Here is a 69,601-nt window from a genome sequence, read left to right on the forward strand (position 1 = left end):
CCAGCAGAACAAGACATCATTAAACACTGTCTGTGTTCACAATCAACTTCCTGATCGTAATCTGGGGAGAGAGAGCATCCAGCGATGTGCTGGATCCCCATACAGCGGGGAGAAGAAATTCTCCTCTCCTGGCACAGGTTAAGGCAAAAGCGCTACAACACATGGTTGGCGTGGACGCCTTGCAGGCCTGAGTGGCTTCAGCCGGCGTGGTGCAACGTGCGCAAACTGTGCTCAGAGAGAGGGTAACTCTGCAGTGAAAGGCCTCTGAGCCCTGCTGCTGCGTGTTATTTCTTGCATCTGCCAAAGGTGAGAGCAAAACGCTGCCATGACCCATGCATTACAGGCAGCTGATATGAGCTTTTTAATTTTTTTTTGCCACAACTTCCTGGACCTCAGTGGAAAGCAATAGAGGTCCCGTTGCAATAAGGCTTGAGAGGGCAAATGCCAGGAATCAATGGCGATGGGCAGTCGAGCAGCCCCGTCCTTGGTGAGCAGGTGAATCCCCGTTTGCCAGGGCTGGGCTCTGCTCGCGCTGGTTTTGCTAGGAGCAGGGCTGGAGGGAGCAGGGCTAGAGTTGTGTCTTCAGGTCTATCGCTTGCATAGCTGGCTCCTGGGCAGTTATGGTTTGCAATTAGATACCATGTGGAAAAGAAAAAAAGAGTTTAGTGTAAGTAGGGGTGGGTGCTTTAGAGCTATAAGTACAGGTGTTTCGCTTCCTAAGGGGGGAAAGAAATTTATTTGAGTTTATTCTTTGAAGGGAACTCCCTGTCTTCAGCTTGTGCTCTTTTCGAATGTAATCTTTCCTGGGCTTGATGAACTTTTTTTAATAACTCTTCTGACGTTTTTTTTGCTCACCTATAATTAATTTCAAAATGCCTGGGAATCACTGGAGGATTTCTGAGACACACTTTGGAAATAATAATAAATAAAAAAGTCCTTTGGAGATTTTATGATTTCTCTCCGGTTTTGTTTCTTCCAAGGCGGCCTCCGGCCAGCCTTGTTTCCATTCACAGCGGAGTTGTATGGTGCATCTGAAGCTTGGCAAAGCCCAGCACCTCCCCCTTTTCTCCTCTCCTTCCCTTCTTGAAAGGAGACAGCCCTGGGTTTAAAAGTTTATTTTTAGCTTTGATTGTGCGTATGTGCTATATGAATGCTAAGCAGCCTTTACAATGCGTCCTTGTGATGCGCCTGGGAAGGCAGACACGGGCTGTGAGGTCTCCCTGGCTCCCCGTCATTCATACAGCTTCAGTACGGTTTGATATGGGCATGTTTTATTTACGAGCGAGCTCTAGGGTGAATATAGCCGCGTTACGGGTAGTAGCTGAGGGACCGAATGAGCCGAGCCAGTGACACTTGTAAAATCTGCCACATTTGGAGCTCTTTTCTACCACGGAGGGGAGAGAGGTGTTTTCCCTAAACGTGATGTGGGCCGGCAAAGGAGCGGCTCCCAAGAGGCAGCGAGGACCTGGCACGGATGCATCCTGCCTGGACGATGGGTGTAGTTTTCCCACCTGAGGCAACCTCCTCTCCCTTGCCTCCAGCCCATCCTTTTGCGGGAGCACAAGCAGCAGCACCCCAAAGCCAAGGCGGGGGGTCTCTTGCCTGTTGCCTGGCTGGAGTTCAGGCAGCTGGGGCTGGGCTGCTGCTGCTGCATCACTGGTAGCCGCACCAACGGAGCGAGAGCCAGAAAAGTGGACAGTGAGAAAGCACTAGCACGAATTCAGCCTCTTCTCCTCCATTTATATTTAGTCTTCCAAGTTCACCCCATTCAGCATTAACACATCAAATCCCCCAGCTCTTTTAGGACGTCCATCTGACAGTGTGGGCAGTGTTTCCCTCCAGCTCGGAAGAGGGTTGGAGATTTTTAGCTCTGCGAAAAATATGATCTGGCTTTGTTCCCTTTTTTAAATCAATCCTTTCCTTCTGGACGAGGTGGCATGTCCTTCTGACACCCGTGCAGCTGGGGATGCTGGTATGTATTTTCACAGCCTAACAGAAGGCTGCAAGCTGCCGCAAGGCTAGAGGAAGAGGGCATCTGGGCTCCCCAGAGTATTTTTAGCCTCACTACCCTCTTTCCGCGCTCCCACTGATAACCAGAGATAAGGGAGGAAGCCGCAGGCAAGAGCTGTGGTCAGCTGTGGGTTTTGCACCAGTTTGGGAGCAATAAGTTGTGCTCTTGCAAAGGGGACCAACTGACAAAACCCAGCAGGGCGGGCAGGAGGCCGAGTCTTGCCAGAAGAGCCATGCTGCCATCCAGCCCACGCTCCGGCTGCAAGGACAGTTCCCCACCATACCTCCAGCCCTGCCTCTCGTCCCGCTGTGATGGGGCTGGGGGGACACCCTGCTTCTCACCAGGGCTCCCTGGGCAAAGAGCTGCTGAGGCAGGCGTACGTCAATGATATGGCACCCAAAGGGAATTTAATCCCAGAAAAAGTGAAGTGTTACGAAGACCCCCTTTTGATGGCCACAGTTAAGATGACCATGCATGCTCCCCCTGCGCTCACTTCGGTAGTGCCCTTGCATGTGCCAAATGACTTTCTGTGGGGGAGGAGGGAGTAACTTCTTTTGCTCTTTATTATTTTTTGCTGTTAGAAATTCACACGTGTTCTGCCCCAAAGAGAAATCTTTCCAGCCGTACCTATATGGGATAAAGTGTAAGAGGGAGGAAAGAGAAACAGCAGAAAATGCCTCCACCCCCAAATCCAGCGCAGCGCTGGAGCAGGTAATTGAGGGAGCAGGCACAAAGGCAGAGTGCCGAGTGCTGGAGGTGGGAGAAAGCATCTGAAGCATCGGAGGACATGGGCAAACTACCCAGGAACAGGCTTTTGCAACCAAACCAGAGGAAACATCTGTTTAAACCCAGGTGTTTAAAGTTACAGACCTGCTTTGAGAGCTTGCTGAAGTAGTGAAGGTGCCTGTTTTTATGGCTGGAGACAAGCAGGTAGAGCATCTTTTGTGGAGAGGCTAGGAGCACCTCCAAGGGGTGTAGATGATGATTTTGTGACCTCTCAGGTGGTCCTGTAATGAGGTGTGAGGCTCCTGCATGGACAGAGGAGACTTTTGGGGAACTGGGACGGGAACTGCCCATCTATCCCCTTCAGAAAGCCCACTTGAATCCCCCAGGCCTTCGGGAAGGGTTTCTGCTGGCCTGTGGGGACCTCTAGTGTGAGATCTGGCTTTGCACAGGTCTCCAGTAGCGTGCCTTTAGGGCTGGGGAAGGAAAGTGGGGTCTAGGGGAAAATGGAAGATGGGCAGCCCGGTTGTTCTCATGTCCCTTTGCTGTGAGCCAGGCTCCAGGTGTGCTCCTGGTGTGCACCACGGCTGCACCCTCGCTTTTAACTCACCATTGCTCTTGGTCGGGCTTCTGTAGCTGGTTTTACACACAGAGCTGTGCTTCATACCTTCTTGCAACCCTTCCAGACTGAACCTGTAACTCCACCTGTGGACCAACCCTGCTGCCTTTATACCCGTGCCCCTTTGGTGGTCAATCCCCTTGAAAATGCCGGTGACAACACAACCGTCTGTCCCGTAGCGCCAGAAGAAGTGATGGGTGCTACCAGCTCTGCGTTTGGACGCAGTCCTAACTCCACCCCAGTGTTTTATAAGGTACTTTGCCCACCCGGCCTGTGGTGGGCACCATGCGGACATGGTCACCTTGCAGCTGTACTCCAGTCCCCAGGGATGCACTGCTGTGGATGGTGTCTCATTCCTGCTCCTGGATGTTTGTGGCTGGGCATCAGTTGCCTCCCCAGCCTGTTGCCCTCTCTCTGTAATCCTCTCACCACCACTCTCCTTCCCTGCTGTCCATCTGTCAGTCTTTCTCAGGTGGTTTCCAGCTGGTGGCTGGAGTAGGAAGGTCTCTGTGTGCACACAGGTACACCAGTGTCTCCATTGGGCATCAGGGAGTCCCATCAGGGCAGGAACCCACAAGCCATGGGGGACACCTGTTTTCAGAAATGGCTGTGGCTGCTCTCATTGGTGTCTCTGGAAGTTGCAACCAAGATGTTTTGCAAGAAAGCTTACAAGAAAGCTAGCAATGTAGTCAGAAGATCATGACATGCTTTCCCCTGCCTTTGTGCAACTCACTTTCTCTTGCTTCTCTTTGCTCTCCAAAATACATCTTCCTTCCTTTTTTCACTCCCCTCCTCCTCCTTCTTTGTCAGTTTCCTGTAGCTACAGTTACTGATGCGGGATGGTTTTACCTTTTCCCCCGCTTTCTTTGCCACCTGAGGAGAGTGTGACTGTTTTCCATTATTCTGTTTCAGCTCTTTTCTGCCAGTCTAGCTCCGAAACTTAAGGCCCCCAGTCATTCAGTCTCCTTTTGGCCAGATTGTTCTTGAGGCTTCTTTGCAATTTACTTTCGGGGAATATGCATCCAGCAGGCAGATGGTTTTGAAGACCAGAAGTCACCCGAGTCTTCTGTAGCCGTGAGTCCATGGGTCTTCAGAGGGGAAGGGACAGAGTCAAAATGTCCATGGACAGTCAGGGTCTCCTGAGCAGGGAGTTATATTTATGTATAGCCATCTTCCTGAATAAAGTACTACCAAAAGGATTTTTTTCCCTCATCTGCAAATAGAAGTTTTAATAGAGTCTCAGCCAAAGGTTATTGCCATGTGGTGGTTTTTAAGTGGGGAGGGAAGACTCTTATGCAGACCTGTTTGGGGGTTTTTGATGTCTTCTTTAAACAGCAGGTTATTTTTTTCTAAATAACATTTTCCTAAACTTTTTCCCAAGGCACTATTTATGCAGATTTAAAAAAAAAAAAAAGCTAGTGACAATGTTCATTAAGCAAAACTGCGTCCCAGTGAAAGCAAAAACCAGGGTATTTTGATACTGTATCTTGAACAGTTTCAAAAGTTTTTTTAAGGACCTTTGCTCTGAACTCCATGGAAGGCTGTTTTTCTGTATGCCTTTCCTCCTTTCCCAGCTGGCTGTGTGTCGGAGCTGATGGCAGCCCACCAAGAGCCCAGGCAGAAGGCGGCTGCTCTAAATGGGATTTAATAATCGGGCAGGAGGAGGTGCATCGGCACGTGGTGGGGACTACACTTCCCGAGAGGCCCTGCTGTGGCCATGCCTCCCTTTGGTGGAAACCCAGGCTTTATCAAGAGCTGGAGGGACCAACCGCCAGCTCTCTCTGGGGACAAGCAGCCATGGGACTGAGGTGCGGGATAAGGACCACCAAGTGCCAGCTGCTGGTGACCAGCCTCTGTGTCATGGTGAGCAGGCAGGTTTGGGGGGATCTCTGCAGAATTGAGGTAACCCTTGCCTTTCCCGTCCCCACGCGGAGAGGGTCGGGTTTTCCCACGTTCTGTTTTTCACGGGCGGAGGGCAAGCAAAGCCAACTGCCCGAGTTATCGTTGCGCCCTGGGTGGTTATCGCTGTCTGCAAACATCGCCCTCGCTCCGCTGATAGACTTCTGGTTTCTCTGGGCTGTCACGCCGCTGCAGTTCTTTCACAACCCGGCAGCTGCCTTGAAGGAGAAAGGAAAAGTTGCTGCCAGCAGAATGGGTGGTTTTCAGCAAAAAGATATTTGCTGCTCTCTCCTTGGAGCAAAAGAGGGAGGATGGACCTGCTGCAGTCACGCTTGTTGCTGAGAGGGTGGTCGGCCGCAGGTGGGATCAGTGAGGATATGAAACCGCAAGGCTTCAATGGAAGTATATGTGAGAGACCTGTGGATCTGCACCACAAAGCGAAAGCAATTCTAGGGATCCTTTTTATCAGCTTTTGAAGCAAATTCAAGGGGAGCTTCTTGACATCTGCTGTTAGAGCTGATGGGAAATGGTGGAAACTGGGGAATGCTTCTCCTGGATTTTTTCGAGTTACATGTGCTTGTTGCCTTTTCACTTCATCAAAACTTGCAAGCTTATTTAGTTCAAAGAGGGTTGGTGGCTTGGAAAGAGTGTAATTAAAGGTAATATCTTATTTTGGGCCACATGTTGAAATTTGGACAAACTATAAATTTCAGATTTCAAGACCATTGGCTGTAGTGGCTATATGTTGTTCTCTCTTCCAAATAACAAACTATATTATTTCGTGGAAATCAAAGGAGGATTGGTACCAAACATGTTCAGAGGAGATGTTAAGGCACAGCCACTGGGGATGGCTAGATTCACGTTATTGCTGTTGGGAGGATTTTAGACTGGTGTTTCTCAGAAATCTGAGCTAACCAGTGTTGCACTTAGCATTTTGCTGGGTGTGGGTTGAGATATGCAGTAATGCACAGCACGAAGGATCAGTAGATGCCACAAGTTAGGTTATTTATAAGGAGAAAATGCTACAGTTTGGATGTATTTAGTCTCTGAAACTAAGTCTCCAGCAAAAGCTAACAGAAAATGGCATACAGTAGGGATTTTGTTGACACCAGACCGTCACATTTGACACAGGGATAGCTCCCTTGTGTTTCCGTATTGTAAACGCACAAAATGATGAAACATTATCTTAGGAGCTAGGAGTGGCCTCACATCTTGTATTTTCCAGGTTCATCACACTAGAGTTGGAACTGTTTTTTAACTGTCCCGCTGTTGGAGCCTCCATCCCAGCTTTGCCACCAGTCATGCTGCTAGGAGCCCTGCCCTGGAGCCAGGTGCCATCAGAAATGTTCCCTTTCCATCACCTGGACTTGCTCTGGGCAACACGGAGAGTAACGTGCTGGTCGTCACCCCATCCCTTAGGCATACCAGGGCTCTCAGGGATGGTACAGAAACACAGAGGGCCTAGCAGCATGTTGCAGAGACAGAAACCAGCACGGGTTACTTAGAGTAATACAAGACTCAGCTCTTTGCACTCTACAACAGGAAATATAGCCAATAGCAGGCAATGGGACTAGAATTCCAAAGAGCAAAGCAGAGAACATCATCCCTGCCCAAAACCACTACTGAAGCCGGCAGCCCTCGTAACTGCACGTGCATACTCTGCAGAGCGGGGTGGGACTGCATGGGTGTGCCGCAAGAGCATCGATCCTCTGGGTTTTCTTCTCATGGTGGGATTTTCATCCACGGACACTGGCCAAGAGACTGCGGGCTGTGCGGTGTCACAGCACTCATGCAAGAGAGAAAAAGAGCTTTAGTATGTTTAAGTGTCTGGGGTTTGTCCTTCTATGTGCATTTTGGGGTACATGCAGCAGTCTTCGAATGATCAGTCTGTCTGCATCTGCGTGGGGCTCAGGAGTATCCAGATATGCCTCAAAGCTTCATGTGCGCTCAGCAGGAGCTGCTGTGTTGTAAATCCCTTTCTAAAAACTTTCTTTTCCAGCTGCTGGGGTTGTCCATTGCCACGCTGAGCACAGTCACCCACTACGGGCTCCATTTCACCCTGATCAGCAACATCTCCCTGGAGAGCAGCTCCTACAGGGTCATCCACCACACAGGTACGTCACGGTCGCATCCCAGTGAGACCTTTGGTGAACCCAGGAGCTGCAAAATCCCCTACAGAAATTGAAGGAAATGCAGAGGTATCACAGGAGGAGGCAGGGACTGGCTTTTGGAGGAGGCATTAGGACTAACACAGTCCCACAGGCACTTTTTTTCTGTATCAGATCCGCACGCCTGGCACCAAAGGGTGCTGTGGGAGCCCAGGGTGTTCAGGTGCTGCTGTGTTTGTTCCTGTCCCTCTAGTCACCACATCCCCATCCTTTCCCTGTGGTGCGGTGAAAGCTCGGGGGGAACTCGGCCACAGACGGACCTAAAAGCGCAGCAGGGCTGTAAGGGCCCTGGGAGTGTGGGGAGAGGCACTGTTAGAAGAGTTGAAGCAAAGCATAGAAAATTGAGGCTGGGGGGAGAAAGGCATGGAATCACCTGGTTTGGGAGGAAATGTGGGGGCTTTTTTCCCCTACACAAGGCAGAAATATAAACTGAGTCTCGGGTACAAGGCTAGAGCAAAGAGATAACAACCCAGATACTAAAATACTCTGCTCGCCTCTGCTGCACTCACATCTGCTGCTTCTCCCAAGCTATACTCTGGACTTAAACATGTTCTTGCCCTCTCTAGATCCTGGTTCTCAATTTCAGTTTAACAAGGCAGGTGTAGAAACTATGTTAGTGCAAAGCTAAGGTACAGCCCTCCTCCTCTCCTACACACACCAGGGGCTATATAGATTGGCACTGAATCCAGCCTTGCAGGCTCTCCCTTCCCAGCCCCCCCTCTAGAGCGATGCTTCTACTCGCTTTGCTTGCAAGCATGAACGCTTTGCACGGTTAGCCCTGAGTGAGGGTTGCAAAGCCCTTCGCAGCGCTGTGGTCCCTGAGCCCTGCCCCGGGGTACCGGCTGTGACCCTGCCTTAGCGAGGAGGAAACCGGAGGGCGAGTGTTGCACCAGATTAGCGTCACACAAAGTGCTGATAGGGGCCGTGGGACAGCTGCTGTGCATCAGCACCCCCCGTTCGGGGGGATCCTTATCTAAGTGCCAAAATAATTGACAGCTTGCGGTCTGTTGGGTGGACTGCCACCCTTTTAGGGTGCTTCACTCTGCTGGAGCTGTGGGAACCGCTTGGAGGTTTACAGCCCCGCCGGATGAGCAAAGCATAGGCAGATGGGGGGTATTGAACAAATTATAAAACATTTTGAGTTCTGCAACCTGGTTCTCTTGGACCAGCTCTCCAAAATGCACTTTTTGGCCCTTCTGTGGGTGAAAGCATCAGACCAGGCCTCTGTTAGCCCTAAAGTCTTGGTGTCTGACCGCAGCTCCCATGTCTGACTTCCTTCCAGCTTTCTACTTTGGGATCTGCCTCAGCATGACCCTGATCCTCGCAGCCCTGCTGAGCTCTGCCGCCACGGTGCGGGAATCACAGTGCCTCACCGCCATGGTACGTATCGGGAGGGCCTGGCTGGGAGGGGCTTTTTGTAACCTTGGGCTGGTACCCTTAAAATGTGGTGCTGGGGGCTGTTTTGCCTTGTGCCCGGGAGCATGCACACCTGGGGGAGGATGCCCGGTTGCTCCACCCTGTGCTGCAAGGGGACATTTTTGTAAAAGGCATGACCCTGCAGATCTCCTCCAGCTGAGGACTGCATCCTTCCGCACCTTGTTTCTTTTGCCAGGGTGCTGTGTGCACTGCTTTCGGAGCGGGGTCAAAGGGAGGTGCTTATCTGCCAAAGCAACTGCAGTGATGACGATTCCCAGCGTATTTTTTCTCACCAAGACAACGCGTGGTTTGCATGGGGAAACGTTAGCAGTGCAATTTTGAGCAAGAATTCAAGTCCCATGTTGTTCCTCTAACTTGTGACAGCAAAGCTACCTCCCCTCCTTCCCACCTCGCTGCAAACATCCACTGCAGTGGTGGTGTGGGGTGTACAAAGCATGGCAGCAGGCATGGGGGCTTTGGGCTGGGCCCTCAGTTTCAGCCTCCAAGGAGAAGGTAGAGGGGTAGTACAGGAGCTGAAATGCCACCTTTCTCCTCTCCATCACCCACAGTGAAGTGCCTGTTTGGGCCCGGACCATGCCAGCATTAGTAAACTGGACTGTGAGCTCTGCTCCATTTAAAAACACAGCCTGCACACAGGGCTTAGTCTGAACGGAGCAGTGTCCAGCCTCGGGCTGGAGGGATGAGCAGAAAAGCACTTCTCACTGCATGTTTGCCCATGCTATGTGAGGGGCAGGAGTTAACAGGTAGGTTGCTGTGCATGAAGCTGTTCACAGCGGTTCACAGCTGTGTTGCTGTCATATGTAAACTAGCTTTAAAGAGATTTATGTGACCGATGTAATTGGGGAAAATGATACCGATGGCAGAAATCAGAAGGTGACACCTTAAAACTTAGTGCAAAGCAGCTACTGAAGTGAATGTTTTCACCTTCTCAATAAGCAGTCTTCCTCTAAGATGCTCAAAGGGGCCCGAGTGACACAGTTCCCCTGAATACTGCTAGCAGAGTATGTATAAATCCCCTCTCTTTTGCTGAAGTATACTTTAAGGTGCGCCTGCAATTACTGCATCTAAAACAACAGATGGGTATGTACAGACTAGTGGAGATTGTCACGGCTGCCTGAAAATATAGCTGAACTTCTGATAATGTTTCTTTGGTTGCCTCACTCTCTGTGCGTTATGGTTTGGGACGTGCCGCTAGGTAAAACAGGCTGTTAAAATTACAGCCATTTCCTGAGGGGATAGTTAAAGAAAAAACATACCCAGCAAACTCCAGAGTTGCTGTCCTGCTCTGAGGGCCACCCGCCGCTGCTCTCCCTTCCCCTTGCTGGGGGGGAGAGGACCGGCAGGTCCTTTCCTCTCGCCACCCATCGACTCGCCCAGCCCGGCTGGTTTGGTGTAACACAGCCAAGCCCTGGCCACCGCAGAAACCTCCGGCTGGCAGAAACCCCAAACCAGCTCTTGACCTTTGCGGCTCCCAGCGTGCCCTGTTCGCTTTGCTTTAGCGATTCACGGTGTGGGGCCTCTGGGGGAGGCGGCCGTCTTCCTTTCGGCTCTCTGATGCTACCACTGCAGCGAAGACAGGGTATCACCCCCTTGCGGGAAGAGGAGGAAGGGTGCGAGGTGCCTTCCCCCGCGGCCGTGGCAACGAGGCCTCCCACTCTGCTCTCAGCGGGAGACAGCGGGGTGCCCCTTGGGTGCCTTTGAGCTCCCTTTCCGCCCTCTCCGGCAGCGGGAGGGGGCCCGCCGGGCGGGCTGCGAGGGCAGAGGGGCACAGCTGGCAGCCCACCGAGGGGCCGCCGCGCCGGCCCGGCCCGGCCCGGCCGCGCCTCCGCCGCTGGAGGGGGCCGCGGGCCCGCCGAGCCCCCGCTCCCCGCTCCCCGCTCCCCGCCGGGCCCGGGCGCTCGGCACCGGGAGGTGCGGGGGGAAAGGCGCTGGGGGAGGGAGCAGCCCCCTCGCCGCACCGGGGGGAAGCTGGGAAGTAGCCCGGAGCCGGTCACCAGCAACCTTCTGCTCTGCCTCTCTTGGTTCGGGCAGCTCACCGGCATCTTCGATCACATCGGGGAGCTTTGCTTGTTCCTATGAATTGCCGCTCCTCCCCGCTCTACCTGTCAGGATCTTACAGCAAGGGCCAGCCCCCTGCTTGTGTTCTCACCGGTTCCTACCCCCTCCCGAGGCTCCTATTGAATCTCTGATCTGCAAGCAAGAAATGCAGGCAGGGAGAGGCAGCCCCCGACGGCTGCGGGGAGAAGTCACAGAGCCATAGAATAATTGGGGTTGGAAGGGACCGCCAAAGATCGTCTAGTCCAACCCACAACATGTCATCGCAGGCAGGAGTGGGGTTCAGCCCTGTGGGGCTCTGAAACTTGGTGTCCGTGTCACGTCCTGATCCCCGCTGGGCTGTAGCTCGCAGAAGTGTTCAGCCCCCCCCCCCCCCCGGCTTGTAGCTTTTTTCTACTTGTTAATAGAGAGGATTTTTCACTTTCCCCCACTATTGATTTTAAAGGACTTTTCCTCTCCTGCAAAACGTGTGTCTTGTTTAGAAGACCATTTAATTCACTCTTTAATCAAACAGGGAAGACACCAGAGTATTGGTGCCTGACATCTGTGGCTGTATAGGCAACCAAGCCATGCTCGGAGAGCTGTCTGCATCAATGTGGCTAATCCACCGCAATGCCGCCTGGTAAACCAGCTACCCTGGGGAAATGCTAGCCAGGATGCAGACAGGCTTAGAGGAGCATTGCCCTGGTCACTGACCTCTTGGGTGGATCCCATCTCCTTCTCGTGCCTCAGTTTCCCTACTGGCTTTTTTTTTTTTTTTTTTTGGTCTATTTAAATTATAAATGCTCACCCTGCCTGGTTATCTGGAGCTTTGTGTGTATACAGAGGAGGGGTCTCAGTCTTTGCAGGCCTTACTGGTGCTGTCCTAATTACAATAATGGGTGTACAGTGGTTAGAAACCAGAACAGGTCAAATTGCTTAAAGCACATGTATCTCAGGAGCTCATCTTGTAGCTGCATTAGCAGCATCACCAGACCGGACAGATGCTACCGTGCATCCAATGATGCTTGCGAGGAAGCTGGTTTCTAGAGAGTAACTCAGAACTTAAGGATAAAAAGTTATGTTCTAAAATCCTAGACTATTATCCCCAAAGCTCCTCTTAAACAGGGAGAGTAGTGACAGGTTTATTGACTGTCCTCCAGTTCTGGCAAACCTTGCTTTTTGGTGATCCGTGGTCCGTCATGCAGTCAATCCTGAATGTAAACATCCTGCAGTTCTCACAGCCCCTGAAGGGCACGTCGCTATTGAAGGGGAGGAGAAGGAAGGAAAACTGCAGTTTTGCTTGTACTGCTTTTACAAAGGAAAGACTCTGGCTCCAGTGGGGTTTAAGGCACCGTGTGCTGTTATCTGGTCAGACAGAGAGAGGGGACAGAAAAAAAAGCAGGGAGCAACATGCCAACCAGAATATCCCAGCTGAAATTCTTACACCTGAACTTTCCAGCCTAAAAAACACTTGTGTAGAGCAAAATTTGTGTTCAGGATGGAGCAGCTGTTCCAAGCACCCGTTCCAAACAATTTCTGTGGTAAAAAAGCCTTAGTGAATGCCTGATATAACCCAGTTTTTCACCGAGAGTGATGTGCCAGTAGGGCCAGCACGCAGCACAGGCTGTTTGCTTTACTGTTCCCAGGTGGATCATTGTAGGCAAGTGTGCAGAGGGTCCTTGATAACACCGCAGCGTACTTCAGCATCTCGCTTTCGCAATGAATCTGTCTCCCATGCTCTCCTTCGTGGTGCAGCACTCCTGAGCGAGGCATCCCTGCGCTGGTGCTCCTTGGGGAGCAGGCACGGGCAAAGCCGATGTGCTCAGCTGGAGCCGAGGACGGATTCCTCCTTCGGACTGAGATCACTGGCTCATGTTTGCTATGTGGAAAGGCAAAGACATTGTGTGCTTTTAGATGAACTGGGTCAGGGAGAGAGGAATGCAACCTGACAGATGCATTGTGATTTCTCTGTGAATCACACAAGTATAACTGTCATAAAAGCTGAACTGCATCCTTAGAGCAACTTACTTAGAAATTAAGTAATTTCAGTCTTTGAACAGGAGGGGGGGAAACTGCTTAAAGATGATGGGTAAAATCCTTTCTTCAGTGAAGTTAACAGCAAAAAAACCCCAAACCCCAAACACCAAACCTTCCCCTCAGTTTGAAATTCAGTAAATTCAGTCTGTGATAGGTTTTTTGGTTGGGTTTTAAAATTTTTTTTTTTTTTTAAACTGAGTAGGTTAGTTACCAGGTTTATCTTTTTATACCAACACCTCTAAGTTGCTTTATGAAGCATGATATAATGATGCCTGTAGAATCATTTATATAAAATTTGAAATCACAGTGTCAACAAGACTTAAGAGGAGCGACTGAGGGAACTGGAGTGGTTTAGTCCAGAGAAAAGGAGGCTGAGGGTAGACCTTATCGCTCTCTACAACTGCCTGAAAGGAGGTTGCAGCGAGCTGGGGGTCGGTCTCTTCTCCCAAGTAACAAGCGATAGGACAAGAGGAAACAGCCTCAAGTTGCACCAGGGGAGGTTTAGATTGGATATTAGGAAAAATTTCTTTACGGAAAGGGTTATCAAGCACTGCAACAGGCTGCCCACGGAAGCGGTTGAGTCACCATCCCTGGGGGTATTTAAAAGACATGTAGACGTGGTGCTTAGGGACATGGTTTAGTGGTGGACTTGACAGTGTTAGGTTTACGGTTGGACTCGATGATCTTAAGGGTCTTTTCCAACCCAAATGATTCTATGATTCTATGAAATTAGCTGCCCCCTTCCCCGCCGCAGGCTGTGAGGTCTGGCAGGGAGCTGGCCCTTGCACTGGCCACAGCAGCACCAAAAAGCAGCTGGAGCCAAGCAGGGGACAGGTCGGTTCCTTCCCTGGGAGCACAGGGGTTTGGCAGAGCTACTGAACCCAGTCCGAGCTAAAGGATCCCTCCCTCGTCCGAAGCAGACCCCCTTAACTGAAGGGGAAGCATCAGAATGGTGAATTAAAATATACACCAGCCAACAGACACTGTTTCTGCAGATTCTGCCAAGTCTCTTGAAGACAAATTGTTCCTTGCAGCAAGGATGGAAACAAGGTCATTCATAAAAGAGTAATTGATGTCTGGCCGGTGACAGCCCTCCGCAGGGCTGATGTGGCTGCCTCCTGCAAAGGAAGCAGGCAGCAGCCGGCAGCCAGCTCCGAGGAGCTCCATGGGTCTGGGAGATGGTGAACCAGCCTCGACCCTTCCACATTTTGTATGCAAACTGTGCGTTGCCTTTTTCTTTTTTCTTCCAAATGTCTTCTAATGTAATTAGAAAGTTGCTCTTCCAAAAACCTTTTGGCTGGGAAGGGAAAAAGCAGCCTATAATTCATTTATAAGATGTTCTCGGAGCCATGTAATTGCTCTGCACCGGCTGGATGGAGGGGGAGCTTCCCAAGGGGCTGCGTCTCGGTATTCCCAGAGAAGCTAGACAGAAATAAAGGGAGAGCTGATGCTGGAGGTGAAGGACTGAGAGGTGGGGTGGAGCCAAGGAAGGGAAGATGAGAAGGAGGATTTTAATCTGCTGGGGTATCTGGCCCCAGAGAGATGTTGTAAGTGCTGGAGCTGGTGGGGGAAGGAAGGTAGAGCGTGGGGGGGGAAATCTGGGTGGTGCCGCTGGTACGCTGTTGTTCTCACTCTCCAGGTTCATGGTGAGTCCTCTCAATTAAACCCTTACTGGAACGATGCGTGGAAGAGCGTTCACATTGTTATCAGTGCTGGTTTTGTCATCTGCCATAATTTTCTCTTTTCTTCTTGTCTTTGAGCTTGATTTTGGTGAAAACGTTGACTTTGTTATGCTGTTTGTTTGGAGGGGGAAGTTGTTGGAGAAGGTACAAAATGCAGGGTCTGGTCCTAGTGAGGAGCAACCCGAAATGTCCGTGTAACCTCACCTCCTCCCCCTGCCAATTTATTCCATACCTGCAGGGGTTGGACTCCCCACCCCGGCTGGGTTCAGGCTTGGTTGTGCTGTGCTTTGGTCCATGGCATCGCACCCTGCGTGCTCTTGCTCTTCCCCATCTTCGCTACTTGTATCCCCCTTGTCATGTCAGCATTTGATCGGACTTTCCTTTCATCTCCTTTAGGGTCTTCTGTTATCCCATTTCAGCTCCTGGCAAGGCAGCGAGTGATCTCACCACCTATATGGCCAGGCAGCTGCCAAAAAAATAAAAGAAAAGGAGAGACTAGACATATATAATTCAAGGGTTTTCGTAAGAGCCATACCAGGGTTTTCCCCAGTGTCTGATGCAGAGCCTGAAACAAGGCAGCCCTGAAAAAGTGGTGAAATGCCAATGGCAGTCTTGTTCCCAGAGCAAAGCCCCTGGGCAGGGCATCATCCTGCCGTGAGCAGAGAAACACAACAGGCAGCAGATGGACAAGAACCAGCAAAAGGCAGTTTATTAGCATGTTCACATTCATTTCCGGGATTTGAAGTAATACATTTTCCTTTCTTGCTGCATATGGAGGAGTTTGGAGCTTTTTTTTTTTCTTTTAAACCATACTTTTTAAGCAAAATTTTTTGGTGAAGCAGAATTGGTAGCAGCAATGCTCTTCTTCCTCTCCTTACACTTGAATTTGGTAAACTTTCATGAAAGTTTTAATCTTTTTAAAGTGATTTCAGCTAGATCATACTACTAAAACACTCACAGAAAAAAATTAGAAACCAAAATAAACTGCAGTCCATTGGGTAATTTTCCCCTGCTACGTAACTTCACATTGGAAGAGGGACAGTTTCACGGAAAAACTTGTAAGTGCAATGATTTTCCACTGGTGCTTATTCATCATCTTTTGCCATTCCAAGCCTAAGCTGTGGATTCATATTTGATGAGCCTGTTTGGCCTTCGAATGCTTTACAGGCACTTTTTTTCTTCCTTTTTAAAAATTTTTTTTTTAATGTGAACAAGATCCTTTGGTCCAGCTGTCACAACAGGCAAGGGCTGTTTATATCAGGGGGTTTTTTTGGACCAGATTTGTTCAAACAAAGAGACAACGCATGTAACTTCCAGCTCTGCAAGCCTAGGGAAGAAGACAAAAGTCAAGCTGCCTCCTGCGTCGTTGCCATTATTGTTTAGACACTTCAGGGTCAGTTGCTGGCCTTGATTATATTTCTGTTGTCCTTTTGTCTAACTAGGATGGTGCTGATTTAAGGAAGGCAGCTTGGCCGTACAGCTGCCGCCTTGCTAACAGAGTAAAGTCCAGCTCCTTTTCCAGAGCAGGTTGCTCTCCATCCTGGTTACTTGCTTCTTTATGGACTGTGTGGGTTTTCCCCTCTTTGAAACTGATAGCCAAGTTTTAAATGCAGGGGATTGAATCCCATTAGTAAGGAGATGCTATTCTGGGGCACAGTCCTGCTACAGAAGAGGAGCATACTGTAAATACAACGTTTTTCTCTCCTTTCCGCCCCCAAGGGGAATTTGGGCAGAATAGGTTAACTGCTCCACAGGAAGCCTGGTGCTTTTTTGGTCAACCTCTTCAAATGGCCACAGTGTAATTAGAGGGCTCCTGACAGAGAATCACATTATTATCCACCTAATTTCTTTTAAGTATGTTAAGCATTGTGAGGGATATTAAAAGAAGGTGATGTTTAGCTCTAACTTCAACTAAACTTGCTCAAACGAGCGTATTAAATACGTCCCGATGGTGTTTTCAAATGGATATTTTTCTCCCCATGCTGTAACTGATGGTATTTTTCCTCTTTATCCTCAGGGATTTTTCTGTTTTGCTCTGGCTTTCTGCGGATTGATCCCAGCTGCCTGCTGGAGATACATGCACAGCACAGAGGTAAGCGTTGGCTGCTAGGAAATACCACCAGCATCTCGTCAGAGAGAGATTTTTTTTGTAGCAACTATTTCTCCCATAAAAGGGACATCTGGTGGTAATTAAGCCATCCATGCTGAGGTCTATCAGATGCATGCCCTGTCACATCCGTCCTTTGCAAGAACAGGGCTGCCTTCATTAGCTGCCTCTCCAGTGGGGTCATCTGAAGGGAGAAGCCATGGAAACCCGCACGCAGGGCAAATGCTTTGTCCAGAAGGGAAAACAAAATGCAAGACTCGTTTTAAATAGCTCTGGGATTTTTTTGCAGGGGGTGTTTTGGTTTGGTTTGGTTTAAATGAGATGCTCGACTTTTCAAAAGTCATTTCCAGCCAGCTCTAATTCCTGCTAATGTCAATCGGGACCCTCTGTTCAAAGGCAGTGGCAGGTTGTGACTGTTCAGGTTGTCTCTGGCAATGGCCGGAGAAGCACCGAGGAGATGTATTTATTAACCAGCAGCAGTGGTACAATAAAAACACTAGTGTGAAAAATGACGGTTTGGGTCACTGTCACATTGGACCAGAAAGAGAAGATTGTATGAGGTCGAATTTGCAAGAAAGTTGGGTTTTGAATTGTTAACCCAGAGCTTGCTGGTGCTGTGGTAGATGGATGCAAGGTGCTGGGGAAGTCGAGTCGAGGCATGCAGAGTTGCTAAAGGGCAGCCCTGCACATCGCACTGGGTACCCTTACCCTGGGGCTGGGATGCCCCTGGGGCCAGGGTAGCAGTTCTGTTGGGGAAATCGGAAATGGATTTTAATATTTAGCAGCCTAAAGAAGTTTATACTTTTTTAACCCTTTCCTAATCTGGTATAATTTGGTTTTTGTATATTTATTCCTCTTCCCATTTGGAGAAATTTGTTGCTGCTTGGTCTTAATTCCCCTTCCTGCGTCCCTGCACTCAAAAAAAAAAAAAAAAAAGAGACTTAGGAGTACAAAGAAATCATGACTTCTTTTTTTGAAAGCAGAACACTGATATTTTAGGCAAGTATCCAAATTATCTAACAGTAATTCGGGTAAGTGTTTGGGACTTTGGTAGACGTTTCATGCAGTGGGTCGGTCCCCGTCTCTGTTTTGCTCCTCCCCAGCCCCAGGCACATGCCACAACCTGCAGTGTTCTGACCAGCAATGAGGATATGAGTGATGTGAAACATCATCCCAGTGGATTAGGGTCACCTTGATTCTGCCAGCTCATCTCTTTAGGGTCTACAGATGTTGTGGGGGATTGAAGACCAGTGTGTCGGAAAGCTGGCTGTGAGATTTCACTCTGTGCTGGAGGAGCACAACTCCATCAAAACCCCAGAGACTCAATCCATGCTAGGACTGTGGCAATTGCATGTCTTGGGGATGAGAAGCCCTGTCCCGTAATGGTCAGTGTCCTGTGCAAAAATTAAAATCCAGTCCTTCTGGAAGCAGAAGTCTAAAGGGCAAAGTCAAGGTTAAGGTGAGGGGTAAGGTCCTGCTTCTCTAGAAAATTTGTCCAGAGCTGCCCAGTGGCCACAGTAGTTGAAAATCCTTTGAACTACAGAGATGGCTACGCTGGATCAGACCAAAGGGACAGGCACACCCACTGTTGGCCAAGGTAGGAGCATAAAAACTCAGCGAGCACAAGGCAATGCTTTTTCAGATGCCAACAGCTTGTGGCTCAGGTGCCTGCTGGTGGCACTGGCTGGTGCCTTTGCCTTTAATGCTCTCAGTGGATTTTTCCTCTGTGAATTTGTCCAGCTGCTTTGGAAACGTTAGGGTGAGTGCTGATGGCACAGCAGCATCTTTTATCTCCACACTTACCTGGCTGAAGCGGATTCAATCAGAGCTGAGACATCCCTGAAAAAGAGTCTTTTCACAGCCTTTTCCTTGGTTTCAGGCAAAACTATTGAAATTTATTATATTCACACTAACAATTTAATATGGAAATAATTTTGTTTTCATGGCCAGCAGAGAAGGGAGGCCTTGAGCACACTTTCCTCCTTCTTCTGCAGAAGTTTGTAATAAGAGATTGAAACAAAAGCTGTGTTAGTAATGGAGAAATGGCACCAGAAAGTGTATCTGGTTGGTCTTGTGAAGTTGTGTTATCCAAATAGACTCATTAGTTATACTTTTTAATCCACAAACATGGAGTAGGGTGTAAAAAGGCTGCAAGAAAAAGTTGTATATTGGGTTAATACAGGGATGTGCCATTCAAAAAAATACTTTGCTGAAAATACTTAAAGGAGATTACTTTGTCTGTATATCTCTTCATCACTACATCTGTTTTTACTTCAAATTATTTTTCTGTTTTTTTGCTTTGAGTGCCCTGCCCATAAATGCACCCATGTGTTATGGTTAGCTTTAGTAGTTGGTTGGCTTTCTTTAAGCAAAACAGCTTCCACTGGGCAAAATGAGGTTTTTTTGTAAAATGTTTACTTTCTGGGTAAAGAAAACCAGCAGTGTTTCTGACAACAGAAAAATTTAAAAAAAAATTAGAGATCGTCTTGGGTTTCTCTGCTTCCTAAAATGCAAAGAGAAACAGAGAATATAAATGAGGAAAGATTTAATTAAGAGTGTCACTTACAAAACAGATGGAAATTCGGTTTCGCTTGAAAGGTAACCTCTCTCACCAGTAAGAGAAATGCAGATGTGAGAGAGAAATGCAGATGTGAGAGAGAATTGCAGATGTCACTGCCCCTCCAGGACAGAAAGGCAGGTAATGCAGTGGTACAGAAAACGGAATGGAGCAAGAGGAAGACTCCTGGGCTTTCATTATGGAGCCATTTGTCTGTCTGACTTCCTCAAAGTAAAGAGCAAAATTAAAGCTGGTGTACCCCCTAGCCTACTGCATGTCCATACTGTCAGAAATAGTTACTTGTGGAAATACAGGGGGGAAAAATCAAACTCAGCCAAACTGATGGGTGTCTTGTAAGCCTGATGGGATGTACATAGCTATCAAGAAAGGAAGAGAATTTGGGGATGTAAAACTGCATATGGATGAATATGCCCATTACACGTGCCTGAATCAGTGCCTCTGAGAGCACTGAGGGGCTACTACCCCCGATCCTGGCTAAAACAAAAATTTGCATTTTTCCCATGCAAAATACGTTGACTTTCCAGTGAAAAGCCAGACAGAAAATCGACCTGTTCAGTTTGGAAATGCCAGCTGAGAGCTGGCGTTGGTAGAGCCTGTCCTCTCCCTCCCCACAGGTGAGGTGCCAAATGAAGGCAGCACTGAAAGCGGAGCCCTCCCTTCCCTCTGCAAGCCAGGAGATGGGACATCCCTCCTGCTCCAAACCACAGCAGATGCTCTCGGTGGTTTACTCCTCTTGATCACAAAAAAAAAAAAAAAAAAAAAATCTGGATTTCCTTCATAAAGCAGACCCCTCTTACAGAAAATGATCTGAAACAGAGAAGCCCAATATTCAGTTGAAAAACTGTTTTGATGGTTATTTTCAAGAGGCAGTGGATAGAGAAATGTCATTTGAACATGATGAAAGCAAGATGCCCTTTTTGCCTTTGTGACTCTTTCAGAGCCCTGTTTACAGTACTTCTTACAGAGAAGCTATGCAGGACAGGAAAAAAGAAGAGTTATTTGTAAATATTTGATATTTTCACACCTGAGCACTGTAAACAAAATGTGAATCATCTCATTTCCCATTCTTTTCTGCTTTTGTGACCTTCTGTAGCTCCTGAACGAATTCTTTCAGACAGATGCCACGTTTTAATTTCAAGTTACCTGCATTCCAGATAGACTCGGTGTCACCATAGTCTTTATTCTTAAAATAATGTATACCAGACATGCAAAATCATGAATCTGAGATTTATTGTGCTTTGTCCTAAAAGGTTGATCCTTCTGTTCAGCATCATAATTATTCCTGCTCTATTGACCCACCCACGTGGCCAGTGAATGGGTTCTGTGAGGTCCAGGCCTCCCCCATACTGTCTTCTCAGGCTGCTTTGCATCCCTCTGTCTGCGTTAAAGTACTTTTAATGAGGAACTAATAACCTACCCATTCCCAAAGTATGTTTTCCGGTAGGTTCTGCAAAGAAAATGGTGGACAAAATGGGGAAGAACAAGTAAGTCAGAGTAACATCGTAGATCCTCTACCTCTCTTGCCAGCATGCAGCCTTTCTGTGAGCACCTAGCCCCTGTTTACAAAGAAACACTTTGCCTCTTAGCCAATGGCACCAACAGAAAAGTTGCTGCCGTCACTTGGAGAGGTGTCAGAACTTCTCTGGGCAGGTCGGCTGCTCAGAGGAAAATCTGAAATGAAAATATTTGTAATCTGAAGGTTGTTGAAGGATCTTTTCTCCTGCTAGCTGTAGTGCTGAGCTGTTCACGTTTCAGTATTTTCTAGCTTGGCTTGTTCCTGAGCCCCATCCTCACCTGCTGCACCCAGCACTCCTCCTTCACCCCCGTCCCATCACGCTCTCAAGCCCACAGCTCCAGAAACACCCCAGCCTGGCGTCCAAGCCCCTGTGAAACTCTGGTGTGCTTTTCTGTCTGGCCCAAATCACTTAAGAGAGTCAATCCCTTTCCACACCTGACCTAGTGCAGACAAGGGTCCCCACAAGGGTGAGGAGCACGTTTGGTTGCCCTCCCTATGGGCCATCTGGCCAAAAGGTGGTCTTGGTGGGAGATGTGGTCTTGGTAGGAAAGTGTCACAAACCCGTCTGAGGAACAACAGCGGTGGTGCAATCAAAGCAAATGAGAGACCAACATACAAGGGAGGGCAGGGAGGATGACCTCTATGCGAGCACCTTTGATGGAGCAGCTGTGGTAACCGTGGAAATTATGAGGTTTTCGGGTGGTTTTCAGCCACATGAGGAAGTCTTGGTTCCTGAAGCCAAAGAGCTGAGTCTTGTTTTCCAAAGTTATTTTTATGGCAGCTCCTTTCCCACAAACCGCTGCCTGTTTAAGTGAGGTCTCTTAGTCTTAGTGTCCAATGCAGCTGGGGCCTGGGATGCAGAGAAGGACGTAGAAGGGACTTATCGCACATCTGGCACAGTTGGTGGAGAAGGCTGCTGCTTCCTCCTCCTCCTCCTCCCCAGCTTCCCTTCTCACCCATTAACTGCTGCTTTAAAAACCTGCCTGCGGAGGCTGGAGGAAAGGGTCGCCTTGCAGCTGCAGTATAAAAGACTTCTGGTACCCTTACTAAGCAACACAAAAATAGGTTTGGGGTTTCGTTCTGGTCCCCGCTGTGAAAGAGGCCGGAGGAGTTTCAGTGTCGTGTCATCTGTTGTTCCGCTTCTCTCCAGCAGCTTAGATCCTTCCAGCAGCCCTGCGATGCCGGCCCCATAAGCCGGTCAGGATGGCAGGGTGAATCAGCAAAAATAAAATCGCTGCAACATGAAAGGAGTTTTGCAACAGAACGAGCTTTTTAATTACAGAAATTCATTCACAGGTAAATGTTAGCTTAAAACTGATTAAATTATGATTTCCCAACTTGGGAAAATTTGAAACTGGTGCAAGTAGTTGCCCGTACTTCTGGCGTAAAGGCCTGATTTCCCACATCCTTTGGATGAAGAGGTGGCTTGGATTTGCACTGGCTGCAACGATATGGCAATCTCTTAATTACCAAATGGTTTCTCAGGTTGCTGGGTGGTTTCAAAAGGAGGTTTCACCAGTGGCTTTCAGCTCCGCATGTGTAGCAAAGCATTAGCCTCTTTGTGTTGCACTGCTTGTACTTGGAGAATAAATGTGAGGTTTTAGCTTTTTGTGGGCGGGGAACGCAAGCCACCTATGCCCACTCCAGTTCTCCTGCAGTCTTGCTCTGCTTGAAACTTTCTTGAGAGGAACCTGTTTGCTCTCCCCTCCTCATGCTGGGAAGAGGAAACAGAGTCTTTTATGCTTTGTTAGTGAGCAAGGTGGTATCTTTTGAGATGGTGATTTTCTAACAAGGCCTGGGGGTGCAAAGCTGGAATTAACAGTTGCAGCTGTGAAATAACAAACATTGCTGCACCTGGGGCTCATTCTTGAAAAGGGCAGCTTCCTTGCTCTCTTCACTGTGTATGGGATTAGCACTGGTCTTCTGTCTGTAGGTCTTCCTCCAAACCAGCACCTTTGCAACACCAGGCGCAGCATTGCCTGGGTCTCCAGGAGGCGAATCCTGTCTTTGCATGCAGAAAACCAGCACGTGCACATGCACCTCTTGTTCCTGCGGGTATGCAAGGAGTGACCCAGCACTTCCCACGTAATTTCTGAAGTAGGATTGCAGAGGTCTTTCTAGTGGCAAACCAAGCCTGTGGTTTTTCCAGGGTGTGTTTGTGTCTGTCACCGCTGCTGCTGGTGCGTGTTGGGGCAAACTCTTACAGGGTCCAGTCCGTCTCATCTGAAGGCAATGCTTAGATGCAGGCTTAAATCCTAGAGATTTTAATGGGACTTAAACACAAGCAGAAGGTCTGTTCAGGTGCTTTCTGAAACCAGACCCGAAGCATACAGGTAGTTTCCTTTTGTTTTTTGATTCAGTGGGGCTGGATCAGGATTGTAGCTGCTCACGGGGGTCTTCCAAGGGCATTTTCAAAAAGCAGTGATTTGGCTGTGAAAACACTGTGAATAATCTGATGTCCTCCTTGCTCTTGCTGTTATTCTGCCAGGTACAATCACTTTAAGGTAAGCGCCGAGCTTTTCTCAGTCTCTGAAGTCCATGGGAAAAACAAAAAAGGGGGGAAACCCCTCCCCCTTCCTTAACGTTTTTCAATATCGTGACTCCTTCCTAGTGTTTATGTTCTCATCACACAATAACGGCCGCTCCCCCCAGTGAGACACTGCTCTCCTTTGTCTGAGGCACCACGCAGGCAGTAGCACTCATGGGTTTTATAATTTATTGCTGCCCTGACGCTGAACCCGCCCAGCCCCGTTTCTGCTACTCACTGTGGCAGAGCGTTAGCTGGAGCTCCCATCTCAAGCAGCGTCAGCCGTGGTACCTGAGGCCACTCGGATGGTTGCCGTCACCATGGCACATCCAACCTTCAGGCGGCTGTAGGACGCTCACCGCAGCGGGGCAGCCACCACCAGCTCGGAGGCAACAGTGCTGCCCTGGGGCTAGCTCTATTACTGATAAAACTTTTTTTTTTAAGCTAAAACTGTTTTCAATGTTTTTCAATACTTTCTGTTGGGAAGCAGTCTTGCCTGGTGCTGATTTCAAGTACTAGGGGTGAGAGAGCAGGGATGATTGAGATAATTTGATCACAATGTTGGGAGGTTCATAAATTGCTGGGTTGTGTGTCTTGAATGACGGGAGCGTAAAGGGTCAGTGTGGGCCCTTGGCAGCCTGTTGGTTTTGCAGTTCTGTTATGAAATGGACTGAAATACTTAAAGTTTGTTTAAAAAAACCAACCAAACAAAAAGCAAACAAAACAAAACAAAAAAACAACCCCAAGAACCAAGAGGACCTTGATACACTGGGGCTGGTGTCACTCACATGGGGTGCAGCCCCAGATCTGAAGGATTTAGGGAAAAAACTCGTTGCTCGTGATTAACTGCCCACCTGGGTTTTCTGCGCTTCCCTATAAGCATCTGGTGCTGTGCCCCAGTCACAAAGTGATGCTCCTGGCTGCATCTGAGTAGTGCAGAGGTGGCCCCAGGGGGTTTATGGCTTGGTTGAACAGGAGGCTCTGATGTCCCCCTGCCCACTGGCTGAGCAGGATGTATAGCACCCATACAGCTAGACTTTTGCTGTTGTTTTGGGATGTGGAGATGGGAAATGAGGAAGATGTGAGCGGTGTATCTCCTGTTTTAAATGTTTTGTGCAAGGACCCAATGGAAGCACTGGGATCGGAGAGAAGCAGCTTTGTAAGGCTTTGCTTTTCCTGAATTTTTTGTTCCATGATGGGTTTTGCTCTCTCTCCTTCTGTCTGTTCCCTCAGTGATGGACCAAAAGATGGTCAGGGTTTGCCTGATCCTCTTGCAATACCAGAAAGTGGGGGGAAGTGCGCGTATGGGTTGTTTTTTAAATATATATCTTTATCTATATCTACATATAAAATCTATATCTACGTATAGATATTGGAAAGAAAAGGTGAAAACCATTTAGATAAAAGCCTCCCCTGGATCTTTGCACATCAGCGGTCTCCAGAGACCACCGGCAGTCAGAGGGGGAGCGGCACCTTCTTATCTTGTGCAATTTTCCATGGGGGACCTCAAGGCCGCTCTGGTTTGCAGCGCTGGCTGGATTTCTGCAGCTGGGATTGACTGGCTTGAGGAAGACTGGAGAGGAGGGGAACTGACATGCTGTGAAGGAAATCCAAAGCTGCAGCAAGCTGTAAAGACCGTGTTAGATACAGCAATGACAGCCTGGTCAAGCATGGGATGGGGGCACCCCATCTCACCCTGTGCTCGATCCACGTGGTGGGAGTTGCTCTGCAACCTGGCTAAAGCACCCAGAGCAGTTTCCCCTCCTCTGTTTCATTGCAGTTGCATCGTTGCTTTATCCAAACCCAAGCAGTTGCATCTGCCCCCCTGCCCCCTTCTGACATGCTGTGAATGTGTGGGGAGGAAAGGGAAGTCGGAGATAGCAAAATGCAGAAGTGTTTTTCTCGCTGGAGCAAGGAAGGATTTTGAGTGACTTAACCACTTTATTCCAGTTTCACATCTTAACTGATTAACTTGCAGTTTATAGCTAAGCGAGGGAGTCTGTGGTAGCTGCTGCTGAAGGGATGTTTCTGAGTGATGCTAGTGAGTACATCCTTCTTGGTGACTCTGAGAGAACATGAAGTGCTGAGGTTGCAGTTTCTACTGAGGCTGCAGCACATGTGCTTGGTTTGGTACCTTGAAGGCACAAAAAGCCACAGGAGAGGAGGATCGTCCTTCTGATAGCCATGCTCCTCTTTCTCCTCTGCCCTATCAAGAGCATTCCTTTTAAGTAGAAAGGAGAGCTTGTCTTTGAGACAGTCCTGACATCTCTTTTCACTACATTCTCCTTGAGCTCCAGCTTTGCAGAGGGATTTTTGGCCAACGACTGTTGTAAAGATGGTTCACTGAGTAAGTCTCAAACCGTTGTGCTTGATACGAGTCTACATTAGTTTTCCAATGTACATCTAAGCGACTAGCTCAGGTTGCCTAGGCATGGGTATTCACTGGCAGTGGGAGGGTGATTCATTGACACATCTGGCTTGCAAAGGGATCAGGAACTGAAGGCTGACCTCCTTGTCTGATCTTTCTGTTCCAAATCCAGTTACAGATTGTGCTGGTTTTGGCTGGGATAGCGTTAATTTTCTTCATAGTAGCTGGTATGGGGCTGTGCTTTGGATTTGTGCTGAAAACAGTGTTGATAACACAGGGATGTTTTCGTTACTGCTGAGCAGTGCTTACACAGAGTCAAGGCCTCTTCTGCTTCTCAGCCCACCCCACCAGTGAGCAGGCTGGGGGGACACAAGAAGTTGGGAGAGGACACAGCTGGGACAGCTGACCCCAACTGACCCAAGGGATATCCCAGACCATAGGACGTCATGCTCAGCATGTAAACCTGGGGAAGGAGGAGGAAGGGGGGGACGTTTGGAGTGAAGGCGTTTGTCTTCCCAAGTAACGGTTACGTGTGATGGAGCCCTGCTGTCCTGGAGATGGCTGAACACCTGCCTGCTGATGGGAAGTGGTGAATGAATGCCTTGTTTTGCTTTGCTTGCATGCGCGGCTTTTGCTTTGCTTATTAAACCATCTTTATCTCAACCCATGAGTTTTCTCACTTTTACTTTTCTGATTCTCTTCCCCATTCCAGCAGCGGGGAGTGAGCTAGTGGTTGTGTGGGGCTTAGTTGCCAGCTGGGGTTAAACCACAACACAGGTAAAATATTATCCTTGATAAATAACCTAAGTCAAAAATGTCGATTTTCCTCTTGAAGGAGGTAAGACTGAAATTTGCTTTAGTTTCTAATAGCCAAGGGCAAGAACACTAATGGCTTAGTGTAAATGCCTTTCTGCAGTCATAAATTCTGCTTCTTGGGGGATAAAGGATTTAGAGGATGATAAACAATCTCAAAATTCCTTCTTTCTTTTACTTTAAGTGAAAAATGTTACTCTATTGAGTCAGCTGGAGTCAGCAGCATCAATCTCAGTGGTGATTTTCCATTTGTTGTATCCAGCAACCCATCGATATCATCCCTAAATGAATGTTTCATTAAGGAACATAGGCGGAAACGGGAGACGGCAATTATATTTGACTAATTTAGAGCTGGAACTTTTCACCCAACTTCTTCCTGGAAAAGAATTGCTGTAAGGTGTGACCTCCATATCACTTAACCTGGAGATTTTTCTTAAGCCAAAGCCCAGCTGATGCTTCGTCTTCAGCTATTGGTTTTTTACTGACAAGCATCGCAGGGGCAGTCTCCTTCCAAGGGAGAGCAATCCACTTGACCATAATGATGCTTATGTGTGGGGGCAGTGTAAGACCTTTCAAAAAGAAGCCCAGACAGACTTTCTCTTCTCCAGCTGTGTGCTCTTCTCCATTATGTGCTAACTACTGTCTGAGTTAAAGGATGGGGCACAGCTGTGGTTTTCTTAAAGCATGTTATTAACAGTATCAGCATAACCACGCAAACTTAAAAGGCATCATGTTTCTTAACCATGAGAGAAAGCACTCTGATTATTTTTAATTTTTTTTTCTCCAACACCTGGTGTAAGAAATGGAAAAAGAAAATTATTTTGAGGCAATGGTCTCAAAGTTGCCCATCAATGGAGTGTGCGATGGGCATCTGTTGAGGATGGCAATTGAGTACAAAGCAGTGCTGCAGTCTAGCTCTTCACTGTGTTATGTCCCAGATCAAAGCAAAATACAGGGATGAACTTGCACCTGGTGGATAAAATTATGTTGCAAATAAGGATAGGTCATGAAACCACCTGGTGACTGTCTCATGCTTTCAGGTTTTATTTTTTACATTGTTAGGCATGCATGAGTTAGCATGACATTTTGGGCTGGATAGATGCTGCCACGCACAACCAGTGCTTCAGAGCTTGGCTGTAGCTCTGAGTATAAACATGACCCCATCCTAGGCAGAAAAGTTGCTAAAATGATGGTTTGTTAGTGCAATCTTTTGCTCTCGTATGTCTCTTATTAAACTAGACCTCTCCTATGCTCTGTGGCACAGTCTCCTGCACAGAAGGAAACAGCCAGTGATAAATACTGAGATTTAGTACTTTATACCTACCTCTGAAATATTTAAATGAGAAAGCTCTCTGCAGGAATCTTTGAAAACAGACCGCTGCATTGTACAAAGACAGCAATTTTCCCCTCCAAAATCAAATGATCCTAGCAGAAATCAGAAGGATGATGTGGAGGAACTACAGTCAGCTCTTGAAGTCACTCTTTAAAAAATGGTTTTGTAGTTTTATATTCCCTTACTAGGATCTGAATAGTGTATTCAGATAATAGCTGGATATAAATGCTAGATATAATTGCTAGATAGAAATGCTGAGAACGACTAATCAGCAAATTGTACTCTTAGGCTTGCCGAGACACACATTCTAAAAGGAAATTATTGCTATAAAACACTTTCCATTTAATCCCTTGTGCTTTCAGTTCTTGGAGGCTGCTTGACAAAATGAAAAAAAAAAAAAAATCAGTAAATAACTGAGAAGCCAGCTCAGAAACAGGGTGCAATTAAAGTCTTTAGTAGTCATTATGTACCTGGAGATTACCCTCATCGTTGTCACCGTTACTGTAGTCGAGCTGACTATGAAACGGTGACTGCTCGTGCTTTCTTCCCTTATTGTTTCCAACAGCTGGAATAATTTTCTGCCACAGCTTTGTTATGGGCATCTTGTTCCTTCGATTCCTTCCTATCCACTCTTATCTTTCAAACAGCCTTAATCTCGATATTTAATGTCGTTGCATGGTACCTAACATAACGAGGAAGGTGCAAACATGCACCACTGCATCAGGCAGGAGCTCTCCTGATCAAAGCGATGCTTTCGTGGTGTCATGCAGCCGGCAGGAGCTTGCCAGTCTGGCAGCAGGCGCAGGCAGCTCTAGGCAGCGGCCAGCAGCTGTCAACATCTGGGCAGCTCACCTGCCTTCCTCCCAGGTTGCTTAGTGCAGGATGACCACCGGAGAAGCTGCTGAGGAGGACATCAGCCTCAGTTGAGCCCTGAGGTTTATTGACTTTCCTGCATAGTGAATTGGTTCTGATGGCATGGTCAGAGCCTGCTTTGCTGCTAGGGAGCCTGTGATGGTCTTTGCAGATGAAATATCACTGGACAAAGTCTCATCTTACCTTGGTTTAAGTTGAATACAGTTGTAAAGTAAGCAGCCAGATCCAGCCCAAAACTCACTGCAGTCAAAGGAGCATTTTTACCAGTTTTCATGAGGTTTTGGGGAATGTGCCCCACCAAGTCAGAGGGCTTAAAACTACCTGTCCCAACATTTTCTGGCCCAGAGTTCAGTAGACCTTTAGAAGTAGTTAAACTTCTGGATTGCTTTCAACCCTTGAACCCTTGCTTGAACATAGCAACTTGCTTGAACCATTTTTTAATTTTTTTTTTTTTTAAGTCATCCAAATTTAGGCCTTTTGGAGGGAAGCTCAGCACCCTGAGCCTAATGATAAATAAGAAAAGGCAAAAATTACACATGCAGCACCATTACCTTGCCGAGACCCATATTTATGTTGTCACAACACAAAATAGTTTTTACTCCTGCATCTTAGACTGGGGTTGGGATATTCGAAAAGTAATAATCTCTTGGGTTAAGAAGCTAGCTGCTCTGTTCTTCCTTCCTTCCTCAGCAACATGAGGCCGCAAGAGGAGGTCAAAAGATTATTCTTTTTTCATTATTCTTAATCCAATTCTTTACTGGAAATGGACGTTCTTTTTATTGAATCCATTAATTTGATTGCTGCTGCTGGAAAGCTATTTCATGGCCCACAAGAAATTAGAAAAGCTTGGATGTTTTCCTTTTTATTGGGGTGTAAGGTTTGTTCAGGAGAAGGATGGTGCATGAGTCTGCTAGGGATCTTGTCTCGCTGCTGCGCCCATCCCACTCGATGCACTCTGATACATGGGGGTGACAAAATGAGCATCCTCCCTCCTCACCTGCGGGGCACAGCTCAGCATCATGTACCTTGCTGCAGAGGATTTTTATCTTGGCTCAGAATATCTGTGCCCCGTCCGTCATCATACCTCTCTCGTTAAAGCTGGGTTGCTCCTGCCTCACCTACCGATTGCTCCATGACGGGTGATGGAGTGTCACAGGGGGACAGCAGTTTTGCTGCAGAGAAACCCCCAAACCCCTCCACTTCTGTGCCGTGTTGATAGCTGTGGAAAATCTTCCAATGTGAGCCTTTAAACTCTATTTCTGGTGGCATGGAGCCGAGTTGGACACAAGTAATCTTCTCAACCTCCCTCTCTCCCCTCCCTGGTTATCAACCTCTGTTAGTTTCTTGCATTTTGGACAGCCAGGCAGAGTCAAGCAATATTGCAGTAATGGCTGTAATCACCTCGAATGACCCTGGTTTCACCCCTGAGCAGACAGCGTTGGGTCTTTTTTTTTCCCCCTTAGAGTAATTTCCAAGTGCAGCCCCTTAAGACTGAGCTGAAAAGCTTCACTGAGAGATGTCTCTGTTGCTGGAGCGCCTGTCCCTCCCCATGCGGCCACCCGCTCTGCCTGTCTTGCCGATTGATTTTCCCTCCTGAAAGCCAAGCGCTGCCTGCAGGCCCGCTCGGATCCATGCCGCTGAGGAAGCGAGGGAAAACGAAAGGAAGAAATAAGGTTTTGACTCCAGGCGCTGAAGGCAATTGTCATACTTTTTCCTTCGAAACCCGAGCGGGAGTTGACTGGGATCTGTCAAGCTGTGAGTTCTCACACGTTTGGTAAATATTTTGGGTCTGATTCACCGCTGAATCACTCTGTTATTTTTTTGGCTCTATTTGGAGGAACTGCTCTGTCACTGGGATAACACCAGCCATCTGAGATCCTCTCACCTTTGTATTTTAGCATCTCACAGTCACGTGTGCCTGTCCTCAGAGTCCCCCATCAGGGTGGAGAGATGGTGTCATCCCTGCCCTGCAGAGGGACTTGGAGGCACGCTGGTCACAGGCACCTGCGTTCTTCTCTGACGCTAAATCCAAAACTGGCCAAAAGCTCCAGCCGTCAGCTGGTGAGACCCCGGCGTGATGCCGAAGGGTCCACACATAGCAGAAGGTGGCGCACATGCAGTACTGCAGCCTCTCTTATGGGACTCACCATGTCATAGGTGCCCCTTGGTGTGTGGTGGGTCATACAGCAGCTCCTGCTGCTGCGTGGTGGTCATTGAACAGCTGCCCTGCTTGTCTTGCTATACCTGGGAGAGCTTCTGGGTGGATGCGAGAGGAGCGTATTTCCCTGCAGAGATGACTGCGGTCAGTGTTTTGCATGTACAGATCTCTGCTTTCATTGCAGGTGGAAGACAGCATGATGGATGTGTACGATCTTGTGTACGAGGAGGTGAGGAGGAACACCTCCAGCTTCAGGAGGCACGAGCTGACTGCCATCCACGAAGCAGTAAGTTGTCTTTCAGCCTTAGCAGAAAACCTTGCCCTGGGGTATCTTCCCGATGGTTTCAGCAGGCTGGGGCTGACACCTGTGCTCTGCCTCATGGATGCTGCAGTGCCGTTTTCCCTCAGGAACCGAGCCCTCCAGCCTGCTGTGAGGTCTGCTCCTCCCTTCCTACTCTTCCTTTCCCAGGCTTGACCAGCCAGATTATCAACAGGAGGAAAGGGCTGCCTACCTGAGCATCGCTCTGCTGCGAGATCTTCAAAGCTTCCACGCTGTAGCTGATATATATGTATATATATAGTCTGTCTCGGCAGGCACTCTGCCGTGCTCCCTATCTGTTGTATGAGAAAGTGGATATACACCTCTGGTGTCCCCAGTCAGGTAGAGAGAGGGGGAGAATTCCACATTGTCCATCAGAAGTATTTGGACTTGGTTATTTCTGTTTATCCTTGAGCCTATGGCTGAGGAGTACTGGAGGCTACGTGGCCTCTTGCAGTGCTGGAGACTGCTAGCAAGCTGCCAGAAACCACCACCCAGGTCGCTGTTGGCGCAGGGGACTTCTCTGTAGCTCAGTGGGTGGCCAAGGGTGGTTGCCCGGAGCACAGGGAGGACGCTTGTCCTCAAAGCCACGGAAGATGAGTGAGGATGTCCCCCGTGGTGAGAAACTCCTGGGTCCCCGCTGAGTAAAGGAGATGCTGTCTCCTCTACGCACCAGGGTCCGTTTGGGTAGTGAGTTCATGGCATGCAGCGGGGCTGGACGGGAAGGTCAGCTCCACTCGCCTGTTTCCAGACACCTCCCATGCAACTCCCTTTATCCTTCTGTGTTTTCTTAAATCATCATAACAAGTACTTTCCGAAGCTGCTTTCACCCGTGCTTCTCAAAATGTAGAAAAGGGCAAATGTTTCTCATTGCAACGATGGTGGTGGCCCTCGGAGCCATGACTAGGCGTGGTGGTGCTTGCTCTGCAGGGCTGTGGAGCAGCACACCCAGAGTCCCGCTTGGCAAGGAGAACCAGGCACAACACCCAGCTTCATCGGTTGCTTATTTTAGCCACTTTAATTGATGGAGAAACAGTCCTTCTACTCTTCTTTTTTTTTTTTTTTTTTTTTTTTTTTTTTCCCCTTTCCTCCTTCTGCCAGAGCTCCAAGCTGTCCAGTTCACCATGGCTATAGGAAACTAGCTCCACAGTGGGTATTGCTGGGGACACCCCCACCCCCCCCGAGTCCATAACAAGAGCTGGAAACATGAGCCTGTGCATCCCTGGGTTTTCCAGAGCAGCCACTGTGAGAGCTGGTGTGACCACGGAGGGAGGGCTTGCCCCCAGCCCCAGGCAGCAGTCCTGGAGGACCACGGGCAAGTTTGCGGCTAGATCCATCCACCTCCCCTGAATTTAACCTCCATTGCTGGAGCTGTCGATTGCATACCTACGTGCTTTGCTCCTCGCAGCCCCGGTTGTATAGCCCTGCCTGGGGCAGCAGGGAGGAAGGGTGGCCCATCGCCAGCACCTCCTGCCGCAGCAGCTGGTGGTGAGGGGAGAGCCCTGGTGAGCCGCTGGCACACCTCTCCCTCTCTTCCAGTTCCTGTGCTGTGGGAAGCACTCTCCATTTGGGGACACGACCGATGTTGAGCACGAGACGTGCCCACCTGGCCAGGAGGGTGATGCGGAACAGGTAAGGGAAATGTTTCTTCCACCCCACAGTGGGGTTTGTGCTGCTACTTGCAAAGTATTAAAACCTCGCTGGTGTTTAAGTGTTAATGACAATTGTGGCTTTTTCGTGGGTTGGTGTTGCTGTGGGTTGGGGTTTGTTTTGCTGGGGTTTTGTTATTTCAATAAGGAGGCGTCTCACCCACTGGAGGAGCCTTGGTGGATCAGCAGGTCTCACACCCGCAGATGCGGTTCCCTTTGCAGCTCTAGAAAGCCTTCAAAATGCTTGCGTTTGCAGCCTGTCATTTCCCTCCAGCTTCCTCCTCATCTCCTGTGCGTGCAGAGAGCGTGAGATATCACAGGCGTGTCGGAGCTCAAAAAAAAGTTGGGCTTTTCCACGTGACACTAGTTTCTGAGGCTTAAGAAGTCTCCCACTAACAGCAAATATGGAATTTGCTGTAATTTGTTTTTCCCAGGGCATTAAATGGGTATTAAAATGAGAAATTCACGAAGCAGGATGATGATGCCCAGCAGTAGCTTCATCAAATACACTTCATTCCTCCTGTCTGCAGTATCTCAGAGAGGTTGATGGAGAAGCCACCAGTATTAGATTGCCTCTGCGCTGAAGCTGCAACATAGACTTCATACTCTCTGAGCAAATCTATTGTATGATTATTTTTCTTCCACTGGAGCAGCCAAATCAGCTGAAGTGGCTAAAGCCACCAGCATCAATATGTATGTTGTCCTTAGGAAAAACAAAACTGTGTTGCTACAGCTATACAAAAACATTGTTGTTAAGCGAAGATGTCAAGCTTACACAGTGTCTAATGGGACACGGTGATGCGCGGGGGTGCGTCAGCCCGCGGGGCAGCGTTTCAAAGCACTGCCTCTGGGAATGTCACATCTCAAAGCAGGGTCGAACTCGGCTCAAAGAGCAGGAAGGGAGAGCAAAGCAAAACCAGGCACCGTATGGGTGACTCTGTTCCCCCCCCCCAGCTCATGGTTTGTGTTTCCTCTGGTTGCAACCTGGGGCAGGTGGGTGGGAGGATGCATTTTGCAACCTGGGGAACTGCAAATTTTGGTAGCTGCACTACATTCGCTCCTGGCTTTGAGCGCTGTTACCTCGCTCTGCAAATCACTTCATCAAGGGCGTGCTCTTGCATTTTTTTAAATGGGTCTCTTGGCTAACACCTGGATTTCCATGGGGCCACTGGCATGCTTAAGGCTAATGTATATTAATGCTTGTGACACCTCGTGAAATAAAGCTGTTCATTAGTATCTTTGGGGAACGTATTTAGCATTATGGTGTGCTCTGCTTTTCCATCTTTTCATTTCCCTCTTTCCGTTTTCCAGTGGGTGGAAAGAAAAAAGCTTTTGCATGACCACACTTACCTGTGCGCGCACACATCCCCCACAGTCCAAAACGCATCATACCAAGAAAATCGTAGGCGTATTGTAGTAATTGAAAATACTGCAGATGTTTGTCTTCCCAAGTTGCAGCAAGCAGCAGAAAAAAAGGAGAGCTGCCCACGGAGCAGCCCAGCCGTGCAATGCTGTGTGCCCCCCTTGCCTCCGTTTCTATTTGGGGTCGTAGCAGCACTGTTGGGGGGATGAAGCCCCCCCCGAGCTGCTGCCGTGCTGCAAGGGGTGTCTGTCTCCTCCCAGGACTGCCTGCGAGAGATCCACAACTTTCTGAAGAAGTACATGGACTTCATCTCCACGCTCCTGGGTGTCACCATCGGCTTCATGGTAGCTATGTCTGTTCCTTTGCATTTTGGTCCCAAGAGGCAGGCTCCAGCGGGGGAGATGTATCCTAAATTAGTCACCAGAATCTAGGATTTCGGATGATTTTGGAGACTGGCAGCAGAGAAACAAGCGGTGGTAGACTCCACCCTGGAAATTAAGGAAGGGCCAGGACGTGTCTTGGCCAGGCTGATGGCCAGAGGGCTCTTCCTGCAGAAATAGGCTCGCTGCACGGTTTTTCTGCCCAAACTAGGCACGGCAGCTGGGAGCGGGGAGCAGCGGGAGCGGGGAGCAGTGGGAGCGGGCTGCAGAGCATTTGCGTTTCAACTGCCCAGACTCGCCTGTGCATCTTCTCCTGCAAGCAAGAGGCCATGTCAACTGGCACAGGGCTTGCGGATGAGGTGGGAAGCCAGCAGCAATTGTGGAAAAGGAGGTGCAGTAACAGCTCCATGTTTTAGGAAACTTGCTGCCTCTCCTTCCCCAGCACTCGCTGGCTGCCTCCCAGCTCAGCTTGGGAAGTCGCTTTGTGCGGCTGGAGCTGGAAGGTCTTGAAAGCTAGCTGGAGAGCTGTGCAGGAAGGGAAGGTCTCATCCTATTAACGACCACTAAGGAATGCGGTAAGGTGCATCTCGGGCAGTGGGTGGGTGAAGCACAGGCTCATGAGGAGCAGGCTGCAAAGGAGAGGAGCAGAGCGTGTTGCCTGGGCTCTCGGGCACTGTCTCTGAAGGAGGATCTTGCAGAGGAGGGGTAGGATCATCTTTGGAGGATGGCTTGGGTAGAAAGGGTCCTTCCTGAATTTGTGAGTCTTATTTGGGGGAGGACGAAAGAAAATATGAAATGCTGCGAGAGGAGTGTGTCTGTCAGCGGTGAAGGGGCTTGGTGGCTGCGTGGGGACGGTCCCTTTGGAGCTGGAGAGCACCGCTGATTAAAACAAGTCTGCTCGTATGCCCACCCACTGCTTGCCAGAGGTCTATCACTGTAATTACCTCTACACGAGGGCCCTGCACGTGTGGTGAAGCACACCAGAAAACGCCAGGAGACGTTTCTTCACCACGAAGGGATGTTTGGTCTGCTCTCATGTCTCCATGCTGTGCCCCAGGTGGGGTGACCTTTCCTGACTGAATGTCTGTCTGGAGATTGTTTTACTACTTGTGTCCGCCTTGGCACAATTATGGGTTAGAAGACTCTTCTCCATCTAAACAAAACCCAGAGGAACAAACCCTTTTGTATTTTATACTGCTAGTAGTAAATTAGGAAAACCATCAGGCATTGCTATGGGGCTATAAATGTAAAGTCATGTGTGAATATTTGGTGTCGCTTTCTAATTTTTCTCAGGTACAGGAGGAATTTCACTGCAGCTATATTCAGACAAAAGCGGGAGCGTTTTTATCATATGTATCTTTTTTCACAGCTTGATGCTATAGCCAGATAAGGCAGCTGTCTTTGAAGCGTGCGCGAGAGGAAATCTCACTGCACGGTTCACTATTGTGGTGGCAGGATGCAAAGGAAGCACATGATGAGGGCTATAGCTGCTCTCATGTCACCGTCCCTCGGCCAACAATGCACACATGTCCCCAGATAAAAAAGGCCCTTGCGCGTTAAGGCAGACTTTTAGGAAAAAGCACGTTGTTGCAGCCCTCGTTATCCTTCCCACAGCAGCCTTACCTTTGATATGTTGGCTGTGTAAATCCTGATGTGTGATATACCAGGCAGAATATCACAATACAGAGGAAGTATATGGTTCTCTGCATTCACAACCATTCATGTGCATGGGGTAAGGTTTGGGTTTTGTCAGGGTTTTTTGTTTTGTTGGGTTTTTTACTCCGAACAATAAATGAGGTTTGGTTTTTTTCTCCCTATGTTATTTGTACAAAAAGCTATTATGAGAGCGCTGTTTGTTTGCATAGAGGAATGTTTCATGGCAGGAATTTGAAATCTGAATTTCCTGGTTTCATCTCATTTCTTGATATTTTTAGGACTGGGTTTGAGCCGCACTCTGTTAATTCCAATCAGATGCTTTAACCATGTGTTGGGGTTTTTTTCTCTCCCATGTCGGAATTGGTGTTCACCATTTTACTGAAAAACAGCTCTCAAGAAAAATGTGACATCCTGATATTCAGATAATTCAGAAGTGCCAAGTGGACTAACAGGCAACATTTATGATTGCTTATTTGCACAGACAGAGCATCACAATCAGTTCGCCATTTAATTGTTTGTCTGTCTCATTTATTTCCTTTTAGGTTTATGGGATGATCCTGACTTCATTCCTCTGGTTCTCCATCCACTTCAGCAGCAACCTGGAACGGAAAGGCAGATACGTCCTGCGAGAAAGGTAGAAACCCGCCAGCTGGGCATCCTTACCAGGTAGAGCCAGCTCTTGGCACGGGAAGATGTCTGAAGTCACCCACAAAATCCCCCAGGAGGGCGTTGCGTGGGGGCAGGTGGTGGGACACGTGTCAGGCGCTTCCCCTTCCTGCACTACGAGATTTCGTGCATTTCCGAGCTGGTCAGAGCAGACGATGCTCTGCGGAGGAGCAGTCCCACACCTTCACCAAAAACAGACAAGGACTGAGACATGCACCTGGGCTCGGAGATGCAGATTGCCTCGCTGGGGGACGTACGGGCTGTAGCTCCACAAGCAGGACACAAACAGTCCCTTAGGACAAAAACGGAGAGAAAAGCCCAGCAAGAACTACAGCATTAAACCAAACTTCTATTGCGCTGTCATCTGAGCTGTTCCCTGTGACCCCCAAAGACGCAACGTTTCTAGGAAGATGGCTTTGGATCATAGCCCAGGACCGTTCTTGTGCAATTGGCAAATACGTGGATGCGAACCGTGGCATTGCTGATAGGAAATGTGCTCTCCTAGCCTGGACACTTGTAATGAGTGACTTTGGGCACATTTCTGATCATGCTCGAGTATGTAGGCATCCAATGATCATGACTGTTTTTTCTCTGTTTTCAAATACTGCCAGAGCTTTTGGTAGAGATCGGGGGAAAAAAATCGGAAAGCAGTGCATGAGCTTTGAAACAAATGACCAGCATAAGGGCATATCTCCCTGTTATTCCTCCCTGCTAATGCAATACACCATTATTTTTTAATTCTTAGGATTTAGTCAACCTCCTAGAGCTTGATGCCACACAGATTTCACAGGAGCTTGTTCAACTTCCAGCCTTAGCTCTGTGTTTATCTAGCTTCGCTAGCCCACCACACTGCTGTGCAATACAAAAGGACTTTGACATTACACATACATGCAGGACTGAAGTTTGAATCTATAAGAGAACAGCACTGATCTCCAGCCAGGTCAAACAATACAATGTCCAACTCCATGTCTCTTTACATCACCTTATCAATAATAAACAGAAATTTGAAAAGCCTCAATCAACTGAAGAACTCTGCTCTCAGTCTAGCTCAAACGATGGCTCCCTGCCATGCTTTGCCCTCATTGCAAGGAGGCAGAGCCGCTTCTGAGCTGAAACCCATCATTGCAACAGATTTAGCACCTGCTGGAAAACCTGCTGTAAGCTATATGGCTATGTGAAATGCCTGTTGAACCAACAACAGCTTTCAGCCCTCTCCTTCGTTGTGGCTTTTAGCCATGCAAAACAGTAAGTAGCAATTGTTCACTGAGGTAAATGTGGAAACCCCCATGCTGATGTTCGGGACAGGTCCTGGCTGTACAGCCTACAGCACCTGGTTAGCATTTCAACATGGCTGCAAATATCTTGCATTGGAAAGAATTGCGCTGGGGGATGGGGAAAGGGCTATCGCTCCTCGTCCCGCTCCCTTGGAACCAGCGCAGCTTCACCATTGACTTCACTGGAAGCAGGATCAAGTTCAAATTGCTCCAGAGTATTACTCAAGCTCCCCCCGGGCAGTCACCAACACGCCTTGGTCTAGCAGTGATTTAGTGGTGATACGCACTTGCCAATATACCCACTTTCTAGCAGTGGGGAAAGATTCACTTATATGTATGTATGTACTGTGAAGTGTATTGCTCTCTGGAGAGAGACAATCTCCCTTGTGAGCTCCAGCTGCTATTGTCCAGGCCACTGCTATTGTTATTCCTCAGGCCAGCTGGCAGCTCATGTGACTCATGGTTTCTTCAATAAAGATGAATTTCTTGCAAAAGGCCATCGTTCCTTCTCTTTTTCTGCTGTACATGAGGCTGCCTGCATTGCTCAGGGGTTTGCGTCATGGAGAGCCCTCAGTAATTCTTTCAGTGCTGGGAAGATATATTCTCCGGGCAGCTGGCGCTTGCCTGTCCCAGCAGTGTGCCTTAGCACCCAAGAGGGAGAGGAGGTCTTCGGTCCTTTGGAGGAAAAGGAGACTCTCATCAGCCTCATCCTACCCTCAGCCAGCTGCTGGGGCAGCAGGCAGGTACCTCGTGAGGAGTAACGCAAGCAGGGGCAGGAAAAAAAGCTTAAGGACGCATTTAAGCAATAAAGACGGGAGTGTTTATATGAAAGAAATCTCTGTGGTTTCACTTTTTTAAACACTAGGTAGTCAGGTCTTGCCCACTGCTCTGTGTTGGTGGGATGATATTCTGCCATATCAAAAACCATTGGAGATCGAGCAAATCAGTGGAGTCTATGTTATCGGTGTGGGTTACCTGCTATAGCCTCATTGACTAGTAGAAAAGATCTCTGTTGAAACTTCACCACCAGCACTGCTAAAGCTTGAGGTACTCCTCCTTCCCAGGTCAATTTTTAATGTAAAGGGATGATTACGGACAGGAGTAGCATATATATGATAAAGAAACCTGAAAGGCTATTGTATCCCCCTCCGCCAGCTCTCATTTCCCTTGAATCACGTGTGATCACTGAAATTCCCTCAGAAGTAGCAGGCGCCTTTCCAGCCCTGGCCATATAGGTGTGCGTGCGCGTAGCTGCTCTTTTCACACCTCTGCAAGGATTTCTGCTGCTTGCGGCAGGGGTGAGAACATGACCTGCACCAAACCATCTCACAAGGGGATAATGCACCCGGAGAGTCGTCGTTTCTTCTTCCCAATAAGCAGGAGACTAGAAGCGTGCAATTTCTTGTCCCAGGGAGCTGGAAGTTCCCTTTCTTCCTCTGACAGCCAACCATGGGGTTTAGGTAATTATCTTGGTACAAAATACTCCAACAAACTGTAATTAAAAAAAAAAACCGCAAACCTTGTTCTGTACGTACACGCTGGCCATCTCATGATCTTTATTTCCATTTCACCTGCTGCTGGAGTTCCCCTGCAAGGAGCAACACCTTTAATGAGCAGGTGGCAGAGCAGTGCCTGGCCAGACCTGTGCTGTGTGTCACAGCAGGGGCTCCCGCCGCCCTGCGATGGCATCCCGCTCTCATTTTCAGGAGCAGGAAAGCAGTACCTCCAACTCCTCGGTTTTTAGAAACCTGTTGCAGAAAATACAGTGTTACCATTTTGTTCGCAGTCATAGAAATGGCAGCACCCAGGGATGGCTGGATGGAAGCTGCGAGGCGGGCAGGTGTCAAGCAGGTTCTTTTTACACCCGCGCCAACAAAAAATCCCTGACCTGCAGTCAATGTGCTTGCACTTACCAGTCCCTAATTTGCTGCTCGCTGTGGGCAAATTACAGCTCTTGTGCAACCAGAGCAAAACCCCAGGAAACTATTTGTAAGCGCTGCCGAGATTTACTCGGTGTTGAGAAGAGCAAGAGAGAGATTTTGTCAGGGTAAGAGCATGGAGCTGAGCAGTAGGGATGCAGAGCCAGCAGCCAGGCTAGGAAACACCTGCAGACCCGCGGAGCCTCCCCAGGGCTTGCACAAGAGGAAGCGGGCCGTTATAACTTGTCAACACTCAAACTCTGGTAGGAAAGAATTCCCTATTAATGTAGGCATAGGCAAGAGCACAAAAAAAATTAAAGCGAGACCAAAGGTGCAAAGTTAAATATTTCATTGTGAATTGGCTCCAATTAATTGTCAATTACGCTCCAGCAATTATCAATTAGTTCCGCTAAGGTCACCTGGGCAATTGCAGTTTGGCCTCTCTATGGGTATGCGTTAGTTTGTGCTCACGCGTTACCCTTTCATTTTAGACAAACCCCCAGCTCTATCTGAGGACGCGGAAAGAGGGAGCAACCTAAGGCCAGGTGAATACCTATGGGGCTGGGGAGCATCAGCCCACGGCAGCGGCAAGAAGCCTTCTGTGCTGCGCTCTATCCTTCGTCGCCCACACACCGCTCAGGTCCTGCTCTGCCAGCGTAAGCATTAATTTCCCCTGAGGCTTTACGTGGGGCTCACTGTGTGCTCGTGGGTGGCCTGACCACCGCTTGCTTACGAGCCAGGGGAGCTCTTCCAGCACCTGCTCGGAGGGCAGCAGGTGCTGCTTTATCAATGTACTTCTCCTGCAGAACTGGAGGTGAGCAGGGCACAGCTTTGCACAGCAGCTGAGGATGCTCAGGGCTTCTGCAAATCAGGTTTTTCAGTACCCGGAAAAAACCTGAGGAGCTCAGAGCACTTGTGAAAAGCACAGGTTAAGCAATTTACTGACTCTCTAGAGGGACTCGGTGGTGAGAAGAGTGGGAATCTTTCAGCCTTGTGGTGGGCTGGCTTGGCTCCAAAATGTTTTGCTAGTTCCTGCCCTATTGACTGTGTGTCTGCCAGTTCCCACTGCCGCCGAAATATAACTTCCTCATGCAACAGCCCCTTCGCTGTGCAACTCTGATTCATGTCTGCAGCAAGCTCCTAAAGGAGATACTGCCGAGCAAGTCCTTCTGAAGCCTTTTAAGGTGGCAAATTTGCATGGACCTTTGCAGCGCTGGGGTGGTAAGGAAGCCATCTCCTGCCAAGGTAAAGCTGCGTTTCTGAGCTGCAGATGCAGGAGATATTTTTTTAAGAAATAGTTGATAGGCATTTTTTTTTTTAACCAGGTGCAGAAGCAATGCGTTTGAAAAAGCAGCTGGCTATAATTATCCTTTAGCAATGCATCCGGTGGTGGTACATGCTGCACACAGGAGATCTTGGCCAGCACAGCTGAAGGCGAGTAAAGTCAGAAGCTGCTTTGAATACACGGTCGGATCACGCACGCCTGGCAACTTTCACACGAAGTGTCGTTGCAGTTCTCTCTTTTAGTACGATGCTATATTGGGCTGAGAAGGGATTTTTTTTCTTAACTGTGTAGTTCCTCTTCTGGGAGGCTGAGCAACTGGCAGCGAGCATCAACCCTGGCCACTGGGAGACGTAGGACTGGGTGGGAGGGTGGGGGAGAGCACAGGAGCGAGGAGGGGGAGCCCCGGAGCAGCCTTGGAGGCTGTTTTGGAAAAACATGCGGTGTCTTGCAGCTACCAAACCCACGACTGGTTGCAGGCCTGCCGGTGAGGCTGCTCCACTGCCCGCCATGCCATCTCTCACACCCCCAGCACAAATCCAGTGCTGTCTTTAGTCACCTGGCATTTTGGGGGTCTGTCAAACAGATTAACGCCTGGAGGCAATCTGCATATCTACCCCTGCCAGGATGGCGGCGAGGAAAAAAAGCCTATCTCTTTATCTGGAAGAGATACAGGGCAGTCGCTCAGCTTGCGAGGAATAGGCACATCTTGGGAGAAATACTTTCAGCCAAGCCCAGAGGTGCCCACCCACAGCAAATACCCTCCTGGCTACCACATCCTGTTCCTTTAGACTCCAGCAAGCGAAGAGGAAAGGTCCTTCCCAGGGTTTTTGCCAGGAAGATGCATATCCCTGCGTCACTCTCCCTGGAGTCACTGGCAGGCGGCTAGCGGGGTTGTTTATGTTATCCCAAGGCAACATCCAACCCCTCTCCCTTCAGCAGCACTAAATGCTATTGTTTAACCCCCCCCCCCTTCTCCCCCCCGTGTGCACCAGCTTGCTCACGGACGTGCTCGCTTTCTTTTCAGCCCTGTTACATCAGCAATAAGCTATTCTAGTCTTTATTCACCTACTAATGAATTATATATTGATAGTACAATAGAAGCTCTCTGCATCGGTGGGCTGGGCTCTCGCTCTCCCACATGGCATCTCACAAAGCGCAGCTAAGCTCAGCTGTGGCTCAGCCCTCTCTGATGCCCTGGGAAAAATGAATGTTCACTTTCCGGGCTCAAGAGCTGAGACGAGGGAGCGCCTGGGCTGGATGGGGAAACCCGCTCGGGTTTGCTCTCCCTCTGCCGTAGCTGCGGTAGGAGCCAATGCTGTCCTTCCCCACTGCCCCCCCCTTCCTCCTCCTCTTTATATAACCTGACCCATCACCATAGATATGTTGACATAAATATTTAAAGATGGCAGAGACACAGACGGGAACCATTTGTTGAGTTTATTAGAACCAGAAACTTCAGACGCAGCTACAGGTCTCTGCTTGCCACATCCTCCCCCCCAAGCCCCCCGCCGAAGGCTCTGAGGCAAACGTGACCCCCCGGGCTATCACGGTGTTTCTGCTGAATTTGCAGAGCCAGGCACGGGGATTTTCGGATGAGCAGGCGCCAGCCACTCCTGCTGGGGCACAGAAAAGATGTTCTGGAGATGTCCCCTTAGAGACGTGGATAAGATTCTTAATATTATTTTTTCTGCTCAAAATGAAGGCATTGGCTGGCTCCCCAGGGTTGCAAGTGGGGCCTCTTCCCAGGCGATGGAGCTCCACCTTCCCGCTGCCCTAGGCCAGTCCATGCCCTGCAGCTTGTCCTTGCTCAGGTCCCTGCCTTGGAAAACAGTATTGAGTGGTGTTGGCTGCCTAGGAAGTTATTCTTATGCACTCTGGGACTATTAGCCTCCTGCATCATGAATTTCTGAGCTTCTTTTCATGCATCTCCAAAATGTCCTATTTAAAGATTTTTGGTGATGCTGCTGTTGTGGTTTTTGTTGGGGTTTTTCTACCTCCACAGGTAAATTAGAAATCCAGGCTATTTCTGTCATATTCTCCACAGAAAATAAGATGCAGTGATTAAAAGCTAACTAGAACCTCACCCGCAAAATGACGTGCATTTTATTCCCACAGTTTGTCCATCATTTTTGCGCTGGCTGTGAGGAGGGCAGGGGGACTGCCATGCAAGCCTAAGCCATGCAGCTAGAGTATCACGTTGGTGGCCATCCCGCAGTCCCCAGCAGATGAGGGACTCCCATCTGCTCTCCCAAATCTCCTGGAGAGCCTGGGTTTTAGGTGTTTAGAGCCTGCCTCGATGCTAATCGTTTCACACCCTGGTCGCCAGCTCTCCAAGGATGCATACGAGGTGGGGAGGACACGAGTCTGTCCTCTTCTCTCATTCCCCTCCACTTTTTTTTATAAAACACAAGGGGTTTTTGAGGCGGAGCTGCTGGAAGGCTGGTGGGCATCTCCCTGGGAGAAGCAGGCTCCAAGTCCCGGGGCCTGGGTTCGTCGAGGCTGGTAAGGCACTGCCTGCTAAACCCGGGGCTGGGAGGCAACTCGAGCCGCATCTGCTCTAACGGTCCCTGGTGAGTCATACCCATATATGCCAGCTACGGCAAAACCCACAAGCATGACCCTGACTTTTATAAACAGGTTGACAAAAACCACCCCAACAACCCAAGCCTGGCAGACAGAGGAAAACCACTGCAAGCGCCTCCACTCTCTGCTGCTTCACCCTGCCTGCAAAGCCGATTGCAAAAGCAAATTCAAGCTCGGGCGCAGGTTTGGGTTTTTTATTTGGCATTTTGGGGCTGGTTTTTTGGGTTTTTTTTATTTTTTTCGAGTTTACTTTTCTCTTTCAGTGATGCAAGGCTTGGGAGGTAGGTAGCTTCTTCACAGACCTGTCTGCAGCTGGCTGCTATGTAAACGACTATGCATCAGCGTGGTGCACTGCTGAGCACTCGAACTGAGCCCATCCTCCTGAAGAGGGAAGTCATCAGCCCTATTCATTGCACTTACACTCGATACAGGCATGTGACACCAATACATGAACTGAATTTGTGCGAATTAGTTTTACTTATTTATACAGCAGCATTTTATAAAGAGCTGATAAAGCTGCTGAGAGTCTTTGAAATGCAGTTCTGGTACTTTATGGACTGTACAGCAAGTAGTACGGCACGACAGATGAATATACAACATCTGAAATCATACGTAATCTGGGAAAACAGTATATGTTATCATGACACTGTGTCACAGTGGTGATTTTTTATTTCCTGTACATTAAGCTCAAGGTTTTCAAACACACCCAGATGACCTGCTTAAAAAAACCCCAACCAACCAAATATATTTGGACAATGCTTGAAATCCTTTTCCACTTCCAAGTTTTGGAGAGAACTTAGTTGGTACAGCCAGATGGGTGAACCCAGTTTACACCCAGTAGGCTTTAGCCTGTAACTGGAAGCTTCTTGATGTAGGAGATGGTGGGGCTGTGCCCCTGCTCCCCCTGCCAGAGCCACATCTGTACCTGAGCCCTGGGCAGCACATGCTCCAACACAACCTGAAGGAAGGTCCCAGGAACGCGACTGTGTTAGCTCCAAACCAAACAGTTTGCTAATACAATTTTTGGAGGGTATGAAAGGGTTTATTTCTCGTTTTCTGTTTTCCTTCACTTCCCAACATAAAAGAAAAAAAAAGGCAGAAAACAAGAAAAGAAAAGCAACAGTGACAAAAAAAAAAAAAAAAAGCAATCCCGAGCTCCCTAGAAGCAGTTTCAATGTCAACTTTGTGGCAGTGATTGCAGCTGGGGTTGCCCACTCTCCAGTGCGCAAAAGTTGATTTGAGAGTCATTTTCCTTCATAGCTGGTGGGGCTGCTGCGGCTGAAGGCCTTATCAGTTTGCAGCGGGTTCCTTCCTTCCTCTCCCTCACACAGACTCTCCAAGCGCCTCCGAGAGTTTTTCTGGGAACAGCCACCTAAGTGCATGAGAGGCTCCTTGGTTCATGCAGCCTCCTGTCTTCAACCTCTCCGTTTGTTTCGGGGGGGTGGGGAGGTGGGGTGGCTATATTTTTGTTTTAATATTTATAGCTGGAGAGGATGAAGGTGCAGAAAAAAAAAGATGTGAGGATGCTACGGGGTAGCAAGTGAGCAGCTTCGGGATCCTGCCATTATCCTTTGAATTGATCAGCAGGAGCCACCCAGGATTACAGCTATTGCAGTGACGAGATGGGTCGTACTAACAATTTGGGATAGCAGTTACATGCATAAATAGCCTCGTGAACCTCCGGCTTCATTGGTAAGGCTGGATGAGTGAATGTGGCTTAGAGACAAAGGGTTTATGCATCCATGGCAAGCCCGCAATCGGGGACGTACTCAGCATAAGTAATTGGGGAATGGGGCCAACTTCTATTCATCCCCGGTCCCCGCCGCTGCGGAGAGCTGTGGGCTGTTGCTGAGGGGCAAAGAAGGGTTTGATGAACACGACGGACCCCTGGACCAACTCATCCCCGAGGGCAATGGGATGATTTTGGAACAAGTTGACTCATTTTCAGCATACACATGTAGGAAATGTGTGCTTAGCTGACAGCACATTCCTGCTTACGGGATGAGTGGCAGGGAAGATGCCATCGAGTGTAAAAGTGTTTGGCTCGGAAGCTGCTCCCTGAAATGCTTTCGCTAGAGGAAAGCGCCTGGGCAGAAAGAGGGCAGGTTTCCATGTACGACCGCTGCAGGCGGGCACCGAGTTCATATTTAGCATGGTAAGGTCCCGACCTTTGCTAGAGCTGCTGGCTGCTGCCTTTACCAGAAGTCCTCTTATGCTCTGATTATGCGACTTACTATCCTGCCCCTAGAAGAAGCGAATGAGCTTGCTGGAAGCATAATGTGGGCTGAGAGCAATTTATATTTCTAGGGATGAGCAAGTGGGCCAAAGTGGGTTTCGGCCAAAAGATTGGGAAATTTCATTGTGCTTCTCTTGCACAGCTTTGGGGTTTTTTAACTAAAATTTCACTAAAATTTCTAAGCCATGATGTGAGGCTTACTTGAACACTTGACATGTGTGACACAAATCTCTTTGGTGGGCAGCCCTGAAGCCTCCCCTGATGCTCACGCGACCCAATAACCAAGGGAAAACATTCTGAGTGGTTCTACTGAACTTGATGCAATTGCTTGCAGTAATAAAGCCACAAGCTTAAGCAAAAAGTGTCTGGCAGATCAGAGCTTAGGATACAATAGGAGGGGGAAATGAATGAGGAAATGCTTCTCTGAATTTCAAACTCCGAGTTTTAATGTAAAAATCCTTTTTTCTTTTTTTTGGGGGGGGGGGGGTCCCTCATGGATGCACCCTAAAACTTCTGTATTAGAAATACAAATCCTGTTGCATCCTACACCCGTTCACAGTGGTTTCCCCCTGCACCCCGGGCTGCCTGGTGAGGTTTAGGGGACGACGGTGAGGTTTAAGGGATGGTGGTCAGGTTTAGGAGGTGGTGGTGCTACAGCCCCCCAACACCCGCCCCTGCAGCTGCCACTTGCAGGTAGGAAACTCCTTCCTGTGACCTGCCCCTGGTAGGTGGGAAAAGGAGGAGAAAAAGGGGAAAACAAACAAACAAACAGGCACACACATAAAAAAGGAAAAAAGAAAAAAGGAAAAAAGAAAAAAGGGGGAAGATAACAGAAAAAAGGAAAAAGGGGGGAAGGGAAAAAGCATAAAAGGAAAAAGGAATAAAGGGGGGAAGAAAAGGGAAAAAAAGGGGGGGGAAGCAGACGGCCCCAGGTTTCGGGAAGGGGGGGGCGGTGTGTGCCGCCCCCCCCTTCCCGGAGCGGGGGGGCGGGGCGTGTCTGGGGCGGGGGCGTGTCCGGGGGCGGGGCGGGGGGTGTTATCTCCGCCCGCGCCGCCCCCGCCGCCCCAGCCCGGCAGCAGAGATCAGGGCAGGGAGCCGCCGGCACTGCCGCCCGCCGCCATGGGGGTGGAAGGCTGCACCAAGTGCATCAAATACCTCCTCTTCGTCTTCAACTTCATCTTCTGGGTGAGCCCCGGGCAGCGGGGGGGGCTGGGGGGGACTGAGCTACCCCTGCCCTTTAAATAACGGGGCTCCAATATGGCTCGTCAGCCTGCGCCTGGTTTTAACCTCTTTCCCGTCCCTTCCCCCCGCCCCCCCCCCCGCGTTAAGACTCGCTGCCTGGGATATGCCTTAGGGGTTGCTTTTTTCAAGGGGGGGGGGGGCGCTGCTTGTCCTTTGCGCTTTTTTTATGCATGCGTGTATATATTTATTTATTTGCACATGTATATCTATTTATATATCTGTATTTTATAGAGATATAGAGAGAGAAAGATGTTTATATGCACCCTTTCCGAGCAGAAGCGCGGGGGGTGCCTTGCTCCCGGGTAGGGGGGACAGAGCTGGGGTGGGGCGGGGCGCCGCAGCGGGTCGGTGTCCCCTCCGAGGGGTGCTGCCCCCGAACCCCCTGTTGCTGTGGGTCTGCCCTGGGCAAAGCGGCGTTCCGCAGCCAGCCGAGGAGGGAGGGAGGGAGGGAGGGAGGGGTGCTGCCGGGCAGAGGGAGAAGAGGTGCTGGCCCAGCCATCTGCTGCAGAGGAGCCGGAGAGGAGAGGGTGTTCCAAAAAATATGGGCGATTGAGGCTGGATTTGCTCTCCCCACCCCAAGAGCTGGCAGGGAGCGGCTGGGGCTCGACGGCCCTGGCATCGTGTCAGGAGCCGGCCTCGACGCCCGTGTTTGGGTCGTGCCCGAGCTGGGGACCGCTGCCTCCACTGCCGAGGAAGTTATTTTAGGATGCAGATTTTACCCCGGCTGGAGAGGTTGCCTTTCCTGAGAAAGTTTCTCATGAAATAATCCATCCAGACGTGCCGCTAATTTAGCAAAAAGCAGCATATCCCAGTTTCCCTCCAAACCAGGTTTGTCCTGGTTAGAAACACCCTCTGGCAGTGAGGGGCTGGCATGGCAAGAAACGCTCTCTCCCTGCTCCTGTGCCTGGGAGCGATGAAATGTGCCTGAGCAGGCTGCTTTATTTTTTTAAATAGGCTATTTTCCATTCCCCAAAATGCTGTTTTTCTTGCAAGCAAGCCCAGCCCCACCCCGCGGAGGCAAGGCACCGCTTGCTGAGCGTTGGCTGCGTGGTCAGGATGCGCCCCTTGTCTGACACCCTGCTCTGTCGTTGGGGAATTTGGGGGTTTTCTTAACGTTTTCTTGCAGCAGCGAACGCGGCAAGGAGAGCTGGAGAGGTGGGGAGGGGAGCAATGCCTTCCAGAGCAAACCCTGCCTCGGCACCGGGAGCTGCTCTGCCTGGCTGGAGCCTGCTGCCTTCTCCCCGGGGGTGCACGGTGAAGGTCTTTGCGGGGGGGGGGTCCCCACTTCTGGGAGGTGTAGGGCTTAACCGTTGCGTGGGAGCGAGCGCTGTCAAATCCGGCCTGATTTCAGGCCTCTTCCCCTTGTTTCTGGGTATAACACTGACCAAGGGAGAGATGACGAGCTCTGACGACAGCGGTGTTAATTGATACCTGATGCGCTGCCAGCTGCAAGATGAATGCGGGACAGTCCTGGGGTTTGGGTTTTTTAACCTCTTCTTCCACCCCTAAAAAGGCAGGACAGAGGCGGGTAGGCTTTTCTCTGAAGCGTTGTTCCTTCCGAGTTATCACGCTTCTCCTGGGGCTTTTTCTTCCCTTCTGGTCCCAATTTCCTGCCATTCTTGTCGCTGAAGCCGCCGGGTGTGGATGTGAGGGAGGAAGGGTCTCCCTGGCGGCAGGAAGGATGCCGGGGGCTCTGCACAGCTGCCGCTTCTGAGCAAGCTCGCTCGCTCACCCCAATCTGTGTTTGCAAAACAGCTTATCTTTTATAAACGGGAATTTTGCTTCCCAGAGGAATAGCCGAGCCGTTTAATTTCCCTGTTAGGACTTTTGGTGCCTTGCCCTATGTCTCAGAGGGAGCCTGATGCCCGCTCCCCATGAGCATTGAGGGGGGAGATGCTCCAGCCCCTCCCAAGGAGGGGTGCTTGTGAGCTGGGACCCACCGGCTCCCCAAAACACCTCCCAGTGCTGGGCTTGCCCTAGAACCACCTCCTGTGCAGATGGGGAGCCAGGGCTTCGTTAGAATTAGTGATGCTTTCTGTGAGGCTGGCCAGCTGAAGGGTGGTTGAACACCAGGTCTTTATGGTTTTCAAGCCCTTTTGTGTTGTTTTTTAAACCAGTAGTCAAGGGGACTTTTAGGTTTACTACCAAGCAAACGCAGTTAGCAGCCAACCTTGCATCCCCAGCTGGGGAGGGTTGCCCTGGTTGCCACCAAAGCGCGAAGGTCCTTTTCACAGGGAGGCATTTAGAGGCTGGACAAGGTGCTGAGCACCCTTGCTGCAGGGTGGCTGCGTTGGGACCCCAGCTCTGACCCCAGGGAGGTGCGAGACGGGGCATTCGCAGCCCTGTGGTCCTGCCAGCTGGTTAGCATGCAAGGGCTGCTGGGCTTCTCGTGCTCATTTGCTTACCGTTTGCCTTGTGCCCGGCCAAGGTCGGGCGCTGTTGATGAAAACAAGCAGGAGACAGAGCCCAAAGTTTGGCAGGCACCACATCGCCCTGCACGGGAGCTTGCTCCGGCACCCGAGGGGAAGAAAGGAAGCAATTCTCAGCCTTAATGGTGTTAACAAATAAAAAAGAAACTCCGATAACTTTTTAAAGTAGCCCTGCTGTCCTGTTGGAATGTAAATAAACTGACACCCCTCTGGCTTTCCCCCCCCCCCCGTTCCTTCCCCTGGCAGCACAGGGGGAGTTTCACAAAGCCACTGTGTTGAAAAGGAAAAGGAAAAGGTGGCCTGGCTGCCAGCTCCCTGGGCTGCCTTGGCAGCCCCCTCTGCCCGAGATGTTTCGGTTTTATTTTATTTTTGAGGGGTTGTTTTCCTTTGCTCATGCATTTTTGAGAAGAAGATGCCAGGGTTACGTGCTTGGTCCAGGGTGGCTCTTGAGGAGGGAGCAGCAGCCACTGCACGGACCATGCGTACAAACGGGTGCCCATCCCGGGAGAGAAAGGGTCCCTGTGTGTTTCACAGTGGCATCCACCTACCAAAGCAGTGGAGGAGGCCACGGGCAGCACCTGGGAACCTCACCCAGTTAGCAGAACACGGGGCTGGTGAGACAAAAGCTTTGCTGTGCTGCAAACTTGTCCTGAAACCTTAGGGTGGCCAGCGGCAAGGGGATGCTCTGCTTCCCTGCCCTGTGAGAGGGAGCAGCACCAGTACCCGTTCCTGGGCAGTTTTGCTGGTGTGATGGGCAGTCCCAGCTCACCTTGCAGCCTGGAGCAGGGCTGGGCTGGGCACATGGCGAGGTGGAGCGGCTTCTCCATCCCAGTCTCAATAGACAGTCGGACTTCGACTGTTCTCCTGAATTATCCAAATCTGATAGCAGAGCTCAGTGCATGGGGCTGAACTGACCACTGCTGCAAAGAGTCCCTGGAGAGGCCGAAGGAAGCCAGAGAGCTATTTTAAAATGTAATTAAACATAACCAAGGAGAAATTGGCTTGCTTGGAGAAGGATCGCCTAGCTTATTAGCTAATACAGCCCGTGGCAGCCTTCCAGGTCTAGAGCACTGCTGACTGCCCTACCAGAGAGTTGCCTAATTAAAAGGAAGAGCTTACTCCTAATGCCATTTTCCAGGTACTGCGTAACTCTTTTCCCTTGCTTGTGTTGAGGAGATGTGGTGTAGTTGGGGTGCAAAGTGGAGGAAGGGCAAGAGCAGAGGGAAGGCGGAGGTGAAAGTCTGTCTCAAGAGTGGTGATCGGAAGGGAAGTGGGGTGGAGTCGTCGAGTATTTTCTTGTGCAACACTGGAAAATCTGTCAGCTGTCCCCTGGAGTCCACAAAGCGTGCACAAAGATACTTGGCTTTGGTGACGAGAGGTGACGGGGAGGGAGGTGGCAGTTCTCTGTGGCGGTGGTCCCACAGCGACAACTCCACCGAGTGGCTCATGACCCTCCCGATGTGACGAGGAGGGCGGCTGGGTACTGCTGTTCACAGGTTTAAACCCAGAATGGAAGAGCTGGTGGCTCATGTGGCGTGCAGCTCTGAAGCACAGGTTTGAAATAACTCTCTGGACTAACAAAGTAGCTTGCATTTTGTTCTGGGTGCAGGCTCGCACTGAGCACTGCTGAAACACTACTAGCGATAGGAGCTAGCAGGCTGCTCTGCTGCGGAGCGCGGGGTTTGGTTTGGTTATTGGTCTCCTTGGGAATTGCAGAGAGCCTTGTGAGCAGCAAGGATGTGATGCTGGCCCAGCATCTTCTTCTACTGACTTGGGTTTGATATCCTGGGACAATGTACACGCAAGCGTATTTCCACGTGTGTTTGACCCTGCAGCTATTTAATGCTGTCTTTGAAGGGCAAGGGAGAGGTTTTCTCAGCAGGCTCAGTATCTGGACCCAAGTTTTCCTGCTGATGGCTCTCTGGGATGTGTTTCGGTGCTCTATGTCAAGTGAACACAGTCTTACCATCACCTACGAAACCTCTTCTGAAGTCTCTGCATACAGAAGGTCATTTAAGCAGGTCTTTTGAAGAGACCGGTGCCCTGCCCTATGGGGATACCTGATTTCAGTTAATGGGCTGAGCTGCAGTCGCAAGGAGGGAGCATCGCTGGCGGCTGGAGGGGGGATTGCTCTGTTTTCCCGAGGTTATTCTTCTATCAACCACTGTAATGCTCGTCTCCTGCAAGAGCATTAACCCATGGACAATGCCTTGAGAAACACTTTGATCCTGTACTGTGCAAGTGCCTTTCACTCTATTATTAAAAAGGGAAAGCAGTTGTATTACCATTGTAGTTAAATGCTTATGTATGGGGCCAAATTAATTTTAAAGCAGTATCTGAAATTGTTTTCCTCTCCGCCGAGGGCGATCAAACCCTGCTGGTAGATGTCAATGTATAGTGATACTTCTATCCGCAGTGGGGATCAGGCTGCGGCAGGCGGTGAGCAGCCTGCAGGCTCGGTGCTCCCCGTCGGAGGACCCCAATCCTGGATTTTGATGCCGTATTCCGGCTCTCCTCCCATCCATCAAGCTCTGTTTGGCCTCTGGCGTGCCGCTCCTCCGGGAGCGTGCCTCTGGAGCTTGTTTTGAAAAGCCCCGCAGTGTTGTGAGGCTGGTAACTATAGGCACCAGTGGAGAATTTCACCCCAGCCGGCAGCTCTATTAATAGCCACTGCTGGGAGCGGAGCATGGGCTGCAGGCTGCCTTCGTCCTCCTGCCCATCGAGCACGGGGCTCTTCCCAAATGCCCTTTCTGCATCTCCTGGGCAGGCCTTGCCTGCAAACTTGCATCCTGACCTTTGGCGGCTGTTGAGTGTGATCGCCGCAGGAGGTGGCAGAAAGACGGCGCCTGCGCTTTCCAAGAAGAGTCCTCGCTGCAGTTTGAAAGTGCCCGCGCCGAGCTTGGCGGAGAAGCTCTTACGTTGTCTGGCTGTCAAACTGCAACCACGTTTGTCTGATTTAGGTCGCTTCCCCTGCTTATGCTGCCCCCAAAAAGTCTTGCGAGGGTCCTGATGCGTTGGTGCTCTGGGCCATCCCACAGTCTACCCCGACAAGCAGTGCGGGGGTGACCTGTAGCGCTTCTTGCCTTAAAATTTTAAGTGAATTTTTGGCATGAAGTCCCGCCATTGTAACATGAAGACCGTCGCAGGATCAAACCAAAGATCTCAGGTTCGTGGGCTGCTGTTCAGCTGTCAGCCCCTTGCTGCACTCCAAGCCCTTTCAGCACTTCCACAGGGCGCATCTATTTGCGGTAGAAAGGAAATTCAAATTCCTCATTCCGGGAAGCGAGGTGCGGGGAGCGGGCAGGCTCGGCGCTGCCTCTATATGGGTGCCTGCCACCAAGGGTCGTGTGCTCCTCTCCTGCCCACCTCGGTCCTCGAGATGGTAGTGCAGAACCTGTTAGGTCCTAGTACACATCTTGAAAGGGCTTGTATCGCCCTTCCAAAGGTAATTTTCATCAAGTTACGAATCTCTAGCTACTCGCTTTTTCCCCCCACTCGTGCTGGGTGCAGTGACAGAGTGATGTTTTGTTATTTATGCTGTCCATACTGGAGAATAGGGTATCTGCTGCTCCACCTAGAGACTGACAAATGACCTGGGAGCAAAGCATTCGACCCCAAATTAGCAATACATTCCTGGCTGCATGATGGGCTTCTTCCATGGCAAGATGCTTCACCTTTGGCAAGCTGTTTCATCCTTCTGTGCCCTGGTTCCCCACGCCTAAAAGGAGGGGGATTCGGTCTTACTCGGTCTCGGCCGCTTTGCAGGTTGTGCTGGAGAGGAGCCGTGGGGAGCCCTGGCTGGGCTCCCCGAGTGGGCTGCGGGTGCTATCCCCCCAAAGGGCTCAGCTTCCAGGCAACATAAGGGAAACCGCAAGCCTGTGCAGCGTGAAAACCTGTTAAAAAAAATCTCTAAGTGTCTACCTGAATCATAAACCAGCTAAAATCCATTAAGCTTTCTTGGCAGCATCCTGCTTCTTGTAAGTAACTGTGGTATTTCCCAGGCGTCGCGGCGCGGGCTCCGCCGCCGGCGTTTTTGCAGCGAGGCAGGAGCTTCTCCCGGCCCTGGAGCCCGTGTGAGGCACAGGCTGGGAAGCAGCGTCCTGGCGGCAGGACCGGCCGTGGCCGCGGGAAGCGGTGCTGCTAAAAATACAGTGTTGGGAAACTGCTGGCACCTCCGCTTCCCTCCTCTGCCAGCTTGAGCTGCAGGATGTCTGCTTCGCTTTGACATGCCCGACAAGCTGCCCTATAGCCAGGACTGCTTCTTCCTCCTCCTCCTCCTCCCCGCCAGGAAACCTGTTTCGGAGAGGGGCAGAGGGAAGGGAGCAGGAGGAAAAGGGCCAGCGGCAGCGGGAGGGACAGGGGGTGATGCTTGTCCTGGAGTACGCGAGTGTCTGGGGAGCAGCAGGCCAAGGTAGGGGCAGCTTGGATATGGGGTGCCCCACATTAAAGGGGGGAATGGGGCCATTCCTTGGACCCCTAAATCATGGGCATTTCCCGGGGAGGGGAGGAGCGACCGAGCTGTGAAAGACAGGCTTGTTCCCTTGCCCCATAGCTGGATCTGGGAAATTTTAGGGCAAATGGCACATCAGTCAGTGAGGCTCAGTCCAAGAGGGAGCCCCGCTACATGCACAGTGGATGGGGCAGCAAGCCGGGGCTGCGCACCGGCCGTCACCGTGGTGCTCAGACATGATGCCCCATCACGTGGGGTACCACCCCATCACCTCTCAGCGGGCTGGGGGGTGCCTTTTCCCTCCCCTAAGCAGCATCCGATGGGGGCTTCCCCCCCGCCGTGCCAAGCAGAAATCGCATCGCTGCAAAAAGCAAGCCTTGGGCAAGCAGGATCCAGCTGGAAAAGTCTGGCTGTCTGTGGAAGAAGTAATAAATCTCTGGAAGCTGGAAAACAGCGGTAAAGAGGAAACGCCGGAGCCTGCCGCGCCACCTCTGCTGTGCCGGCAGTCTGCTCGGCGTGCGATCTCCAGGGCTGGCCCTGTCCTGGGGAGCACTAGCGATGCCGCGGGGATACCGTGCCATGGACTGGGTGCCCTTCTAGGCTTGCGGTGGATTTTTGAAGGAGCAGGGAAGATGGAGGAGGTGTTATTTTCGTCGAGGGGTTGTTTTCTTTTGGGTTTTGGGGTGTATGTCTGTGGGTTGGTTTGGGTTTTTTTTAATTTAAACAAAGGCATACAAAAGTGCAGGTAGGGGAAGGCAGCAGAATGAGAACTTAAAACACTCCAGAGTAAAGGAAAGCGCAAGGCTGTAAAAGTAGCCAAGAAAGTTAGTAGCGCTTAAAATGCTGGAAAATAATCTGGATGCTCCCAAGACTGAGCAGTTGCTTGTTTCAGCGGCATCCACCTCTGCAAGCCGGCAAGGGAAAGGCCGGCTGGGGAGGTCGGCTTGTGGAAAGCATATCTAAGAGCCATTCAGTGCTGGTATTGCTGACGTTGCAGCTTTTAGATTACTGCTTTTGTTAAAGTAGTCCCCAAAAGTTTAAATGGAGAGCTGTGCTGGGCACTTGGGGTATATCTGCAACAAGTGACGGCCCCAGCCTCTGAGACATTGCTGTCTGACTAGCTGGGCAAGCACAGAGCAATGAGGCAACCTGCACGAGATCACGGATACCTGCGGGGTGGTGGGGGGGAAAGGGATATTCAATGTATGAGGATACACAGCCTGGAGACCAGCGCGATGCTGCCATCAGTGGTTGGAGCTCTTCTGGCTCTCGTGTCAGCAAACAGCAGCTCTGTAGGATGGGGAGGGAAGAAAACACTGAGCTTATATCTGGAACAAGTTGTTGTATTAAAAATGAGATTATCCCCAGCAAGGTGCAGTGGAAGGCAGGGTTACTGTGGCGAGCCGATGAGGTTTTCTCCATCTTGTCTTTTTTCCTTTGGGAAGAAAGATGCCTTAATTACCTTTTGCGCTCCTTGGTGGTGGAAGGATGTATGGTTTTCATGGAAAAAGTTGCTCATCATAGCCTAACCCCTGTTTTCATTAGTAAGTGAACGAGGCTTTCTCTTAAGAAATCCAGCTGCTGTTGGATTAAAACTTCCATTTGGAGGTCCTCTGTGCTCTGTTAAAAAAGCAGCTGGAGTCAGTGGTGCGGGAGGGACGTGGGGTGTTCCTGGGGCGCATTCAGGCTGAACCCGGGAACATCTGGAGATGGTTCAGCTGGCTGCCATAGACAGACCTCGCCGCTGGGATGGGTTTGATGAGTCGGAAGACTCCCTTCAGCTGACGCTCCCAAATTTAGATTAAGAAATATTTTGAGGATAGCTTGCAGCCTGCTTTCGGTTCTGCGTCGGGCGTTTTAGGGCAGGTTTGACTGGAAAGCAGCTGCTGCTCCTCCTGGTGCTGGTGTCACCCCAGCCTCGCCGCGGGTGACAGGGGCTGCTGGGGTGGGTGCTGCTGGGTGCCAAAGGCAGCGTGCTGGGGCACAGCAGTGTTTCCTTGCAGAGGGAAAACCAAACCAAAAAGGGCTGCAGCCTTTTCTTCACCTCTCCCAGCCAGCAGAGAAACCCAAATGTTCCTCAGGATCTCTTCAGCCCTGGGAGCCACCAAGAGACCTTTACTTTAAGAGTGGCACTGATTAATTTAGGGACATTCTCCTTCTCCCAAGAGGATAAACACGGGCTTCGTTATGCCCTCAGACAATGAACAAGCCATGCCAGGCTGGATTTGGGTAACTTTCTGTGAAGCCACGAGCTGCCATATTTGGAGCTGGATTTGAGCACGGCCTGGCTTTCATGACTTTTGTCCATAGCCAGTGTTTGGAGAACCTCGGGCTCTCCCCAGTGTAAGAGAGGTGAGGGACTGTGCCAGCGGGGAAGTTGCATTGGTTGCTGTGGGAGAAGTGTTAAAAGCTGATTATTTTGGTGGCAAATTGGGGAAAGGCTTGTAAAAATCTTTCCTCCCTCTCTGGGGAGCTGGTGGGGATTTTCTCCCTCCAGCAAGTGGAAAAGCCCCAAGGTCAGCTTGCCTTGTGAGTTTTGCCCAAATTCTGTGGGTTTGCCCCAGTTTCAATGGCGCCCCTGTAAAAGTCTCTTGGCTGGGATTTGCAGAAATGGGCGTGGAGGAAAACCACCAGCTGACCTCCCAAGGGGCAAAGCTGGACTCCCACTGACAGTCTGTCTCTCAGATCCCAGTCCTTGTGTGTTCGTGGAGGCTCAGCTGCGCTTGCGCAACTGGAAACTTTGCACTTTTACTGAACAAACACTTTTTTTTTTTTTTTTTTTTTTAATGTGACCTTCGTGGTGCTGCTCATGCCTGTAGCTGAACTGACTCGGATCCTTTTGAAAAAAAAAAAAAAGATGTGTTTCCGCTTTTGTACTCTTTGGTAGTTATCTTCCCATCTTTAAGATGAATGGCTTTGAGGATTTAGGACACTCAAAGTTAAATTGGCATTTGAACAGGTGCTTCCAGCCTTTTGTAGAAGCGATACTGAATTCTTAAGGGGTTTGGGTTTTCTTGGTTTTTTGTGTTTTTGTTTTTTTTTTTTTTACGTGTGTGTTTATTTTTTCCCCCCTCTCTCTCATGGTTTTAAATGGAAGGGGGGTGTCATGGAGAACCCAGCAAGTCCTGCTGGAAATGCTCTGGCTCGAGTTCCTCTGAGTGACACCTTCCCCACTGCAGTACCCCCGATCTGCTCCTGTCCTCCGCTGCCATTCCCAGGCCCTCCCTGAAAGAGAAAACAGTGAGGCAGTCAGTCACAAAACTTCCCATTATTTGGACATAAGTATTCCAGAGGTAAGCTGGGTTGATGCTCCACACGCAGAACATCCCCTCCCGTGTTTGCGGCGTGTTTTTCTCCTTGCCCTGGGGGCTCCGTCACATGTCTGCGTGCACACGTGTGTGTGCAAGTGCTCTGCTTGTCCGCTGGACGAGAGTGTGGGTGAGCCAGCGGTTTCAGCCTCATCGAGTCACAGAGCTGCTCAGCTCTGTTGAGCATCTTCATGGCAGCCTCCAAAAGTGGTGTGGTTGTGCCTTGGCCTGAACCGAGGCTTTGCTCTGCTTTAATCCCTGTATCGGGATGTTAAGGAAAGCCGTACGTGCCGGAGGAGCACTGGCTCTGCTCGGACGGAAAGCCTGACCCGGGATGGAAAGTAATGTGCACATGAGACTGGGGGCAGAGGGAAAAACTGATGGTCACCCCACTTTCTGAGCCACAGTCTCCCCATCTTTCCCACCCGGTTCTCAGCAGATCAAACAAAACCCAAAACCCTGTTTGTACATCACAGAGAAGCAAAATGGGGTGATAACAGCCCGTTGGGAAAAGGGAGTAATTGGGGCTGATCCTAACTTCTATTGAAAGGCTTTCAGGAGAGTTTGAGTCGCACATCTTGTGCTTCTTGCGTAAGGCTGAGCCTTCCATTTAATGGAGTAATAAAATAGCTTTTAGGAAAGAAACCACCTGCAGGAACTGGAAAGGGCTTTGTGCAGCCCAAGAATGAGGGGTCTTCTCATAAAGCAGGGAAGATCACGTGGCTCATGTGGTACGGGCCGCAAAGCACGTTGCAGGGGTGGGACGATGTTTAGGAAGGATGTTCTTGTCCACGAAAGGAGTAAATAAGAATTTGCAGAAAAATGAGAAGCAAGCCTTCTGCTCCTGCCTGAAAACTGCTGCTCTGGGTCCGGTGCAGCTGGAGCAGTGGGTAATGCCTGCTTCCCTCTGCTTTTTCCCCAGCTGGCAGGAGGCATCATCCTGGGAGTGGCCCTGTGGCTCCGGCATGACTCGCAGACGACGAATATCCTCTACCTGCAGCTGGGGGACAAGCAGGCCCCCAACACCTTCTATGTCGGTAAGTAGGTCTGGGGATGCTGGCATTGCTGCATGGGCGGCGTGCCCCAGGGTGGACTGCAGCGTGCCCAAAAGCAGGGCGGAAGGCTCCGGTGAGCAGCAAGGTCGGACTAAAAATACCTCACGCTCCCCCCGTATTCCCCCAAAAATATCCCCTGCCGTGCCAATCAAAGCATTCATTAAACGTTGGCTGTGGCCCAAGCGCAGACTCCAAAGTCATGGCGGCTAAAAGCGCGAAAAGACATGTTGCGGCATCGTGGGTTTCCCCGGTGCCGTTCTCCGCTGCCGTCTCCCCTGGAGCACGTTTGGGAAGAGGGGGGACTTCTTGGAAGTGTGTCTCATTTCCTATCCAGAGAGATGTAAAAGTAGCCGACGGAGCGGCTGGCAGTGGAAAGTGGAGCTCAGCGAGCTCATGACTCATGTTCTCCAGGAGGGGCAGGTGGAGCCTCCCTGTGTTATGGTTAAGCTTAGTGTGATTTTTATTAATTTGACAGCATGCTGGCTTGCTGGAAGGTGAAAACCCCTATTTTTGCACTGTTCTCCAATGATCCCTTGCAGATGAGGGGGAGCAGCTTGCAGGAGGGGCTGGCTGCCAGGCAGGGGCTGGCTTGGGAGCGCAAGCTGGGGCAAGGATCCGTCTGATCCGATGTCCTGTTCTCACCTGTAGCTGAAATTACCTTCTGGAAAGGGTTTTCCTCTGGTTTTCTCTGCTTGCCCTTGAAATGGCATGCCTGAGCCCTCTCCCTGGCTGTGCCTGGTTACAGTAGATGCTCCTGCTGTAAATAGCAGTGGGTTTTTCTTTCTTGCTGTCTCCCCTCTCCTGCCTCATGCCCAGAGCTGTATTTACAGCATTTCCCCTTTGTAGATTTCAATTTTAAAAAGAGAAAAGGGGAGCTCTCTTAAGAAGGTAAACTCTCTCCTTTCCGGGAGCTCCTTCCTTCTGGGGGCTGACTACTGATGTCTCCCTAGTTAATGCATTTCTCCCAAAACCTGGGGGACCTGGAGCGCGGGGGCCGAGTCCTCCCCTCCCACCTCTTGGGCATCTTTTGCTCTTCCACCCCTTTTTGTTTTGTCTCTGTCCTTGGCCTTTGCTATTTAGAAGGCAATGGGGAACAGGCCGTGAGTCCCACTGCCGTGCTGGCTTTCTGACGTCCGTGAATGGCCCATGATTTGAGGCTGGCTGTCTTTTTAAAGTTATATTCAGCAACAGATCAGCCTGGATTCCTTCTGGCGGCTGTAATTTCCATGCAGTAATAATGGCAGAGCATTTCTTTCAGCTGCTGCCTCTCCCAGCCAGCCCTCTGGAGTCTGAAGACTGGGATTTCTTTTTGCTTCCCCCCGCCGCTTTTTTTTGCCCCACTACAACTGATACTCCCTCCTTTTTCTCGTCTGGCATCCAACATACACATGCACACGAAGTTCCTGCTTCAGGAGCAGGAACCTCTCAGGGGTTGGCCTCCAGAGCTGGTTTTTTTTGGTTTGGTTGTTTTGGGTTTTTTTGTTGGGTTTTTTTGTTTGTTTGTTTTTTCCTCCTTGCAAACCACTTTTTGGTGTCTGGCACGGGGCGCCAGTCCTGGGATCTGTCAGGGGGCTTTTCAAGGCTGGCCGGGCTTTGGCGCAGTGCTGCAGGACAGGGGAAAGAAATAAAAACTGTTAGAGGAGGAAAACTTGCACCATGGGGTTTGTACTTAGTGAGGAGGGGGAGTGGGAAAGCAGTGCTTTGGTGTCTCCTGGTTTCTCTCTGTGTCCTTTCCCCTGCCCCAAAGTTGGAGCTGTTTTGTTAAAGGTTGTTTTCCCACGGTGTCTGTGTGTTACGGCAGAGGAAGAACAATTAACACAGCCGGTTGGTGTGTGGGATTTGATGGCAATGGGGAAGTGGGAGAAGGAGGATGTGGGGAGCAGGGCAGCTAGCAGGGTACCAGGTGTGATGCTTATCTGCCTTCAGGCTGCTGCAGGAGCAGGAGGGGAGCGGTCCTTGCTCTCAGCTTCCCCTGCAGCTGGACCAGACGGCTGCAGCAGCCCCTCTTGCAGCTCCCGTGGGCGCAGGCAACTGTTCCCCCGCTCGCCTCTGCAGCCTGTGAGGAGGGAGCTCCTGGGTCGGGGTTTCCCACAAGCAGAATCCTCCCGCTCCCCAGCCCCGGCATTTTGGCACTGCATCCAGCGAGTTGTCTTGTGGGCTGGCTTGGGAGGTTATTAAACGAGCTTTTGTTCACAGGCTTTTCCTCAGCATGGCTCACAAACTGTCTGATCCCCTAACCGCTTGTTGCAGGCTTGGTTTTTGGAACTTCCATTTTGGCTGTGGACCCAACACTCCAGCAAATGACAAGTTAACTGCTTCAGCACTGTAAAGACCAAGCGGTACCGGGGATGAGGATAGCTAGAGCATCGTAGTTTCATGCTTTTGTGACTATAAAGGAAAACACTTGCTCTTCATTTGAGCTAGGCTTATGGTCTAATATGCATTTATTTGCTTTATTTGTAGTTGGAAAAACTAAAATCCTTCTTGCCCTTGCATAACACTGCGTCTGAAGTGCCCTGCGTGTCTGGAGGCCGGGCAAGGTGTTGATAGCAGATCAGAGAACATCCTTCAAGATAGCTAGAGGCATTGATAAGTTGGATGCTAACAACTGGTTAACCACTTCTTAGATATTTATTGACCCTACACATAAAGTACCATTTTTAAAAAAAAAAAACCAAAACTGACTCAATGAGTTATGAGAGCCCGTGGGAAAAGGCTGAGCTGGTCCATCTCTGTGGATACCGGTACAAACTGGAGCAGTCTGATCTCTCCACAATAAGTTGGTGCTGTGGTGTCAGTGGTTTTAAGAGCCCTTGGGGATCTCGAAGAGCCAAGTGACACTGAACTTACTGCTTTTGCCCCATCTCGGTGGGGTGATAGTGAAGATAATGGGACAGGGGAAAGCCAGGTTCCCCATCCTCCAAGGATTTGCTTATGTGATACCCGGAGATGGCCGCTGCGGGCAAAATGCTGTCAGCAGGGTGGGGACAAAAGCCTCGCCCCTTGTTTGCCTTAAATCCCCACTCCTGGATATCACATTTGCCCCCTTGCTGGGCTGCCTGTGCGCTGGGAGCATCGCTGGGTACTCATCCCTGCTGCCCGCCCTTCCCGTGCTTTCCCCAAAGCTGCCCGGTGAGGAGCAGAGCGCGGAATCCGGATGGTCTCGGCTTCGCTCTCGCCTGCCAGATCCAAAATAGGAAATCTGCCTCCAGCTGCTCATAGCAAGTGACAGGATGACATGACCCGTGGCTCTAATTAGCTCGGCCCTGGGAGCGGGGCCAGCCACAAGGAAAACTGCAAAGGCCTCCAGAGCTGGGGTGCGGTTTTCTGTGTACCTTTTGGGGGTGAGCAGGGGGTTGGGTTTGCTTCTGTTCAGGTTTTTTTGTGTTTTATTAGTAAATCCTCTGCCTGGCAGCGTCTCTTCCCTGGAACACAGCGGCACCAGCGCTGCTTCGGAGGGGTGGAAGGTTTTGGACAGGCATGCAGTGGTGGGTTAAACTTGGCCACCACTGAGGCTGCCGCTGCCGCTGCTCCCTTTCTCTGCCGTCCTGCTGGGTATCACTGCCCCAACAGGCAACAGGGTGGGGGTTTGGTTTTTTTTTTCTATTTTGCTTTTTTTTTTTTTCCCCTAGCAACCAGGCTGATGATGGTGGATCTGGCTCCCGAGCAGGTCAGGCAGCAAAGCCTGTGGGAGACAAGGGGGGTGACAGCCAGGGGCAGCAATGGCTTTGGGCTGATTTTAAGGCCATGAGTGTGCCTGGGAAGCGGTGTGTTGCAGTAGCACTGGAGGGGAGACTGGCTAACGGGAACGCAGGCTCTCTAACGAGGTGAATCACAGACTCTCTTCACCATACTGCTCCATACAAATACAATCCAGGATAATGATTTCTGCCCTGGAAATGAGTTCAAGCTGCTTTTCACGTAGACTGGGCTGGAAGAAATGGGCCAGAAAGCATAGGGATGCTTCAAAGTCTTTCTCACAAACAAGTACGCATTGGAGTTGAACTGCAATTGCATCTGCATGCTTGTGCTTGAAATCAGCACAATGTCCAACGCTGGCAAGCTTTTGTAGGTATCCTCAGGTTTTTTGAAAGTACCATCATAAGGCTTTGCTGGCTTCAGGGGGTCTGACCCTCGTGGAGAGAAGAGACTGCCGAGCGGCAGTGCGTGCGTGGGTAGGGATCGGGGACGCCTGCCTGAGCTTCCCCAGGACTTAGCCACTGTCCCTACGGCATGTGAGGATGCTTCGGCCAGTCTTGCTGCGTGTCCCAGGTGTGGCCAGCAGCGCGGAGCATCCCGGCACATCATCCAAACAGACTTGTGTTGGCTAAGCAGTCACTGAGGAGCTGTCCCTTCTATTCATAACAGCAGCTTTTTTCTTAATTAGCCTTTCAGGACTGCCTTGGACAAAAAGAAGTGATGTCCAGGGTTTCAGAGGTGCGTTTTTTATTGCAGAGGAGGTTGCACTGAGCTCTGGTGAGGTGCAAAGCCTCTGGAAGCCAGCAGTGCTGCAGTGGGTGCAGACCTGCTCTGAGCATTGGGGAGTTCTTGGCTTCTCTTCATGCTCCCATCCTTGTCCCCATCCCTCCAGAAGTATTAGGCATCTTTCAAAGGTGGTGCCAACTTCTCTATATTGTGGGGTTAGACTCAACAGTAAATCTTTTGCTAAACTTGTTGTGAAAGGGCTAGAGAAGAGCCCAAGAGCCCTGGTCTCTGGGTCCTGTAATAAACACTAGCGAAAAACTGCCTTCTGTTTTGGCGTGAGGTGCTGCAGCGATCCCTGCAGATGCACGCGGCTGGTTCAGCACCGTGTTCTCTCACCCGTTTGTGCTGTACTTCTTCAAGGCTCCATGTGTCGGTGGTTTGCCGGTAGAGACACGAGCTGTGGCCAGGCTTGCGAGCTTGGCAGTGGAAACCAAGGTTTGCGTTTGGCCTTGAACCACAGTGAGCGAAATGGATTACTTAAAAAACCAATACATATGTGGGGATTTTTTAAAATAGAAATACATGCACTTTTCTCTCTTGGAAGTAAACTTATTTACAGTTAAGGGCAATTTAATTATTTAATCCCTTAAAGAAAAAAAGGCTGAGATTTACTGGTTCTAGATTTTCCTCTAATCACTTTCAGATCAACTCCTTCAATAATAGTGGAATTCTTTTTAAAATAGTAGTTGTGAGGCAAAACACTTTGTCAGTACTTCCCTCTAAGTATCTGGCTTACATCATATAGCTGACAATACAAACAATCCTTTTTTCCTGTGTTCTTATCATAGAATTCAATTTCTATTAAAAAAGCAACTTGTATTTAATTGCAATTCAGTCTACGTTCATCGTGACCGACTCCTGCGATTCATTTACTCTGCAGACTAAAATTGGTTATGACGTAAGGCCATAAATTAGTGGCATTGGGTTATTTTGCGTTCAGATCTATCTGACTACAAATAACGTAGTTGTCCTCCTCCTTTGCGCCCTCCCGTTGGCTCTGCTGCCGGGGACCTGCGCCAAAGGTGGCTTCTTGCTCTTCAGAGCTGTTTAAACCCATAGCTCTGATGGTTTTCCTTTGAAAACCTGCCATGTGTTCAGGCATGCAAAGCCCACAAGAAATCCTCTGGCGGGATTTGGGCTCTGTCAGCGGCTGAGACCCCAGGGCACGTAGAGATGTCCAGAAGTGGTGTTGGCTGGGGCAGCGGAGGGGTGGGCCGGCGTGTTCCAGCCTGGGTCTCCTGTGCCGGACCTGGACCACTATCGTCCATCCCAGTCCTGGAGATGTGCAGTAGACCTCCTCCCAGCTCTCGCAGGTACACTGACGTTACAAAACTCAAGTCGTCTTCCAGTGTTTCCTGGGTAGGCAGAAGAAATCTGACCGTGGCATCTTTGTGTGGAGTTGTCTTGGGTACGGCTTTGTGCACCTGAGGATGTTGTTTGGGGCTTTCTCCACCTCCCCTTTGCTTTTCTGACAGAGGTGTGTCCTTTGCCGCCTCCTCACCTTGTTCTTGCAGACAAGGGCGGCACGTACAGCTTTTCATCCCCCCAGGTGAGCCACGCAGCCCCAGGAGAGCTCTCCATGCTTTGTGACACTGTTGCTCCATCTGGAAGCCATTAGCAGCCACAGAGCGGCAATGTTTTTCTTGGGAAGGGGGGTGGAGGGGAGTGGATGGGCTTCCCAGTTGTCGTCTGCCAGCAAATCCTCTCTTTTTCCGCCCCCTCTCTCTCGCCGCACTTCCAAGAAAGCGCTGTTGGCTCTGCTGGGCCAATTCCACCAGCCAGCTGGACAAAAATATCCAGGAGACCCTCCCTCGCTGGCTGGCTGGCACAGCCACCCCTTTCCCACCCCTACGCTGTCCTGGAGGGACTTTCCGCTCCCTGCCTGGAGCTTGCCCCCAAGTTGCAAAGAAGCACGTCATGGTTGTGGGGTTTTTTTGGCTATAGAGGGGATGTTCTTCCAGGATTGGTGGTGTGGGGTAGGATGGAGTCTCCCTCCCACCACGGTCGGATGGTCCCACCCTTCCCTGCAGCAGGGGTGGTGGTGAGCCCTGTGATGTTCAGCATCTCCAGGCTAGGAGCCACAGCAGGGTAGGCACTGCAGCCCGCCCTCCCTCCCTCCCTCGGAGGCTTGCAAAACTCTTGGATGTGCAGTCTGGCTCCCGGGAGCCTGTCTGTTGGGAGAATAAACATGAAAATCTCTCTTCTTTCTGCTCTCAGCCCCTTTTTAAAGCACATGCCGTGGGGAGGGCAGGCACAGCTTGGAGAGCCACCCGGCCTTCCTGGGAAGCATGGTGTGATGCTGGGGGGGGGTGGTGTTTTGTTTTGTTTTTTTTTAAATTTTTTGTCTTTTGGAAATATTGCCATGGTGACCCGGGGGAAGAGACTGGCTTCCATTAGCTTAACAAGTTAAAGCTGACGGGAGAGGATCAAAATGGGGGGAGAGGTAGGGCGCTGCCCGGGAATGCCCATGCCTGGAGCTGCACAGCATCTCTGATGGGGATGGTGGGGCACGGGAGGAGGGCTGGCCCACTCCCTGCTTGTTTTAGAGGGACTGTGCTGTGCTTGTTCCTCCTTTTCTTTGTTTTTCATCATGTCCTTTTTTTAAGTCTGTTTTTTTCTACTTGTTTTTTTTACTTCTCAGCAGGGACAGGACATGGGTTTTACAACCCTGCAGGCACCAGCTATGCTACTTTAATCGCAGAGCAAGTATCGACTTTGAATACAGCCTTTATTGCTCCCTTCCCTGCTCCCAGAACTGAGCACCCAGCTTCCTACCTGGCCTGGAGGCAAAGGGCCCTCCATGGAGGTATCATCTGCATGAGCCGGGAGCTAAGCTGGCCTCTTGGCTGCCTTTTTTTTCCTTTCCCACCTAGCAGCATCCAGAGAGAAGTGCTCAATGACTATCAGTCCCCTGGGTCTGATGTTTGGGGGCTTTCCACGTGGCTAAAGCCCATGGCATGCACCCTGGTTGTATCAGGGAAACGGGGATGGTGTTTGGTCCATTGCTGCTGCTTTTTCTGATGCATCATGTCCTGATGCTCTTGAGTGAAGAGATCATATCGCAGTTGCTGTGCTCCTGCTTTGAATTCAGACAGGACCCTGAATCTCTCTGTAACAAGGAGGTGAAGCTAAGACTGGTTGGCCCTCTTTCCTAAAGCTTTCTGTTTTAAGGCTCCACCTCAAAAGGAGATAGAGGACTCCAGGCAATATTGACACCACTCGTCTCTGCAAGTCCTCCTGTGACGTCCCCAACTCCAAGATATGGGTCCTGTGGCTCACAGCTTGTTTTCACGGGCGGCTGGTTCATGTGGCAGCTTTAGCAACCTTGCTTACTGCTGCCTTACCCGAGAACTGTGCTGTAAGGTTAGAAATCACACTGTAGCGTTGCTCAAAGATGTGGAGGCATGTTGGTACCATGAACACCTATAAACGATTTGCTCGCTGTAACTGTTGCTGCAGCTCGGGCTATTCCCAGGGTTATCTACTGCTGCTGTTGGAGGGAGCAGCATGACTGTAGGCGCTGCAGTTTGCATTTTCTACCTCCCTGATTTTATTTTTTGTTTATGGCAAACAGCATTTCTGGTTTTAAAACCCCTGAGAAAGCTGCAATACAAACGAGCTGGGAAGTGGCGTGTGAAAGGCAGATGGAGCCTTGCTCGTGCAGAATTGTGCCAGTTTGGGTCCAGCCCTGAAGGAGCAGATGCTGCTTTGGTGAAGACTTTCTCATCCAGGACAGGCTAGCAGGAGTTAATTCCATCTCTGATGCTTACATAGTGAGGAGGCTTGTGCTGGGGGGAGTCTCCTCTGACTTTAAGGATAATGTGCCATTCAGGATGGGGATGACAGGTGCCTTGCTCACAGACATGGAGCCCAAAACCACGCTGGCCGTCAGCCTTGCTGTCTGCCAGGAATGAAAGCTAAGATCTGTCAGGCTGCTTTCTGGGAAAAAGGCTTGGTCAGTCCCAGCTGGGCTGTGATTGCTGTGAAATAGCCCCCCAGCTGCCTGGCTCCCTGTCTGGAGGCAGAGACCGTCCCACCAGCCCCATCCCTTGAAGGGAAGGATGGGTGTGGGAAAACAAACACCATCCAAGCATGCGGTTGGGCGCTTTGGTTGCCGTCGTTTGCTTTTGCAGCCTTCAGCGTGGCATTTTCATGGAGAAACACCGCTAGCATTCATCGTACAAGACACTATTGTTGCATTAAATATTTTGTGCTTGTTTTTAAATAAACTCCGGAGCAGAGTCCCGCTCCGTTGCCTCCCAGGAGGCTGTAGTGCTCTGGCCCTCGGTAACAAAAGGCGACTCCATAACGGCCACTCTTTTGTGCCTGGGAATGAAGCTGGCCTTTATCCCAAAAGCCTTCCAGGGTTTTTTGTGTTTTTCTGAGCTCAGGCCAGTCATTGCTGCCCTCTCCCCCGCCTGGCTGCGCGTTCCTGCTGCTCCCACCCCACCAGTCGCATCCGCTGGGCTCCGGTCAGGAAGCCGCACGTGATGCACGTCTTCTTCCCTTCCCTCCTTTACTTCTTGCTGTTTGCTTGCTTGACACCGGCACTGGCTCTGGCGAGGAGTTGGCGAAGCACGAGCGAGGAGAGAAGCGGGAAGCCAGGACCTTGCTTGTCTGTCCAAGGTCTGCACAGCCTGTCTGGGGTGGGAGTTCAGCAGGTCGGGTTTGGTCGTCTTTTTTTGAAGCTGCACAAATCCCAGCAAGCAGCAAGGCCAGAGGCCTCCGGAAGACTTCTATAAAATGGCAAATGTCTCTGTTCCCTCTTAGACTCAGCTGAGGTTCTCACTGGGCTTTTATCTCCTATTGCTATTTTCAGAGCAAAATTTTCCTAGCCACCAGTGGCTCTTACATTTTCCTGAGATCTCAAGATGAGACAGACATTTTTTACAGTGAGAACAATCATTCACTGAAACAAACTCCCCAGGGCTGTGGTAGAGTCCCCATTGCTGGACGTTTTCAAGATCTAAGTGGACAGGGTGCTAGATAGTCTCATCTAGGCTCCCTTTCTCACAAAAGGTTGGACTAGATGATCTTTCGAGGTCATTTCCCACCTGGGCTGCTCTATGATTCTGTGATCTCCTGGCTATACTTGTTTAACTTGGAAGTTGCCTTTAGTGTTTATTTTGAAGAATTTGAGAATAAAATCTTCTGTCCACCTGTGGGAGTGACCTGGTCGTTGGGGTCCCTGCAGCATCACACTGCTTAGTCTCCAGATGTGCTGCATCTGCTTGTTACTCATCTGCTGGGGTGGTTAGCATGAATGGTGACTTCTCGGACATTGAAAAGACTTGCCCCCCAGGCCAGCTTTGTCTTCTCTCTGCTGACCTAATGGGAGGAGAAGTCAGAAGCTGCTGCACTCAGGGATGAGCAAAGTTGATTTCCCCAGAGGGACTTGTGATGAGGACTCTCCAGTGGAGCCACCCAAGGCTGTAAGATGGAAAAACCTGACACAGTTTGGGTTGAAAAACCTAAACCAGCAGCATTGCTGGTACAAGCTGGAGTGGTGAGGGCTGGTTCTTGGGCATTAGCAGATTCTGGTGACAATAAGCAGACCTTTTTTTGAGAGACTGCTACTGATACGTCGTTGTTTGTGAAACAGCAGTTATGTAGCATCCGAAAATCTCCATCAGCCTCTCTGGAGCTTGGCAGGTGTCCAGGAGACAGCCTTCGTTTTACAGGATGCGTTCCTGCCTTCCCATCACCCCCGGCCCCTTTGGGGCCCCTCTGCCCCCAGCACACACCCCAGCTGGCTCTCCGCCTGGCTGCCGCCGCCGCTCCGCCTCACGTCATCTCCAGCCGTCGGGATAAAATCACCTAACGCTACTTCAGAAAGCCCCAAAACTTTAACTGCTGGCCTGTCCTTTCCACGAATTCTCCGGGGGGGTTCTTTTGCTTGTTTTTTTCCCTCTCTTGACACCTTCAAGCAAGGAGGGGTCCTGTCCCCTGTTAGGGAGCTCCAACGACCCAATTGCCTGTTGGGTTTTTGTGGCTCCTGGGCGCTGCTGAAGCCCCTTGGATACGCATCAGGAGGTGCGACCCGTGCTTTTTTTTTTTTCCCCTCCTTTTGCTGGCGGTGTCACCGTGAGGATGTCGGTGTCGCCGGCCACAGATGCCGTCAGGTTTTGTGAAGAGGGGCTTCCTGCGGGGTCAGCGCGCTCCATTGTGCTGGCGCTTCCCTTGCAGCTGGCTTCCTCCCTCCTGCGGCACCTAAATATAGCAGGAGGCATTGTGCGAGCGCGGTGCCGGTGAGGAACGCCGTCCGGAGGGTCCCAGCGCCGGGGCTGCTGGGCAGCGTTTCCATCGCCGCTGCCTCTCGCCGAGTTGGCCCTTGGCGTTAGCGCTTGCATTGTCTGGGTCGTGGTGACTTTTGTTTTAAAGGGGGAAGAAGCGGGAGCCGAAGCTGACCCTTTCCC

At 50.2% G+C, this 69,601-nt stretch overlaps 2 protein-coding genes across 3 annotated transcripts in view; both read left to right on the forward strand.

Moving 5' to 3' along the window:
• Positions 1 to 4,871: 4,871 nt before the first annotated feature.
• TSPAN32 (tetraspanin 32) lies at positions 4,872 to 38,226 on the forward strand. Of its 2 annotated transcripts, XM_052811845.1 has the most exons (9): positions 5,142 to 5,216; positions 6,478 to 7,065; positions 7,252 to 7,366; positions 8,703 to 8,800; positions 16,631 to 16,705; positions 30,192 to 30,483; positions 31,071 to 31,172; positions 32,745 to 32,837; positions 34,478 to 34,844. In XM_052811845.1, exons 2-8 carry the CDS (start codon positions 6,817 to 6,819, stop codon positions 32,792 to 32,794), a joined length of 981 nt encoding a protein of 326 aa, XP_052667805.1. In that variant the 5' UTR covers positions 5,142 to 5,216; positions 6,478 to 6,816; the 3' UTR covers positions 32,795 to 32,837; positions 34,478 to 34,844. The 2 variants fall into 2 exon arrangements, with proteins under 2 accessions (XP_052667804.1, XP_052667805.1); XM_052811844.1 differs by lacking the exons at positions 6,478 to 7,065; positions 30,192 to 30,483 and adding an exon at positions 36,796 to 38,226 and having other exon boundaries at positions 4,872 to 5,216; positions 34,478 to 34,561.
• Positions 38,227 to 47,253: 9,027 nt separating this feature from the next.
• CD81 (CD81 molecule) overlaps positions 47,254 to 69,601 on the forward strand; it is a 35,420-nt gene continuing 13,072 nt past the window's right edge. The window contains exons 1-2 of the mRNA XM_052811846.1: positions 47,254 to 47,401; positions 58,568 to 58,682. Of these exons, the coding sequence (XP_052667806.1) occupies positions 47,336 to 47,401; positions 58,568 to 58,682 (181 nt within the window). The 5' untranslated portion in view covers positions 47,254 to 47,335. The remainder of the gene's footprint in view (positions 47,402 to 58,567; positions 58,683 to 69,601) is intronic.

The sequence above is a fragment of the Harpia harpyja genome, chromosome 16 (assembly GCF_026419915.1).
Source record: "Harpia harpyja isolate bHarHar1 chromosome 16, bHarHar1 primary haplotype, whole genome shotgun sequence".
Taxonomy (NCBI): Eukaryota; Metazoa; Chordata; class Aves; order Accipitriformes; family Accipitridae; genus Harpia; species Harpia harpyja.

What these genes read in the sequence shown, in the direction of transcription:
- TSPAN32 (XM_052811844.1), top strand. Translation starts at nt 4,887, where the DNA reads ATGGAAGGCTGTTTTTCTGTATGCCTTTCCTCCTTTCCCAGCTGGCTG. An exon ending in CACAGTGCCTCACCGCCATG is followed by an intron (nt 8,801 to 16,630) that starts GTACGTATCGGG and finishes CTTTATCCTCAG; the next exon opens with GGATTTTTCTGTTTTGCTCT. An exon ending in GTGTCACCATCGGCTTCATG is followed by an intron (nt 34,562 to 36,795) that starts GTAGCTATGTCT and finishes ATTTCCTTTTAG; the next exon opens with GTTTATGGGATGATCCTGAC.